Source organism: Phyllobates terribilis, unplaced genomic scaffold, assembly GCF_046119375.1.
Source record: "Phyllobates terribilis strain yellow unplaced genomic scaffold, ASM4611937v1 Scaffold_2__4_contigs__length_985480577, whole genome shotgun sequence".
Classification (NCBI taxonomy): domain Eukaryota; kingdom Metazoa; phylum Chordata; class Amphibia; order Anura; family Dendrobatidae; genus Phyllobates; species Phyllobates terribilis.
Window position 1 is genome coordinate 242,414,457 of NW_027362762.1, and position 72,089 is coordinate 242,486,545.

The following is a 72,089-nucleotide window of genomic DNA, read 5'->3' on the forward strand; positions in this document are numbered from 1 at the left end:
ACGCCCCACAGGCCACACTAATAAATTCACACATTTCATGATTGCTTGCACTCAAAATTTTGCCTTTTAGGCTCTTGTATACGGAAGCTTTCCACAACCTGATGGCAGCAGCTGTCCCTCGGTACTCGGTCCCCAGTTGCCACTATTTCTCCCTGTGTGCCGTCGCCGCATTACACTAGCAAGTATCACACAACATTAGCCGTGCCCTCAGCAACGCAGGTATTGGGAAAGTTCACCTAGCCACAGAAACGTGGACAAGTGCTTGTGGGCAGGGACGGTACATCTCACTGATGGCACACAATGTTAATATAGTGGACGCCGGGACCCAGTCAGACCTTGGGACTGAAAACATCCATCCGATGCTGAGTATTGCGGGCCCTGGGGCAATAAGGGTTGCCCCCACATTCTACAGCTCCTGCACCTTCTCCTCCTCTTCAGCCTCCAACTCTGAAATGACCGCATCAGTTGCAAACTGGAAGCACTGCAGCACTGCCTCGGCCAAGTGGCAACAGTCTGTGCTGAAGCTAATATACTTAGGTGACAAACAGCACAACGCTGAAGAGCTGTGGACAGCTCTGAAAGAGCAGGCAGATCTGTGGCTAACACCGCTGACCCTACAGCCAGGCATGGTCGTGTGTGACAATGGCTGGAACCTGGTGGCAACTCTGAGGTGAGGCGAGCTCACACACGTGCCATGCCTGGCCCATGTGCTTAACCTAGTGGTTCAGCGGTTTCTCAACAGCTACCCGGATCTGCTTGTCAAATTACGCCACCTGTGTGCCCATTTTAGAAAGTCATCTACAATCTACGCCGCCCTTGCCGTGCTTCACCAGTGTTTGCAGCTTCCAGCTCACCGACAGATCTGCAATGTCCCCATGCATTGGAACTCTACATTGCAGGTGTTGGGAAGGATTTGTGAGCAGAAGAGGGGAATTCTTGTCTACTAGCATCAACAAGGCTGTTTGTATTCAGTTCAGACTCCATACATAAGACCTCAGGAGTGGACATGGATGTCAGAATTATGTACCATCCACCAAAATTTTGAGGACTCCACCAAGATGGTGAGCGACATTGACGCCATAATTAGCTTCACCATCCCGCATCTCTGTCTTCTGAAATGCTCTCTACTCACAATCAAAGAGGATGCATTGCAGGCGGAGCACGATGAGATGGAGGATGGAACCATACAGGGTGATTCCACACAGCCCAGCCTAATCTCATCCCAACTTGGATTGGATGACAACGAGGAAGAAGAAAAGGAGGAGGACGAAGAACAGGAGCTAGTTTCCTGCACTATAGATGGTACTACCTGCACATCTGTCATACCGTCTGTTCAGCATGGATTACCTGAGGACAGGGAAGAGGAGGAGGGGGATGAGAAAGAGAGCATGGTCAGTCATCCTCTTGGTGAGGACTCGGAAGTCTTGCCTGTTAACAGTCTGGCACACATGGCCTTGTTTATGTGACGATGCCTTTTCCGTGACCCTCGCGTTGTCGAAATTTGTGGGTGACAGTCAATACTGGTTGGTGACACATCGAGATCCACGCTACAAGGAGAACTTTCTGTCTCTTTTTCCCTTGCAGGACAGGCCTAATAAAATGGTGCATTACGAGAAGGCCCTTGTTGCGGAATTATTTAAAAAATTCCCATCTTAAAACACTGACGGCAGAGGTCATAGTTCATTGGACAACCAAGGAGTACAGGCGAGAGAGACACAAATGCAATCCAGCAGAGGCACGGTCAAAGTTTTGGGACAGTTTTCTCAGACCCTCCCATCGCACAGGCTCTGAGGCGTGGTGTACTCTCCCAAGGGGAAAAAAGTTTCAGAAGATGGTGAGGGAGTACCTTGTCGACCGTACCAACATCCTCCGTGATTATTCTGTGCCTCATAATTATTGGGTATCCAAGCTCGACACGTGGTATGAACTAACTCTCTATGCCTTGGAGGTCCTGGCCTGCCCTGCCGCTAGCATTTTGTCAGAGCAGGTTTTTAGTGCCGCCAGTGGAATCCTAACCGACAGGCGAATCCGACTGTCAACTGAAAATGCTGACAGGCTGATTTTTATAAAAATGAACAAGAGCTGGATTGGGCCAGACTTCTCAACACCACCGAATGATAGCAGCATAACATAAACTCAAATTCAGTGTTTTTTTTGGGGAGGTCTATTTTTGTCTATTTGCTCTTGTCTTCCTCCTTCTCCTCATCCTCATACTCCACATCCTCCTCCATATCACTACCATATCTGCCATATAACCATATCTACGTCTCTTGCAAGGGCCATTGGAGGTCCTCCAATTTTTTGGCAGCCGTTGCATTCACTGCACAGGCAAACAGTATGGGAAACCCACTTCCTAATAATGAGAACATTGTTTTCAGGAGGCCATCCAACAGCATTTATTGTTGCAAACAGTATGGGAGACCCACTGCTTTTTAATCAGAACATGTCGTACTTGCTACTGTAGCCCAGCTCCATATGTCTTTAAATTGTTAGTAGTGTTTTTCCTCCCATGGGGGTTCCAGGTGCTCACTATGCATCTAGATAGGTGCCTTGGGGGGTTTAGTTTCCAAAATGGGGTCACTTGTGGGGGAGCTCCAATGTTTAGGCACACAGGGGCTCTCCAAACGCAACATGGTGTCCACTAACAATTTGAGCCGATTTTCCATTCAATTTGTTAGTGGACACCATGTCGCGTTTGAAGAGCCCCTGTGTGCCTAAACATTGGAGCTCCCCCACAAGTGACCCCATTTTGGAAACTAGACCCCCCAAGGCACCTATCTAGATGCATAGTGAGCACTTGGAACCCCCAGGTGCTTCACAACTTGATTTGTAAAATTGAAAAAGTGGAAAAAAAAACAAGCTGCGGTATGTCGCGTAGAGAGGGACTTGAAGAGCGGGATACTTGTATAAAAGTTATCCACATACAGGTGATAACCCTAAGGTAAGATGGCACCGGAATTTTAATGCTATCACCTCGACTTCGGTCGCAGTGCCGCATTAAAGATAGGGCGTATTAATACGTATCTGGTCCATAAGGCCCAGGGAACAGATACGTACTAATACGCCCTATGTCGTAAAGGGGTTAAATACCTTTATGGTAATAGGGGAAAAATATGAAGTAATTTAAATTTTGATATTCTTTTTATATCTTTTGAATACTACTTTTTTTACGTCATACTTTTTTTAGTCCCCTTATGGGCCAGCACACCTGTTGTTTAAGTGCAATGTGAAGGAGCACATTCACACTGTGGTCATTAACAAACAAAACCTAGGATAAAAACAATTAGAAAATACCCTGCAGTAAGTGAATAAATAAATAGTAGTACATGTAAATAACATAGGCTACTTAGTTGACACTATTTTGATCAAAAAAGCATGGGTGCCATGCCACCTCGACAGAGTATACCCCTGGCTGCTATGGTAACTCATCATTCCCCCTTAAGCTCATTATGGAGGTTCTGATGGGCACTTAGAATGGTGTGCCCCTGGGTCGCTTGATGTAAATGGCGTTGTCAATTTCTGATAACTGGATAACAGCTCAGATTCATTCTTGGCTATTATAGGCAGATAATTCCTGAATAACAAAGCCATCATGTTCCAGGAACGGAGCAGGCTCAGCTGCCCACTCTTTATAAGCACCATGCATATATGATGATCATCACCAATGGGTTAAGAAGATAGCAGCTGGCTCGAAGCAAATGCTGGCTGAATAACAGATCAAATGACTGCCAGCAATGATGCTTGCATCAAAGAAGAGTACCTGACATTAGATGAACTAGTTCATTTAATGATGAGGAGCGGGTATCCTTCCAAAAATACTGACAGCTCTATATAGATAATGGGGCGAGTAGGTGAAACATATCTACAGTACTATAGGTGCATAATATCAAATAAACTATTTATTCTGATTAAAATAAATAAAACGGGTATCAGGTGCAGCAGACAATTAAAGACATTTTCTGGGCAAAAAGAAAAGTTTCCCAGAGACTTAGATCTGTAAAAAAATAAATTAACTGATTCTCACCTACCACAATCCATCTGGATTCAGCAAAGGCCACTCTGTGATCTGCACTGACACAGAAATATGAGATATTACTATTGCACAGCAGCAGGAATGCTGTGGCATGTGATTGACTACATTGGCCAGGTCACTTGAGTAGCATGTTATGTGATGTTTTTCTGATAACACTCTGCTCAAGTCAACTGACTGCTGGAGCCAATCATAGACCGTGTAGGTCCGGCTGCAGATGGATTAGTGACATTTCCTCTTCCTTTGTCAGCATTAGATACAGGTAGGTGCTGGTAAATGAGTATCAATCAGCTTGATATTTTATTACAGATCCACGACCCTGTGAAACTTTTCATTTTACCTGGACAACCACTTTAAGTAAATGTCAAATTTCTTCAGATTCAAAATCCCTTAGAGTAATTGCCGTGCTTCTCTGGTTTCAAGAATATATGGAAGAATATAGGCACAATTCCTCTCACTCACATAGAAACAACTGTTTATCTATAACACACGTTCCTCTATTAATGCAAGCAGCAGTGGTTTTTGGACAGATGGTGAGCTTACTTTGGGGTCTTTGGTTACCATTTGTTTTATTCATCTCTTCAATTTGTCATCAAATTTCCTCTTGGTGACATGTTCAGAGAGTTTGGCTACAGTGCCATTGCATGAAACTTTTGAACAAATATGTGCAACTGTAGTAATAGTAACATTAAGCTGTTTGGAGATGGTCTTATAGCCCTTACCTTTAACATGTTTGTCTATAATTTTCTTTCTTATCTCTTGAGACAACGCTTATTATTTCTAGGACTAAGCATTCCTATAGTGTTATTTTCACATTATCATAGAGACTATTAGTGTTGCTTGTGAAGAAAAAAGATTGGAAAAATTGCTGCTTACGGGTCCAAATTTATCCTCACTATTTTTTAGTTTTAGAACTGAATGAATTATAATTTAAAAAACATTCTTCAAGGCAATCGCTGTGCAGTTGATCCCTTCAAGAGCAGGTATGCAGCCAAGTAACCACATACTGCCTGATTTCTATTTGGCATAGGACGAAAGGAAAAGGTTTGTGTGGGTGTAAAACAGATTTTATGTATGACAAAGGCAAATTCTAAATATAGCTTAGCTGAGTAAAAGCAGGTTAAACACTTTGTGTATTAGATGTTACGGGGAAAGCACCTCACCGAGCAGGTGAGGTGACTTTTGACAGCGCTCAAGATAATTGATTAAAATTAAGATAAAATGTTATATGAAATTTATAGCTAAGTATGACTAAGTTTTAAAATTTCAGTACTCTATGAAAATGAATAAATTTAAACATGGATTACTTATAAGATATCAAATAACATATTGACTTTGGTGAAATATTCTTTTTAGTTTAAATGTGTTTAGTAGTGTTGAGCGAGCACTAAAATGCTCGGGTGCTCGAAGCTCGGGCCAAGCTCGCCGTGATACTCGGGTGCTCGACCCGAGCAACGAGCCCAATGATAGTCTATGGGAGACTCGAGCATTTTTGCGGTGGCACCCCCGGCAGTCTTTTAAAAGCCTAACAAGTGCCCAAAACGATAGTGACAGTGCTCAAATGACATGTGGACAGCATGGGGATCGCCCCAGGAAGCATTTCTGACCCCAGGTCACTGCTGTCAACAACGTGGTCAGAGGTATTAAGCCACTTTTACAGGCTCACAATAAAACTTTCAAAAACGAAAGTGAAACTTTTTTCCTGTGAAATATGTTAAGGAACATCCTTTCCAGGGTAAAGACTTGTGTATAAGTTAAAATAAATGACCAAAAACAAAAATACTCCTCCACACCTTCGGCTATGTTCACAAGTAGCATTTTTTATGCGTTTTTGCACTTTTGCATTGCTTTCAACTATGACAAATGCATTCACCGTGAAATGTCATTTTAACATTTTACAACCTTATCTGGCCATGTGCTGTGTGACACATGCATAAAGTGCTGAAAAGACAAGGGAACAGCATGGGGAAGACCCCTGGAAGCATCTCTGACTCCCAGGTCACTGTCTAAAAGTGTGCCCATCATAAGTGATCCTTACCGCATCAGAAGATGCAGACTTGCAACTATCCCCAAGTTCTAGTCCCAGGGCAGTGTTCAATTGTACCTCCCCCATTCCTTGCAATACAAGCTCAAGTATGCAGCCTGCCACCCACCCACCCCCAGGCTGCAATACCATACTGCTTGCTTGCTTGAACTTGAAGTTGGGCCTTTTAGGCATGTGGAGGCGGAATCTGGCCACCACGTCATTTCTGTGTTGGCGACCTGGAATCCATACTCAGTCCCCAGCCGCCCGGCGGCCGGGTGTCCATACTCGGTCCCCAGCCGCCCCGCGGCCGGGTGTCCACACACGGTCCCCAGCCGCCTGGGGGCAGCCGGGGGTCCATAAACGGTCCCCAGCCGCCCCTATTTCTCCTTGGAACACCCCCCCACACACTTTTCTTAGCCCGGCCTGCTTTAGGCAGCATTGGACAAGCCCACCAGAGAACCAGACTCCTCCGGTGGGCCCTGACTTCTCCATCGGTGGAGTTGAGAGTGCCAAGGTGAGGAGCATGATGATGACAGAAGTTAGCATCTGCTATGTTTTCTTTTAATGCAAGTGTAAGTGTGCAGCCTGCCACCCACCCACCCCCATACTGCAATTCCATACTGCTAGCTTGCACTTGAAATGGGGCCTTTTAGTTTGTAGGAGGCCAAAGCTGGCCACTACCTCATGGCTGCATCGGCAGCGAGGTATCCATACTCAGTCCCCAGCCGCCCATATTTGTCCTGGTGTGCCTTATACATAAGATTAAGCGCGTATACCAAAACTTTACCTGTGCCCTCCCCAGTGCATTTAGTGGGAAGGAGAGCCTATTCCGCTGTAGTGTGTGCATGCCAAACCCCTGTTCATGGTACATGCCAAGATGCCTCCCACCTTGCACCTGTCGTTGCAGACTTGCAACTATCCCCATTCAAGTCCTTGTCCCAGGGCAGTGTTCAATTGTACCTCTCCCATTCCTTGCAATGCAAGCGCAAGTATGCAGCCTGCCACCCACCCACTCCCAGGGTGCAATACCATACTGCTTGCTTGCTTGCACTTTAAATTGGGCTTTTTAGGCATGTGGAGGCGGAATCTGGCCACCACGCCATGGCTGTGTTGGCGGCCTGGTATCCATACTCACTCCCCTGCTGCCTGGTGGCCGGGTGTCCCCGCTTGCTCCCCAGCCTCCAGGGGGTGGCAGGGTGTCCATACTCAGTCCGCAGCCACCCCTATTTGTCCCGGTAACCTTTCCCACACTTTTCTTAGCCTGGTCTGCTTTAGGGCACCATTGGCCGAGCCCACCGGACTATCAGACTCCTCCGGTGGGCCCTGGCTTCTCCATCAGGGGAGTTGAGAGTGCCAAGGTGAGGAGCATGATGAGGATGATAGAAGTTAGCATCTGCCTTGTTTTATTGTAATGCAAGCGCATGTATGTAGTAGTGGCTAGGCCTGAGGTGGTCAGCGTTTTGGCGTATATCCTACCTCTTCCGAGGATTGCTGGATGTTTTCCTGCTACTATCCAAGTTCTATGACTCCCGTTAAAACAAAGCTTCAGGTGATAAATGATGGATGAGGTAGTGGCAAAGGAGAAAGAGCAGGAGGAACAGGGACCATTCACATCAATATCAGGCCAGTCAACCAGATATGTCTTGTAGGATATGTTTCTGTAACAAAAGGAGCGGTTCGGCTACACAGTTATAGGGCATACAGTGAGTGCAATGCCTACCAAAAATTTCGAACCACTCCAATGCCCCTTGGAAATGACATGGAGGTCATAGGGTGTCAACTAAACCTTGTTTTCCATTTATAGCAACTGGGTCTCCTGTGCACTGTTGGCCTAAGCAGTGAATGGAAGGCTTTCCAAAAATTATGAGGAACTGCAATGCCCCTTACAAGAGCCATGTGTGGCACCCCAGGGGTCTGGTCACCACAGTAATAGAGATATTACGTCGTAGAGCAAGTGGGAGGTTTACTGGTCAGGATCCCTTAAACATGCAACATCCTCCTGCCCCAATCCTGGGAGGAGAGAATTCTGCCCTTATAAACTGGATCTGGGGCGGGGTTGAGTGAGTCAGAGAACTGTCATAGTCAGAGTGAGAGCAAGGGAAAGTAACAGCAAGGAGCTCTGTAGGAGCTAGGAGCTAAAGACCAGGGGCTGGAAGCTGAGCAGAGCTCTCCCTGGCAGAAGACAATAGTAACCGGACACAGGAGTCCGAAGCTGTGAGGACTTATATATCCAGCAGCAGAAACCAGCCAGCAAGGGATTTCAGGTCCTCTGGCCATAGAAGCCCGGAGGCTCAGTCACAAGCAAGGGACCAGCACCGCCGTCGTGGAGCGTAGGCTAACAGAAGGCCCCAAGTCACCAGCCATACGGGTGAGCACTACACGGTACACTCAGGGACGTGGGCTACTTCTACCCGCTTACAGCAAGGTAGCCAGGAAGAGTGCAGACAGACGGGGAGGCCTACAACTCCACCTGGCCAGGGGAACTCCTGCTTGCTCACAGACTGACCAGGCCTCTTATGCTAGCCAGTACTCCCGGGAGGGTCTACCTTATATTCATCAGTAAAGACCCTGAACTGCACTGCAAAGACTCTGAGTCATTCCTGCTGCGCTCGTGCACCATCACCCCCATCATCCACACTCACTGCCCTGAGGCTATACTCCTCCCAAGGGGAGTTATCCCATTCTATGTTGTGCACACAACACCAGCCTCAGCGGTCAGCCTCGCAGCGGTGGTACTCCCTGACCGCAATCCACGGGTGGCGCAGTCGGACAATTAGCCTCAAAACCTAAGAAAGACTGCCACTGGTTTGACCAGCCTGAGCCACGGGACCGGGTCACCGCCACGGAGACTACAGACCCCAGAGACCCGGCACTGAGTATCCCACACACGTGTACACACGGCCCAGGGGGCGCGTCACATGCAGTACAGCATATTACAAACATAAGTCCCATTATTGGGGAGTGGGTGTCCCATGGTATTTGTTTATGCTTTCCAAGCAAAAGCTGCCAAAAATTAGGATGGAGCAAGCAACTTGCAATGCCCCTTACAAGAGCCATGCAGTACAGCATATTACAAACATAAGTCCCATTATTGGGGAGTGGGTGTCCCATAGTATTTGCTTATGCTTTCCCAGCAAACACTGCCAAAAATTAGGACGCAGCAACTTGCAATGCCCCTTACAAGAGCCATGCAGTGCAGCATATTACAAACATAAGTCCCATTATTGGGGAGTGGGTGTCCCATAGTATTTGCTTATGCTTTCCCAGCAAAAGCTGCCAAAAATTAGGACGGAGCAACTTGCAATGCCCCTTACAAGAGCCATGCAGTACAGCATATTACAAACATGAGTCCCATTATTGGGGAGTGGGTGTCCCATAGTATTTGCTTATGCTTTCCCAGCAAAAGCTGCCAAAAATTAGGACGGAGCAACTTGCAATGCCCCTTACAAGAGCCATGCAGTACAGCATATTACAAACATAAGTCCCATTATTGGGGAGTGGGTGTCCCATAGTATTTGCTTATGCTTTCCCAGCAAAAGCTGCCAAAAATTAGGACGGAGCAACTTGCAATGCCCCTTACAAGAGCCATGCACTACAGCATATTACAAACATAAGTCCCATTATTGGGGAGTGGGTGTTCCATAGTATTTGCTTCTGCTTTCCCAGCAAAAGCTGCCAAAAATTAGGACGCAGCAACTTGCAATGCCCCTTACAAGAGCCATGCAGTGCAGCATATTACAAACATAAGTCCCATTATTGGGGAGTGGGTGTCCCATAGTATTTGCTTATGCTTTCCCAGCAAAAGCTGCCAAAAATTAGGACGGAGCAACTTGCAATGCCCCTTACAAGAGCCATGCAGTACAGCATATTACAAACATAAGTCCCATTATTGGAGAGTGGGTGTCCCATAGTATTTGCTTATGCTTTCCCAGCAAAAGCTGCCAAAAATTAGGACGGAGCAACTTGCAATGCCCCTTACAAGAGCCATGCAGTACAGCATATTACAAACATGAGTCCCATTATTGGGGAGTGGGTGTCCCATAGTATTTGCTTATGCTTTCCCAGCAAAAGCTGCCAAAAATTAGGACGGAGCAACTTGCAATGCCCCTTACAAGAGCCATGCAGTACAGCATATTACAAACATAAGTCCCATTATTGGGGAGTGGGTGTCCCATAGTATTTGCTTATGCTTTCCCAGCAAAAGCTGCCAAAAATTAGGAGGGAGCAACTTGCAATGCCCCTTACAAGAGCCATGCAGTACAGCATATTACAAACATGAGTCCCATTATTGGGGAGTGGGTGTCCCATAGTATTTGCTTCTGCTTTCCCAGCAAAAGCTGCCAAAAATTAGGACGGAGCAACTTGCAATGCCCCTTACAAGAGCCATGCAGTACAGCATATTACAAACATAAGTCCCATTATTGGGGAGTGGGTGTCCCATAGTATTTGCTTATGCTTTCCCAGCTAAAGCTGCCAAAAATTAGGACGGAGCAACTTGCAATGCCCCTTACAAGAGCCATGCAGTACAGCATATTACAAACATAAGTCCCATTATTGGAGAGTGGGTGTCCCATAGTATTTGCTTATGCTTTCCCAGCAAAAGCTGCCAAAAATTAGGACGGAGCAACTTGCAATGCCCCTTACAAGAGCCATGCAGTACAGCATATTACAAACATAAGTCCCATTATTGGGGAGTGGGTGTCCCATAGTATTTGCTTATGCTTTCCCAGCAAAAGCTGCCAAAAATTAGGACGGAGCAACTTGCAATGCCCCTTACAAGAGCCATGCACTACAGCATATTACAAACATAAGTCCCATTATTGGGGAGTGGGTGTTCCATAGTATTTGCTTCTGCTTTCCCAGCAAAAGCTGCCAAAAATTAGGACGGAGCAACTTGCAATGCCCCTTACAAGAGCCATGCAGTACAGCATATTACAAACATGAGTCCCATTATTGGGGAGTGGGTGTCCCATATTATTTGCTTATGCTTTCCAAGCAAAAGCTGCCAAAAATTAGGACGGAGCAACTTGCAATGCCCCTTACAAGAGCCATGCAGTACAGCATATTACAAACATAAGTCCCATTATTGGGGAGTGGGTGTCCCATAGTATTTGCTTATGCTTTCCCAGCTAAAGCTGCCAAAATTTAGGACGGAGCAACTTGCAATGCCCCTTACAAGAGCCATGCAGTACAGCATATTACAAACATAAGTCCCATTATTGGAGAGTGGGTGTCCCATAGTATTTGCTTATGCTTTCCCAGCAAAAGCTGCCAAAAATTAGGACGGAGCAACTTGCAATGCCCCTTACAAGAGCCATGCAGTACAGCATATTACAAACATAAGTCCCATTATTGGGGAGTGGGTGTCCCATAGTATTTGCTTATGCCTTGCAAGCAAAAGCTGCCAAAAATAAGGAGGGAGGAACTTGCAATGCTGGCACCCTGGTGGTATAGTGGTGGTGGAGGCTGAGGATAAGGAGAAGAAGATTAAACAGCCGAAACGAGGAAGCGTTTACCCATGTGTGGGTGTGAAGCGGTGCATGTGAATTCACCTCCCGAAATAACACAGTGGATTTGACTTTATGTTACTCTGCTGTCATTTGGTGGTGATGAGAAGTCTGGCCCAATCCAGCCCTTGTTCATTTTGATAAGGGTCAGCTTGTCAGCATTGTCAGTTGACAGGCGAGTGCGCTTATCAGTTATAATTCCCCCAGCGGCACTAAAAACATGCTCCGATAACACGCTAGCGGCAGGGCAGGACAGGACCCCCAAGGCGTACAGAGCAAGTTCATTCCAAGTGTCCAGCTTGGATACCCAATAATTAAAAGGCACAGAGGAATCACGGAGGACGCTGGTACGATCGGCAAGGTACTCCCTCACCATCTTTTGAAACTTTCCACTCCTTGTGAGAGTACCCTGCACCTCAGGGCCTGTAAGCTGGGCGGGTGTCAGAAAACTGTCCCAGAATGTTGACAGTGTTCCCCTGCCTCTGCTGGATTGGAGTTGCATCTCTCTCGCCTGTACGCCTTGGTTGGGCAACGAACTGTGATCTCTGCTTCTAGCGTGTTCAGATGGGAATTTTTTTAAGAGTTCTGCAGCAAGGGCCTTCTGGTATTGCCCCATCTTTGTAGACCTCTCCACCTCAGGAATAAGAGAGTGAAAGTTCTCCTTGTAGCGGGGGTCTACAAGTATCACCAACCAGTAATGACTGTCACCCAACATTTTGACAACGCGAAGGTTACGGTTAAGGCAGCGTAACATAAAGTCAGCCATGCGTGCCAGACTGGTAACGGGCAAGATTTCCGTGTCCTCAGCAAGATGACGACTGACCATGCTCTCCTCCTCCTCCTCCTCTTACTCCTCCCCCCTGTCCTCTGGCCACCCACGCTGAACCGACGGTATGACACTTGTACAGGTACTACCGTCTACAAGGCATGATAGCAGCTCCTGTTCTTCCTCCTCCTCCTCATCCTCTCCCTCATTGTCCCCCAATGCATGTTGGGATGAGATGAGTCTGGGCTGTGTGTAATCGCCTGCTACGGCTTCTTGATCCATCTCATCATACTCTGGCTGCAATGCCTCCTCTTTAATTCTCTGCACAGAGCGTTGCAAAAGACAGACAAGTGGGATGCTGACACTAATGATGGCGTCATCGCCACTCACCATCTTGGTGGCCTCCTCAAAGTTTGTCAGGATGGTACATATGTCAGACATCCAGGTCCACTCCTGAGGTCTTATGTGTGGAGTCTGACCTGAATATCGACGGCCTTGTTGCAGCTGGTACTCCACAACTGCTCTCTTCTGCTCAAAAATCCTTTGCAACATGTGGAGGGTAGAGTTCCAACGTGTGGGGACATCACACACCAGTCGGTGTGCCGGAAGCTGCAAACTCTGCTGCAACACAGCAAGGGCGGCGGAAGCTGTAGCCGACTTGCGAAATTGAGCTGACAAGCGGCGTACTTTCACGAGCAGATCTGGCAACTCGGGGTACGATTTAAGAAACCGCTGAACCACGAGGTTAAGCACATGAGCCAGGCATGGTACATGTGTGATCTCACCTCTAGAGATGAGCCTTGTTCTACTCGAACTGTTCGCCAATCTCAAATTCGAGCTGTTTTGGGCGGTGTTCGAGCCGTTCGGCGAACACGAACAATTTGAGAAAAATTCGGCTGTTCGAGGTTATGTTCGATAACTGTTCGTGCACCAAAATCATAACTGGATTTTTTCTCAGTAATGATGAAAATTAATGTTAATACGCAGTTTGAGTGTACAGCGGGGTGGGGGGAGGGGCAGGGGATGGATCTCTGCAGGAACAATGAAGATCTCCATTTTTTTTTTCTCTTTCCCGCATTTACAGTGGGGAGGTGCAATCTGTCAGCCTATCAGCAGCGCACACACGGAGCGAAGTGCTTTTTTTCACACAAGCAAGGGCATGTGTCATTGGCAGTGTATGTCACATGTCCTTGCCCTATAAGACCAAGCCATTTTCCCTGTCGCCACCATTTTCTCACTGCTGCAGCTGCCTGTTAGACGGCACCGCTGTTGCTGTGTGCGCTATACCTTGTTAATTTCAAGCCAATTTTCGCACAAATCTACAGATAGCTTGGGAGTAGGGAATAGTTGTGATTGCAGTCCTTTTAAGGACTAGGTTACAGCATTTCCTATGACTTTTATCAGGCAGGTCTGTGCTCTTAAATAGATAGATTGTGGGAGTAAAGACTAATTGTAATTGGAGTCCTTTTCAGGACTAGGCTACATCAGTTCCTATCAGTTTTTGCCAGGCAGGTCTGTGCCAGTGCTGTGCAAGTTTTTTTCACAGCATTTGGCTGAATCTAGCAAAGCTAATCCTTTTTGGTCTATTGCAGAGTGTGTTAGTCAGTGGAGTAGCCTATCTGTGTTGCAAGATATACCACCTGTGTATAGAATACCAATTTTTTTACTGCACCTAGTGAAGTAAAATCTTTTGGGCATAGCATCATTCTATTAGTCCATCTATACTGACCTCCATCAGGTTGCAAATTGAATATAATTTTTTTCTGCATCTAGCTCTGAAAAAATATTGGGCTTCTAGCTGTGTGTGGGACTTGTTGTATTAGTCCATCTATACTGACCTCCATCAGGTTGCAAACTGCATATATTTTTTTCTTCATCTACCCCTGAAAAAATATTGGGCTTCTAGCTGTGTGTGGGACTTGTTCTATTAATCCATCTATACAGACCTCCATCAGGTTGCAAACTGAATATATTTTTTTCTGCATCTACCTCTGAAAAAATATTGGGCTTCTAGCTGTGTGTGGGAGTTGTTGTATTAGTACATCTATACTGACCTCCATCAGGTTGCAAACTGAATATATTTTTTTCTGCATCTACCTCTGAAAAAATATTGGGCTTCTAGCTGTGTGTGGGACTTGTTGTATTAGTCCATCTATACAGACCTCCATCAGGTTGCAAACTGAATATATTTTTTTCTGCATCTACCTCTGAAAAAATATTGGTCTTCTAGCTGTGTGTGGGACTTGTTGTATTAGTCCATCTATACTGACCTCCATCAGGTTGCAAACTGAATATATTTTTTTCTGCATCTACCTCTGAAAAAATATTGGGCTTCTAGCTGTGTGTGGGACTTGTTCTATTAATCCATCTATACAGACCTCCATCAGGTTGCAAACTGAATACATTTTTTTCTGCATCTACCTCTGAAAAAATATTGGGCTTCTAGCTGTGTGTGGGACTTGTTGTATTAGTCCATCTATACTGACCTCCATCAGGTTGCAAACTGAATATATTTTTTTCTGCATCTACCTCTGAAAAAATATTGGGCTTCTAGCTGTGTGTGGGACTTGTTCTATTAATCCATCTATACAGACCTCCATCAGGTTGCAAACTGAATATATTTTTTTCTGCATCTACCTCTGAAAAAATATTGGGCTTCTAGCTGTGTGTGGGACTTGTTGTATTAGTCCATCTATACTGACCTCCATCAGGTTGCAAACTGAATATATTTTTTTCTGCATCTACCTCTGAAAAAATATTGGGCTTCTAGCTGTGTGTGGGACTTGTTCTATTAATCCATCTATACAGACCTCCATCAGGTTGCAAACTGAATATATTTTTTTCTGCATCTACCTCTGAAAAAATAAATATTGGGCTTCTAGCTGTGTGTGGGACTTGTTGTATTAGGCCATCTATACTGACCTCCATCAGGTTGCAAACTGAATATATTTTTTTCTGCATCTACCTCTGAAAAAATATTGGGCTTCTAGCTGTGTGTGGGACTTGTTCTATTAATCCATCTATACAGACCTTCATCAGGTTGCAAACTGAATATATTTTTTTCTGCATCTACCTCTGAAAAAATATTGGGCTTCTAGCTGTGTGTGGGACTTGTTGTATTAGTCCATCTATACTGACCTCCATCAGGTTGCAAACTGAATATATTTTTTTCTGCATCTACCTCTGAAAAAATATTGGGCTTCTAGCTGTGTGTGGGACTTGTTGTATTAGGCCATCTATACTGACCTCCATCAGGTTGCAAACTGAATATATTTTTTTCTGCATCTACCTCTGAAAAAATATTGGGCTTCTAGCTGTGTCTGGGACTTGTTCTAATAATCCATCTATACAGACCTCCATCAGGTTGCAAACTGAATATATTTTTTTCTGCATCTACCTCTGAAAAAATATTGGGCTTCTAGCTGTGTGTGGGACTTGTTGTATTAGTCCATCTATACTGACCTCCATCAGGTTGCAAACTGAATATATTTTTTTCTGCATCTACCTCTGAAAAAATATTGGGCTTCTAGCTGTGTGTGGGACTTGTTCTATTAATCCATCTATACAGACCTCCATCAGGTTGCAAACTGAATATATTTTTTTCTGCATCTACCTCTGAAAAAATATTGGGCTTCTAGCTGTGTGTGGGACTTGTTGCATTAGTCCATCTATACTGACCTCCATCAGGTTGCAAACTGAATATATTTTTTTCTGCATCTACCTCTGAAAAAATATTGGGCTTCTAGCTGTGTGTGGGACTTGTTCTATTAATCCATCTATACAGACCTCATACAGGTTGCAAACTGAATATATTTTTTTCTGCATCTACCTCTGAAAAAATATTGGGCTTCTAGCTGTGTGTGGGACTTGTTGTATTAGTCCATCTATACTGACCTCCATCAGGTTGCAAATTGAATATATTTTTTTCTGCATCTACCTCTGAAAAAATATTGGGCTTCTAGCTGTGTGTGGGACTTGTTCTATTAATCCATCTATACAGACCTCCATCAGGTTGCAAACTGAATATATTTTTTTCTGCATCTAGCTCTGAAAAAATATTTGGCCTTCTAGCAGTGTGTGGGACTTTCTCTATTAGTCCATCTATACTGACCTCCATCAGGTTGCAAATTGAATATAATTTTTTTCTGCATCTAACCCAGCCAATAGTTTTGGCCTAATACCACAGTTTGGCCACTCAGCTCTGCTCGGTTCCCATCCATTCTTTTTTTGTGCAAACAACTCCAGAGTTGTTAATTAGTTAGCCACCAAAATGAGTGGAAAAAGGCCTGCTGCTGGTGGAAAGGGGAATAGGCGTGTTGGGAAGGGGAAAAAAGGTTGTGTCCGTGGGGTAGGTGTTAAAGCAACAGTAACATCTGCAGAAGAAAGACCATCTTCCAGCCAAACTAAAATGTCTACTTCTTTTAGTGGACAATGTGATAAGATCCCTTTCTTACGGCCACGCCAATCGCTACAAATTCCAGATGAGGCACAAAAACAGCAGGTGCTTCAACGGATATCAAGTGCTCCTTTAAGTGGGCTCTCCTCCACATCAACTTCAACATCACAAATACTCCAGTCCTCAAAGGTGTCACCCCAATCGCACTTGCTTCCTCACAGCTCCCAAATCTCCAGCTGCCCGTCTGAGTATGAGGTAGAACAGATGGTTGAGTCTGCAGAGCTGTTTACTCATACTATAGCCTGGGAATCAGAGGTCGACTCCAGCGCTTCTGTGAATCCAGACGAGGAAATGATCTGCACTGATGCCCAGAATCTTTATGAGTCGGATCCAGGACCAGACGCAGAAGGATCTGACCATAATGTAGACCCTCATTCCCAAACTGTAACTCCTGTTGGTGGAGACAATGAGGAAGACGATGATAAGACTCAAATACCTGATTGGAGCGACAACTTTAGTTTTTTGTCAGGGCAGGAAGAGGTTGGCTCTGAGGATGACGGGTGTGATAACGCACAGGGTGATGATGATGAGGTTGGAGATCCCACTTACTGTCAACCCACAGTCAGCCAAGAGATGAGGTCAGCAGAGGAGGTGGAGGAAGATGCTAGTGACGACGAGGTCAGGTTGCGCCTTCCTGGACAGAGACGTAGTACTGGAAGCACGTCAACAACTGCATCCTCAAACACAACTCTGCCTCTCACCACAAGTCGTGGTGGCTCTTCAGGTCGCATGGGTGCTAAGCCTTGCATAGCCTGGGCATTTTTTCAGATCGATAAAGATGACCCAACTCATGTTATCTGTAACATTTGTCAGCAAAAGCTAAGTAGAGGCCAAAAAATACATAGTTTGAGTACTTCATGCATGAACCGGCACATGGACATGAAGCATAAGTTGCAGTGGGAAGCTCACTGTGCTACAATGCGGCCTAGCCGGCCGGGCCAACCACCGTCTGCCATATCTTGTGCAACCGCGGCCTCTTCATCCTCTGTGAATGGGGGAACAGCAGTCACACCTGTTTTGGGGCGCAGACCTGCCACCTCTTTACCCGCAACAGCCAGCGTGATTGGCAGGTCATCATTTTCTTTGGAGGTGGTAACACCAGCTGGTCTTGAGCGCTGTCCGACATCGATAGCACCACCTTTGGATCAAGGCAACCTAACATGTCCGCCTGCATCTTCCTCACAGACCGGCAGTTTGCAGGGGACACCCTTATCAACCCCGTCTAAGCACAATAGCCAGCCCTCGGTCCCTCAGATGTGGACAAGTAAAAGACCATTTCCTCCTAGCCATGAGAAAGCTAAGAGGTTGAATTTCACCATCTGCAAGTTCTTGGCTACAGAAATGCTGCCTTTCCGCCTGGTGGACACAGAGGATTTTCGAGACCTTATGTCCGTCGCAGTGCCCCAGTACCAGATGCCCAGTCGGCACTACTTCTCAAAGAAAGGTGTGCCTGCGCTCCACCAGCATGTCGCACACAACATCACCACTTCTTTGAGAAACTCTGTGTGTGACAGGGTGCATTTCACCAAAGACACTTGGACGAGTAGGCATGGACAGGGGCGTTACATGTCGCTGACTGGGCACTGGGTAACTATGGTGACAGCAGGACAAGGGTCTGCTGTCCAAGTCTTGCCGTCCCCACGAGTTGTGCGTCAATCCTCTTTATGTCAAAGTTCCTCCACTGCTTCTGCCTCCTCAACCTCCTCTCGGTCTTCCACCTGCACCCAAAGCCTGTCTGGTCATGCCACAAGCTTTCTAACTGCGCAGAAGGGATCCTGCACACCTCCTTACTATGCTGGCAGTAGGACTCAACGTCATCAGGCGGTTTTTACATTGAAATGTCTGGGAAATGTGAGTCACACAGCTGAGGAGTTGTGGTCAGCTCTGGAGAACCAATTTCATGAATGGTTGTCTCCACTGGACCTGAAACCAGGGAAGGCCGTGTGCGACAATGCTGCAAACCTGGGTGCGGCCCTTCGCCGGGGCAATGTCACACACGTGCCTTGTATGGCTCACGTGTTGAACCTGGTTGTCTAGCAATTTTTAGCCCACTATACCAGACTAGATGGCCTTCTGCAGAGGGCACGGTCGCTTTGTGCTCACTTTCGCCGTTCGCATCCCGCAGCTCAGCGACTTACATCTCTACAGAAGTCGTTGGGCCTGCCACTTCACCGGCTAAAATGCGATGTGCCTACCCAGTGGAATTCAACTCTGCACATGTTGTAGCGACTGTGGCAGCACCGACAAGCCCTGGTGCAATACGTTCTGACGTATAGCCTGGGCCAACGAGATCCAGAGGTGGGGCAAATCACGCTGGAGGAGTGGTCTCAGATCAGGGACCTATGCACCCTTCTGCACAGTTTTGAAATGGCGACGAAGATGTTTAGTGCTGACAATGCCATTATCAGCATGACTATTCCGGTGATATACATGCTGGAGCACATGTTAAACAGAATTCGGAGTCAGGTGGTGGCACAAGATTAGGTGGAGGAAGTAGAGGAGGAGGAGTTGTATGCGGAAGGGCTAACATCTGCAAGGTCCAGACGGTCGGCAGCACCAAGGCGGCAGGCATGTGAGGGTGGGGGAGATGGTTTTACAAGGGCGCATGGTAGCAGCCAAACTAGTGAGGAAGGTGCAGGAGCCCAGGAAGAAGTGGAGGACGAACTGATGGAAGACTCATCAGATGAGGGAGACCTTGATCACATTTCTGTTGTGCGAGGTTGGGGGGAGAGGACAGAGGAAGGAACCATGATTGTTACCTCGCCACCAACACAACAGGGACTTGGTGCTCCTGGATGCGCAACACACATGAGTGCCTTCTTGCTGCACTACCTGCAACATGACCCTCGAATTGTGAGAATTAGAAATAATCCTGACTACTGGGTTGCCACACTGTTAGATCCCCGGTACAAAAGTAAATTTGCAGAAATTATTCCTGCCATAGAAAGGGATGCACGCATGCAGGAGTATCAGCAGAGACTGTTGCAGAATCTTACATGTGCTTTTCCACAAAATACCAGTGGTGCACGTAGTGAATCTCACAGTTCCAACTTGCCAACCGTGGGACTGTCAAGTGTTCAGCACTCAAACCGTAACAGAACCACAGTATCTGCTGGTAACATCAATTTTGCGGAATCATTTCACCACTTTTATAGCCCATCCTTTGCAAGGCCACAGGAGACAAGAAGTCTGACACATAGTCAACGCCTAGAGACGATGGTACAGGAGTATCTCCAAGTAAACATTGAAGCCACGACTGTGTCACTGGACCCTTGCTCTTTTTGGGCTTCCAATCTGGATAAATGGCCGGAGCTAGCCACTTACGCCTTGGAGATCTTGTCATGCCCCGCAGCCAGCGTTCTGTCTGAACGTGTGTTCAGCGCTGCTGGTGGTGTGCTGACAGATAAGCGCACGCGGCTCTCCACTGATAATGTAGACAGACTCACGTTCATAAAGATGAACAAATCATGGATCCGAAACGACTTTTCTACCCCTGTGTCATCCTGGGGAGAGTAAAAGCTTGATGATTGGTTAAAATCACCCTACCAACCGTTTTAAGCTTTCAAATTACTAATCATGTTTATCAGTATCATGGCTGGAAAATACTTTGGGCTTTGTAGCAGTGTGCAGCACTGATTCTATTAGGCCATCTATAATAAGCTCCACCAGATTTAAAATTACTAATCATGTTTATCTGTATCTTGACTGGAAAATAATTTGGGCTTTGTAGCAGTGTGCAGCACTGATCCTATTAGGCCATCTATACTAAAGCTTCACCAGATTTAAAATTAATAATAATTTTTAGCTGCATCTAGCCCGGAAAATAATTTTGGGGCTCCGAGATGCGCAAGACACATAAGTGCCTTCTTGCTGCACTACCTGCAGCATGACCCTCATATTGTCAGAATTCGAAGTAATCATGACTACTGGGTTGCCACACTCTTAGATCCCCCAAACTTTTCGATCAACCTTTTCATTTTAATAAAGACCAAAAAAATGGTCATTTTTGAAATTATAAGCATTAGCAGGTTGTTAGAAACTGAAATCAAACAGTTTTCAACTCAAAACTTTATTCTAGGTGATGTTTTATATTCACATAGGACCCCTTGTTCGAAAGGAGCTTCTGAACTCTCTCGTCCATTGAATTTGTCAGGTTTTGGATGGTTTCTGCTTCAATTGTTTGCATGAGGACAGAATACCCTCCCAGAGCTGTTGCTTAGATGTGAACTGCCTCCCGCCATCATAGACACTCCTTTTAATGATGCTCCAAAGGTTCTGAATGGGGTAGAGGTCAGGGGAGCATGGGGGTCACACCATAAGTTTGTCCCCTTTTATGCCCATATCAGCCAGAGATGCAGATGTTTTATGTGCAGCATGAGATGGTGCATTATCATGCAGAAAAATGATCTTGCTGTGAAATACACGGTTCTTCTTCTTGAACCATGGCAGGAAGTGCTGTTTGAGAAAATCCACATACATTATGGAGTTCATCTTTAGCGCCTTCAGGGATCCTAAAGGGACCGACAATCTCTCTCCCCATGATTCCAGCCCAAAACATTATTCCACCTCCTCCTTGTTGGCGCTGTAGCCGTGTTTGCGTGGGGTGTCCATCAACCAACCATCCTCCACTCCATCCATCTGGACCATCGAGCGCTGCACGGCACTCATCCGTGAACAAAACAGTTTTGAAATCAGTCTTCATGTAATGTTTGGCCCACTGGAGCCGTTTCTGCTTGTGTGAAGTAGATAGAGGAGGTCGACAGGATGGCGTATGCACAGCTGCAAACCTCTGAAGGACCCTGCATCTTGTTGTTCGGGGGACGTTGGAGGCACAAGCACCTTCAAAAACTTGTCTGCTGCTATGACAAGGCTTTTTTGCCGCTGCTCTTTCAACCTGACGTAATTGCCTGTAGGAAAGAGTCCTCAATTTGCCCTTATCAGCACGCACACGTGTGTACTGTGAATCAGCTACATACTTCCTGATTGCCAAGACACTTCATCCTGATCATCGCACAATGTTGATTGTAGTCATGCCTTGACCTAAACACTCCACAATTTGTTACTTCTCAGCAGCCGACACATCCTTTTTCTTTCCCATTTTGGCAGAAAATGTAGGCTGCTTAATAATGTGAGACAGCCTTCTTAAGTAGTCTTGCCTTTCATTGGACACACCTGCCAAACTAATTAGCACAGGTGTCTGCAATTGCTTACAGTGATATAAAGAGCCCTGACACACATCACCATCAATGAGTTTAACTGACAAACAAACAAATTCTTCCCTTATCACTCCTAAACACTTTTTGCATAATAATTTGGAACACAGTGTACATGTGCTTTTCCACAAAACACCAGTGGTTCACGTAGTGAATCTTACAGTTCTAACTTGCCAACCGTGGTCTGTATGGAGTTGTTCAATAAAGGGCCCAAAATTAAGATAACATAGATGGGAGAGGTCTCTATGAATAGGAATTCCTAAGTATTTGATACCCTGTGAGGGCCAGGCAAAGGGAAAGTTGGACTGGATGGAATCCTATATGGATTTGGGGAGGGAGACATCAAGGGCCTCAGACTTCGCTGCATTGATTTTAAAATTTGACCATGTAACAAAGTGATCTATTTCAGCCATAACAGCATGGATGGATATATGTGATTGAGTGATATATACTAGGACATCATCAGCAAATAGAGAGCACTTGTACTCGGTGCCTCCCACCTCAATCCACCTAACATTGGGGTTATGGCGAATTGATGAGAGCAGGTGCTCCGTCACTAGGATGTATAAGAGAGGGGACAGAGAACATCCCTGCCTTGTCCCATTGGTGATTGTGAAAGGTGATGAAAATGTTCTGACGCGCCCCCTGGGCCTTGGGACACCCGAAGCCGGACCCTTTTTGGTGGATGCTGGTGGTTGTAGTCTCCGTGGCGGCAACCCGGTTCCGTGGCTCAGGGCGGTCAAACCAGTGGCGGAACTATTTATGTGGTTTTGATGTTTAAATGTCCGACTACGCCACCCGTGGATTGCGGTCAGAGTGAACCGCCGCTCCAGGGCAGACCGCTGAGGCTGGTGTTGTGGGTGCAGCAGAGCGTAGCATAACTCCCCACGGGAGGAGTATAGCCTCAGGGCAGTGTATCCGGAGGATGGGGGTGATGGTGCAGGGCAGCAGCAGTAATGACACGGAGTCAGTGATGCAGTCCAGGGCCTTTACTCACAGTTCTTATTATCCAGACCACGTCTGCAGGTAACGGCTGCCCACGTCGTACTGTGCTCACCAGGTGAGGGGCTCAGACAACTCCCAGATAACTTTGGTGTGCTTCACAGGACCCCCTTTGTGTGTCCTTTGTCTGGCCTTTCTTACCAACCCTTCTGTCCGGCTGCCTCGGGCCTCCTCTTGGTAAACTTGGCGCCAGTTTCCCTGACCCTATGTGGTGCCTTCCTAGCGGGTGTAGCGAGGGGCTGCGCCACATAAAATGTCACAGCCTCCTGTTTCTAGCTGAGGGTCGTTTCCTGCCTCCACTAGTTTCGGGGACCGGTCTCCCCCTTTGGCCTGACCCCTCCACACAGGTGGATTCGGGCGTGCGGTGGCGACTCGCCCGTCCGCACCCCTGAGATCCCTTCGTTCCTCGTTCCTGGAGCCTTCTCCGCTCCTCTTCCTTCCTTCTCCCTCTTCCAGGCCTGGGCCTCTGTTACTAGGCCCGCCTCCGGAGCAGAGCTCATGCAGAGCCCCTGCTCCCTGCCACTTCTGCTCAGACTTCTCTGCACTGAACTAAGATGGTGCCCACCTTTTATACTCCCTTCTTAATGCACCCAGGAACTGCTTCCTCCCTGCTCCTGCACTACAGGGTTCCCCTTCCTCAGTGTTCCCTCCCCCCACTCCAGCCAGGGACAGGGACTGTCGTGCCCATCTTAGGGGCATATTGGTCGCCCTGCCCCACGGCAATGTGGTGTAATGCATGCAGGTGTCGGGTCCTGATCCACACTACATCCTTACCTGAGAGTGAGATATCACACCTCTGGGTGAGGTGCAATACCTCTGTAGCAACCGAGCCCTCAGGGTGCTACAGTTCCATTTATCTTCAGCCTAGGTGACGTATTGCGATACAGGGCCGTGAGTTTGGCTATAAAAGGGTCCCCTAGACCCCTACCCCAAGCTTTTTAAGAGAATCATATATGGCGTGCCAGGAGACTCTATGGAATGCTTTCTCAGCATCCAACGAGAGTATCTAATTACAAATTTTTAACTGCATCTAGCCCAGGAAATACTTTGCGCCTAGTAGCAGGGTCTGCTAGTCAGCGGATTATCCCGGCTGTTAAGCAAGCTACACCACCTGTAGTTTGGACGCTTCATTTTTTCAAAGGAAATGCTTCGGGACCACGGGATACTCAGTGAAGAGCGTCAGGAGGCACCCCAAGGCATAGGGGCTCGGACTGGCAGTAGGATGCCTTGCGGTGGACAGCCGAGCTCGATCCTTATAAAAGCTTTTTAACTGCAGCAGCTTTAGTGGACGCTACTGGAGCTGGAATTATGCGGCTGCTGGCATGAGACTTGCCCTCCAATAGATCCTTGTAAATGGATTTAAAGTGTATTTATTCAAATTAGAGAGACAATTTAAATTAAAAAGCTTAGAGCTGCCTCCACCACAGGGGGGCTCGCTCGACCCACCAGCGGACAGGCACCAGTATTGGGAGAGGGGGGCTGGCCGTCAGGGTTCACCGCGGCTCTAGCACAAACCCGGCGACACGGAGGTCGCACGGGCAGGAGCGGACTGAGCGTGTCGGCTTCTCACTTTTTGGATTTTAGAAGGGTATGACATGCCTATATCTGTGTCTCCCCCTCCTTTTACTCCTCCACCTCTTTTCTTTTCGCATGACTATATGTACTTGTCACTTTTCCATGTGTTAGTTGTGTCTTCTGAGCAGTTTGTCAGCTTTTGGACACCTTTGAAGGTGTTTTCTATGTGTTTCTATGTGTTTTTGTTTGCCTGCCATTGGTTTTAACGGTGTTCGAAGGTGTTCGACGAACAGTTCGACGAACAGTTCGGCGAACACACGGGTGTTCGACGAACCGAACCGAACTCGAACACTACGGGGGTGGCTCAACACTACTCACCTCGCCTCAGAGCCGCCACCAGGTTACGGCCATTGTCACAAATGACCATGCCGGGATGTAAGTTCAGCGGTCTCAGCCACAGATCTGCCTGCTCTTTCACAGCTGTCCACAACTCACAAGCAGTGTGAGGTTTATCAAATAAGCTTATGAGTTTCAGCACAGCCTGTTGACGCTTGGCAGAGGCAGTACTGCAATGCTTCCTGCTTGTAACTGATGTGGTGATATCTGAGATGGAGGCTGAACATGAGGAGGAGGAGGAGGATGCGCAGGAGCTGTACAGTGTAGGTTCAACTCTGACTGACATAGGGCCCGCAATCCTCGGTGTGGGGAGGATGTGTTCCGTCCCAAGGTCCGACTGGGTCCCGGCTTCCACTATGTTTACCCAGTGTGCCGTCAGAGAGATGTACCGTCCCTGGCCACAAGCACTTGTCCACTTGTCCGTTGTCAGGTGGACTCTCCCAGTAACTGCGTTGTTGAGGGCATGGCAGATGCTTTGGGACACGTGCTTGTGTAGTGCGGGGATGGCACACCGGGCAAAATAGTGTCGGCTGGGGACCGATTACCGAGGGACGGCCACAGCCATAAGATTGCGGAAGGATTCCGTCTCCACCAGCCTAAAAGGCAGCATTTACAATGCAAGCAGTCGTGAAATGTGCGAATTTATGACTGTGGCCTGTGGGGCGTTAGCTGCGATTTTCCGCTTTTTTCAAAGGTCTGGGATATGGACAATTGAACGCTGCGGTGGGACGTGGACGTGGACGTTGATGCTGTTTCTTGAAAAACTGCCATAACAAGTGAAGACTGAGAGGAGGGGGCATATTTACATGGAGTATGGACAGGGGATTGCCTTGCACACACAACAGGGGGTTCTATTGCACGCACAACAGTGGAAGAAGCAGTGGTGACACCCGCTGACACTGGTCGTGGACCCTGGGTTTCGCCCCACAAAGTCGGGTGCTTTGCTGCCATGTGCCTAATCATGCTGGTGGTCAGGCTGGTAGTTTTGTCACCCCTGCTGATGCTGGCATGGTAGGTGGAACATATGGCCTTTTTAGGGTTATCAGCAGAGTTTTTAAAAAAATTCCAGACTCTGGAAGACCTACCGCTTGTACTGGCAACGGGGAACGGTTGCCTGCCTTCTGTCTGCGGCCACCACACTGCTTCTTCCTGCCTGTTGGGGTACTCTGCCTCCCTCCCCCTGTGTGCTCCTGGCCTCACTCTGCATGTCCTCCTTCCATGTTGGGTCAGTTACTAGATCATCCACCACCGCCTCCTCTTCCACTTGCGCACCATGATCCTCCTCCTCACTTCCTGGCAATTGTGTCTCGTCATCGTCCACCTCTTGTGACAGATTGCCAACGTCGACTTCCTGTGGCCGTGACTGTTCAAATATTTGGGCATCGCAATATGGGATCTCCTCTTCCACCACTTCAAGCATATCAGGCGAGGGGCCCAAATATGGAAATTGACCAGTGAACAGCTCTTCAGAGTGTCCAAGTGTGGGGTCACTTGCTGTCTGACGACACTCGGCATGGTGAGAGGAAGGAGCATCAGGGTGAGGAGGAGTATGCGGTCGAGACTCACGGCTACTAAGAGTTGACCGTGTGGAAGACAGACCGGAGGTGGTGGTGCCCAGGTAACTGGAAGTATTATCTGCTATCCAATTAATAACCTGTTCACACTGATCAGTTCTCAATACTGGTGTTATTCTGTGCTTCCCTAGTAATTCGGTCAAGAAGTGGGAGCGAGAAGATGTGGCTGTTGGTTGTGGCACATTTTCACCTTGGCCACGGCCCCGTCCTCTGCACGAACCATCACCAGAATGTCCACTTCCACGTCCCTTGCCACGCGCCTTGCACATTGTAAATGAAGTAAAATAGCTTACACTTGCACTATCAATGGAAAAAGGGTAATAAAGAGTAGATTAGAACCATGGAATAGGAAAACCACAGTTATTGTTTACTGGGGTATACCACACTTTTTTAAATAGAGATATTTGCGGCTGAACAGTGAGCGACACACTCAAACTGCTTTTTTTTTAGATACCAAAGGCCCAAAACTGGATAGTACAGCGATTTGACCCGTGGAACTGCGAAACCACACTGGGATGGCGGGCCTACACAAGACTAATGGCCCAAAATGGATAATACAGAGGCTTGAACCGTGGAAGTGCAAAACAACACTTCTGTTTCTCTAGCCTACACCAGACTATTTTCAACAGTTATATTTGTGTCTGAAAGATCAGAGACACGCTTTTTTTTTTGGGAGGGGGGGACACACCAAAAGGTTAATAAGACGGGTATTTGTACAGTGTGAAGGAGGAAAAAAAAAGGAGGATTTAGATGAAAAAAAAAGGATTTTTCCTGGCCCCCGACACCTGGTGCTAAGTCTTGCAATTTCAGCAACAGGAGCACACAGGACTGTAATGCAGCGTTTGCTGGTATAACCACTGTGTCTCCTATACAGCCTGCCTGCCTGGTATCTGGGATGGATATTAGTCCTGAAAAGGACTGTTTGTTTGTTCTGGCAGCCTTTACAGACCCTACACTAACTATTTCGCAGTTTATATCTCTCCCTAAATCAGCAGCGCTGTCCCTCCACTGTCTAATCCGGAGCGACTGTGTCCAAGATGGCGGCGCCCCATTTTAAATACTCGAGGTGACGCTGTGCGGCCAGCCAGTCACTGTAATGCCCACAACCAACATGGCTGCAGCATTACAGTGACTGACTGGCAAACCCTGCATGTTCATTGGCTCTGTAAAGAGCGCCAAACATGCAGGGCGGAGACCCGAGCTCCCGCCCGAGTAACCCGGAAATGCTCGGTGCTCGCCGAACATCCCGAGTAGCGTGATGCTCGGGCGTGTACCGAGCAGTGTCGAGCATGTTCACTCAACACTAGTAAATTGCTTAAATGGTTTTCACTCATTCAAAAGTTTAACACATCGCCCTATTAAAGTTAAGGTTTTACATCGGTGATTGTATCGTAAAGTAAGAAATGGCTAAAATTCTGGAAGAAGTGCAAATTTTTTCATTTTTAATTTTCTGTGTAAAGGTTCCACTAACAGATTTTCGTTCAAGACCAATATATTTCATAATGAGACTTAAGAGTTGTAGCATTTCAGTAATTGAGTTAAAGGAGTTTAGTTGGAATTAAATAAAGTTATTATAAATAAATTTACTAACACCTTTAATTGTTTGTAAACTCTAACATGTTCTAGGGGCAATAATTAGGCTAAATTAAATGATCTGTATAACATTAATAAACACAAAATTCATCCTACACACAGTGTGACCAATTGCATCAAGGTTAAGTTTGAGATCTCCAAAAGCTCCGTAGTCATCTGTCATTTGGGACATGAAAGATTAAACAGCCTAATAGAACAAAATGTATACATATAACAAACAAGATAACATCTCAGTCATGTCAGTGTACCACAGACGCTATCCAGTACCCAACACACACACATGCATATTTGAAGTGTTAAGGAGGAAGGAAGAGGATGTAGTAATGGTGTTGGCATGCACTCTGAAAACTGAAGCACATAATTTCTGCTATTTTAATCATTATAGCATTATTAGTCTTTAATTTTGCAGGACAAATTGTACTTTTCAAAAAGGTACAAATATAAGTATGTGTGCATACAGTAGGTGTGGCACTAGTTACTGTTCACGGGCAAGCCCTGAGGCTTGGGTAGCTAAGAGGTTTGGGGTCAGACACCAAGAGGGCTCATCATATACAAAGGGGTAAGGCAAAAACTGTTGTCAGGTCACAATCCATAGTGAGAATTCCAAGGTCCGAGTGTGTCAAGGCAAAAAGGGTAGTAAAAACAGGTGGTCAATAGGAAAATCCAGGGTCCAGCAACAAAATATCAAAATGACAGTATACAGAGTACAAGAGGACAGAGAACAAGCCACAAATAGCTTAAAGGTAAAACTGGCAGCTATCTATGACAGATAGCTTAGTTAAGTAGCTGAGTAATCACTAGGAACAGGGAACACATGAAAGGAGCTCAGCAACTGCAACTCTCAGATTCGATGGATGAGTTGTCACTCTAAATACAGTCCGATCAGCATGCCAATGCATTAGATTTGATGACTGAGCTGTCATTCACTGCATCCAAGATACACTGAGCGGTGGAATCATGACAGTACCCCCTCCATATCTCCCCTCCAGCACTTTACCAGTGACTTTGTTACATATCCCCCTCCCCTGCCCAAAGACGGGGGTTTTAGCATCTTCACTCTCTAAACAGGCAAGTCTCTACAAGGCATCTGTATTTCCAAGTAGTTTCCAGGGCCGGTGCTCTACATGAACATTAAAGTCTTGGAGTGCTAGCAACCACCCGGGCATTCTTCCACTTCCTTTCCCTCATCCATCTCAGGGGCGCATGATCTGATACTAGCCTGAACTTTCAGCCTACCAGATAATATCTCAGAGTCTCCATTGCCCATTTGATGGCTAAGCACTCCTTCTCTACAATGGCATAATTCTTTTCACAGGATGAGACTTTCCTACTCAGGAATAGGACTGGATGTTCATCCCCATCTATTTTCTGGGACAACACAGCTCCCAAACTGACCTTGGAGGCATCAGTCTCAACCACAAACTCCTTAGTGAAGTCAGGCGCTACTAAGACTGGATGCTTACATAGGGCGAGCTTCAACTCCTGGAATGCGATCTCCACTTCAGGGGACCACTTGGCCATCGATGTCTTCGTGCCTTTAAGAAGATCAGTCAGGGGGGCAGCTATCCTTGGAAATTTGAGATAAATCGCAAATAATACCCCACAATTCCTAGAAACGCCCGAACTTGCTTCTTGGAGTTCGGTTTCGGACAATTACTGATAGCCTCCACTTTATTTACTTGTGGCTTTATTTTGCCCCTTACGATGATGTAGCCCAAGTATATTGCCTCTCCTTTCCTCATGGCGCACTTCTTTGGGTTTATCATAAACCCTGCCTTTCTTAGTGCATCCAGTACCTCCTGGACTTTCTGTAAATGACTTCCCCAATCCGGGCTGAATATTATGATGTCATTCAGGTAAGCTGCGGCGTACTTCTTGTGAGAGACTAGGATCCGGTCCATGGCCCTCTGGAGGGTAGCTGGGGCTCCCTACAGACCGAACGGCATCCTGGTGTACTGAAAAGAACCATCTGGAGTGGAGAAGGCCGTCATCTCCTTGGCACTTGGGAACAAGAGAATCTGCAATTACCTTTTCATTGGGTCCAGGGTGGTGATATATCTTGCTGACCCTAGCCTTTCAATAAGCTCATCGATGTGGGACATCAGATATGCATCGAACTTTGACACCTCATTCAGCTTCCTGTAGTCATTACAGAACCACCATTCTCCATCTGACTTCGGCACCAGGACAATGGGGCTGGACCAGCCACTCTTTAACTCCTCGATGATGCTCAGGCTCAACATTCTCCTCACCTTTTTGGAGATCACCTCGCGGCGGCCTTCAGGAATCTGATACAACCTGGCAGCTCTGAAAACAAGTCCCGGTTCCGCTGAAGCATCTCTCAGCACTGTTGGTTCTGGACCAGTGATAGTGTCTTTGCCACTGTGACATCCTTGACTCAGGCTTCAGGATGGACCCCCATGGTACGTAGCTTTCATCGGCTCCCTGTCTTGCCAAGGTTTGAGCAGGTTAATGTGGTACACCTGATACGGCTTTCTTCTTCCTGGTTGGTGGACCTTGTAGTTGACGTCACTCAACTTTTCGACCACATCATATTGTCCTTGCCATTTGGCCAATAATTTACTCTCCACCGTTGGGATCAACACCAACACCCGGTCTCCAAGGCTGAACTGTCTTAGTCTCGCCAACCGATTGTAGACACTTGCCTGGGCCTCTTGTGCTTGTAGGTGGCTTTCCCTTATAATTGGCATCACCCTCGCGGTCTGGTTTTGCATTTGGGCCACATGCTCGTTGACGCTCCAGTGGAGTGTTACCTCGGCTTCCCAGGTCTCTGTCGCAATGTCCAATATTCTCCGAGGGTGCCATCCATATAGCAACTCGAAGGGTGAGAACCCCGTAGAGGCCTGTGGGACTTCTCTAATGGAGAATAACAGGTAGGGGAGTAGGCAATCCCAGTCTCAGCCATACTTCACCATGACCTTTTGAAGCATGGACTTTAGGGTCTTATTGAACCTCTCCACCAGGCCATCTGTCTGCGAATGGTACACTGACGTCCTGAGTTGTGTAATCTGGAGAGTCTTACACAACTCTCACATCACTTTCAACATGAATGAAGTTCCCTAATCTGTCATGATCTCCTTTGGCAGGCCCGTCCGGGAGAAGATATGTACCAGCTCTCATGCTATACTCCTGGCTGAGGAGTTTATCAATGGTACTGTGTTGCATAGTCCAGCACCACTAGCATGTATTGGTGACCCCTGGCGGACATAACTAAGGGCCCTAAAAGGTCCATGGCTATTCGATCAAACGGGACCTCTATAATGGGTAATGGGACCAGGAGACTCCGGAAGTGGGACACGGGAGCTGTTAGCTGACAAGTAGGGCAAAACACGCAGAAATTAACAATGTCTCTGTGACATCTAGGCCAGTAGAACCTCTGCAGGACCCGCTCTTGGGTTTTGTCTACCCCTAGATGCCCACATGCGAATGGGCCAAATCTAATACCCTACGTCTATTGGGACCCGGCACCAACACATGCTCTATCACTTCCCGTCTTGGTTTAGTGACCCGATAAAACAGCTCCTCACTTCCTCATTTAAGGTGAAATATGTGAACCTGGTGTCAGCCCCCAGCTCTTGAGCAACCCCAGTTATTACAGTCACAATGTCAAATGCACTTCTCAATGTAAGATCCTGCACTTGTGCAGTACCAAAATTTCCCCCTAGAAACCACCAGTTCAAGAATCTCATCCTCATGGGTCCCTGTCTCATCCTCATCACCAGCAAGGATACACAGGGGAAACTCATCTGCCTCTGACTGTAGTGGGGAATTGATTAAACGGCTCTGGTCTGAGTAAGGGGGCACCCCTGCTTTTCCCCACAAGTCCCAGAAAAGCCTGAAGTCCCGTCCAATTATGACTGGGTCTAACAAGTCGCTGACTACCCCAACCTCATGGAACTCAGTACCATGCTTGGTTTTTATAGTCTCTTGGGCAACGGGGTAGTCCTTGGCATATCCGTGAATACAGCGGATGTCCATGTGTTTCCCAGAGATCAACTGGTGGGGGAGTATGGTCCATACCAGAGTCACCAAACTGCCTGAGTTCAAAAGTCCCAACACCAATACCCCATTTATGGTCACGGAAGATTACTGTAGCCCCTCACCAGGCTGATAGTCCACACTGCAAGCGGAATAGGCATAGTATGAGCACCGCCTCCCTATGCTGAACTCCATTTGTTCAGAGGAAATAGGACAACAGGCAGCTATGTGTCAAGGACCGTGACACCACCAGCAGAGCAAGTCTTTTACCGGTAGCCTTTGGTAACCCTTCAGCAAGCCTTTGGTAACCCTTGGGACATTGGACTCTCCCTAGTTGTAGCTCTACTACCCCTCTTTAGAGGTTCGGTCTCTTTCTGGGTACCCCAGTTTGGGGATACAACTCTGCTCGGCTTCCTTAGGTCCCTCTCTACCACCTGGTACCTCTCCACTATGCCAACTAGTTCGTCTGCATTCCGAGGGTCTCCCTAGGCAACTCAGGTATGCTCAAGCTTAGGAATGGACTGCACAAATCTGTCCATGACAACCTGCTCAACCATCTGGGCTGGAGTGGAGGACTCCAGCTGCAGCCATTTCTGTACAAGATGGGAGCGAGGGGGTTTATCACCATAATAAGCCCAGTGGTGAACCCTTTGGGCTCTGACTGACATAGTCACTCTAGCATACTCCAGCATCTCAGTTTTCAACTTTAAATATTCCTGGGCATCCTGTTAGGCTAGATGATAATAAGCCTTTTGGGGCTTACCAGTCAGATAGGGCGCCAGCACCTCCGCCCACTGCTCTGGCGGAAGTTTCTCCCGCTCTGCCACCTGCTCGAAAACAGTCAAAATGCTTCCACAGAATCCCTCGGGTCATTTTTTTCATGGCTCATCTTACCGCTTTCCAGACGTGCGAGTCATCACCTGGAGTTGGGGGAGGGGCTGCCGCCCTCTGCAAGCAATTCCATCTGCTGTTGCTGCTGTGTGAGCTGGTCTTGTTGGTGCTGCTGCTGTTGGTGGATCTGTTGCAATATTAGCTTGCTTGTCTCCTGCTGGGCTAACACCAGATGCTTGACCAGGTCCTTTATACTGTCTGGCTTTGTATCCTGGCTTATGGCCGCCTTTGCCCAGGACATGCAGTTTGTCCTCAGCCTTACATGTGACTCCTGTGGATCTTGCCCACTCTTCTACTGCCACCTGTGGTAAATCGGCTCAGTTGGTTGTACATAAAGGTATATAGGAACACTGTCTCCTTAAATTCTTCCCAGATTTATTAGGCAGCATAAACCATGGGAAGTAAAACAAACATGGCCATTTTACAAATTGATAATTTAACCCCACTCATCAAATAACATGATGGAAACTTAACAGTTTTAATTCACTGAAGCTAATAGTCTGAGGGAAACATACAGTGGGTAGGGAAAGTATTGAGACCCCTTTAAATTTTTCACTCTTTGTTTCATTGCAGCCATTTGGTAAATTTTAAAAACTTCATTTTTTTCTCATTAAAGTACACTCAGTACCCCATCTTAACTGAAAAAAAAAACGAGAAATGTAGTTTATTAAAAAAAGAAAAACTGAAATATCACATGGTCATAAGTATTCAGACCCTTTGCTCAGTATTGAGTAGAAGCACCCTTTTGAGCTAGTACAGCAATGAGTCTTCTTGGGAATGATGCAACAAGTTTTTCACACCTGGATTTGGGGATCCCCTGACATTTTTCCTTGCAGATCCTCTCCAGTTCCTTCAGGTTGGATGGTGAACGTTGGCGGACAGCCATTTTCAGGTCTCTCCAAAGATGCTCAATTGGATTTAGGTCAAGGCTCTGGCTGAGCCAGTCAAGAATGGTCACAGTGTTGTTCTGAAGCCACTCCTTTGTTATTTTAGCTGTGCTTGGGGTTATTGTCTTGTTGGAAAGTGAAGCTTCGGCCAAGTCTGAGGTCCAGTGCACTCTGGAAGAGGTTTTCATCCAGGATATCACTGTACTTAGCCGCATTTATGTTTCCTTCAATTGCAAACAGTTGTCCTGTCCCTGCAGCTGAAAAAACTCCCATAGCATGATGCTGCCACCACCATGTTTCACTGTAGGGATTCTATTGGGCAGGTGATGAACAGTGCCTTGTTTTCTCCACACATACCTCTTAGAGATATCACCAAAAAGTTCTATCTTTGTCTCATCAGACCAGAGAATGTGTTTTTGAGCAAACTCTATGCGGGCTTTCATATGTCTTGCACTGAGGAGAGACTTCTGTTGGGCCACTCTGCCATAATGGCCCAACTGGTGGAGGGCTGCAGTGATAGTTGACTTTGTGGAACTTTCTCCCATCTTCCTACGGCATTTCTGGAGCTCAGCCACAGTGATCTAGGGGTTCTTCTTTACCTCTTTCACCAAGAATCTTCTCCCAAGATTACTCAGTTTGGCTGGATGGCCAGGCCTAGGAAGACTTCTGGTGGTCCCAATCTTCTTCCATTTAAGGATTATGGAGGCAATTGTGCTCTTAGAAACCTTGAGTAATGCAAGAAATTACTTTATAACCTTGGCCAAATCTGTGCCTTGCCACAATTCTGTCTCTAAGCTCCTTGGGCAGTTCCTTTGAGCTCATGATTCTCATTTGGTCTGACATGCACTGTGAGCTGTGAGGTCTTATATAGACAGGTTTGTGCCTTTCCAAATCAAGCCCTATAATTTTAATTAAACACAGCTGAACTTCAATGAAGGAGTAGAACTATCTCAAGGAGGATCACAAGGAAATGAACAGCATGTGACTTAAATATGAGTGTCTGAGCAAAGTGTCTGAATACTTATGACCATTTGATATTTCAGCTTTTCTTTTTAATAAATTTGCAAAAATGTCTACATTTCTGGGTTTTTTCAGTCAAGATTGGGTGCAGAGTGTACTTTAATGGGAAAAAAAATGAACTTTTTAGAATTTACCAAATGGCTACAATGAAACAAAGAGTGAAAAATTTAAAGGGGTCTGAATACTTTCCATACCCACTGTATCTCCCCTCCAGCACTTTACCAGTGACTTTGTCACAATAGGTATATACAAGCATCCAGAAATTAAATAAAAGTTTGCCCAAATATATAGAAGGCAGTAGTAAGCAAACATAAGTAAGCATGGCAGTAATCATGCATCATCTTTACCCCATATTATAATCATTGTATTATTTGCAGTTATCAACCATACCTCCGCTCTGGGCTATTAACATAACTGCAAAGTATTGTTACGATCATTCATAATAGGCCATTCATGTTCCCCACTGCCCCCTTCATCTATTATCACAGCCAGTAGTCATGATGACATGCACTAATCATCAATCACATGCTTTTATGGTGGATTTACACTGGACAATTGTTTCCTGATAATTCTAGAGTGTAAGCAGGCTGCTAAACATTCAATAAACATGTGTTGTGGAGAACAGTTCTATGTGCACAAAATATCTATTTCTTATTATTCTGTTAGCATAGAAAATGCAGCCAGTCTTTCTACACAGGTGACAGAGGAGGGAAACAGAGCAGAGTGCTGACTACAGTTGACGGTGGCGCTGTCAGATGCTACATCATCCCACTGTGATTGGTATGAGCGATGGAACATATACTACATTATGACCGCCACTTTCTCCTCGCTGATGCGCTTACCAGAGTTTGTAAAGGAGGCCATATGTAACTTGTGTTTGGCATTACTACTGCAGGAACTGTTGCTGCCGGTACTACCGATAGTGTTAGAGCTACCAGTAGTGTTAAATTTGCCAATAATGGCATAAAAATTATTCCGTGCTGCTTTTTTTTCTATTATACTGCCATATCTGTTGCCCATGCCACATACATTTTGGACTAACCTTTAACATTTAATTTCTTTGTAAACTTTGTTAACAAACTTAAACGACTTTTGATGTAATATTCTGTCGCCCTTGACAAAAAAGCTTAACCATAATTAAAGGGGTTGATAAATTAGTAGACACATGAAAAGTAATTTGAGGCAACAACTAGCAGCACTATTGTGGCGCCCACGATTGTTAAATACGACTAGTCAAACAGTTGCAAAACCTTAACCCCTTAGGTTTTATTTAAATATAAAATACCGGTATATAAATAAAATATATAACTTTTTTTATGTTTTTGTTACTTTAAATAATGACGTTCAACCAAAATGAAAAATAAGTTATTGAAACGTTAAATGATAAGTTGCAAAGTTTCTGCATGTAGGTTCACGGCTGGTTTCAAATATGTGACAACTGGAGCACATCTGTAGAGTATGGTTGTGACGGATCAACCCCATACTCCAAGATTTTGCCACATGTGGGTTGTCGTAGTGCCCATGCAGCTAATGGGACATAATGTTATAAAGTGGGTTGAATATTGTGGATCGCATATTGTTGGACATTCAGTGATGTGACCGTAGCACTCTTGGCCCCCACCTTCCTTTACTCACTTAGCAGTGTCAAACAGACAATGTACTGATTAATGGTTTGTTGCATAACTGCTGTCTGGGAGCCTACTGTGGGTATTATCTGGTGAGAACAATGAGTGCTAAAAATAGCCTGCGTGATTCTCTATAAGACCTGCTTGTGAGAATAAAAGTTAAGTTCATCTTGGAGACACTGTGCGATAGTCATATTTTATATATCCCAGTGTAAGAAAAGCCTTTCCATGTCAGGGGCCTGCAGAAGAAGACTGGACATCTGCGCATGGGGTAACTAGCTCCCGATAACAATGGTATCTAGAGTAGACAACACAGGTATTCCAAAAATAAAGAGACCTTTAATATTAAAGTTGAAGATAAAAAAAAGCCTGTGTGAAAATTATTGGTGCACTTGAAAATACACCAGGGGGGACTAGAGTGAAATTGTGCCAAATTTTGCAACCTTTTAAACAGTCGCAAATGTTGAATCATGTTAAAACACCTGGAATTGCCATACTCCACCCACTAAGCAGAAAAAAATGAGCACATATCAAATAAACTTAAAAAAAGTGCAAATAGAATAATAAATTAGGTGCAAACAAAAAGGGTGCAAAATACACAAAACCCGACAAAAAACAGATGCAAAGGAAATGATGAGTCAGTAGATGAAAAATATCCTATGTTAATGCTATGCAATAGGCAATTATTTCATTGTGTGCAACATGTAGGACATCCATTTTTACATGTTTTTCTCGATAATCTATAGGGTGGAAATGCTTTTTAAAAACTGTTATATAATCAGTTTTATTCAAGACTAGCTTCCTTAGATTGAATTCATGATTGTGATTATAAGTTTATGTATTAAAATAAATATTTTGTTCTACATGAACTGCAATTTTTATCTCAGTGGAAAGTCTAATAACTCTGATCATTATATTCAATTATCAAATGGCATTTATAATATTGGTTAAAGCAGTAAGTAAATAAATCATGGTGCTAAAGATTTATATGTATAGCGTATACAAACTATTGCATAATGGAATTAACTATAGCTTCCTTACACACACTATTTCTTCAGCATTTTTAAATCCCTGTAAAGGTGCTAGTTTCAAGCATTGTTCATAGCATTATACAGGGTTTTTAGAATCCTTTTTATTTCACAACATTTACACCATGCAGCAGAGTAAAAATATAGATTTCGATGGAAATGATAACCTTAGAAAAATCTAAAGTAGGCTCTTGTTTGTGCTAGTAGAATAACATCAACATCTAGTGTATAGTTCCAGAAAAGGAAAAAGGAAAAATTACTTTTCATTTAAATAGCCATATTTAAGCTGTTATTAGGTTAGCTAGACACAGGAATTGAAACCTCATTGAAAATTACCCAGATGTAGGGTAGGTTCACATGAGCGTATAAAAAAATCATCAAAGTTTCATCCAGAAAACTCCACGATTTTATTTTCACTTGCCATCCGAGTGTAGTCCGTATGCAATCTGTTTTTTACAGCAGCAGCTATTTACAATTCACAAGACGATTTATAGTCTACTATGCTACAGAATTGCAATGAATGTGTAAAAAGCGGATTTCATACGGAGCCAAAATATAGTATCTGATTTTTATGGATAAAGTGCAATTCTGTAGCATGCAAAAATGTATTTTATTGCCACTCATAGACTTGAATGGATGAATGTCATCCAATTAATGGAAGAAACTAGTGTATTTTTTTCACACACAGATTCGGTCATTGAAAAAAATTGGCTCATCTGCACTGTCCCGTTCAATAACGTTTGTCCAGGTGCAGTCCTTTTTTTTCATGGACAGCACTTGAACTGAAAATACGGTCATGTGAACAATAGTGTTGAGCCACCCCCGTAGTGTTCGAGTTCGGTTCAGTTCGTCGAACATCCATATGTTCGCCGAACTGTTCGTCGAACTGTTCGTCGAACACCGTTGAACACCGTTAAAACCAATGGCAGGCAAACAAAAACACATAGAAACACATAGAAAACACCTTCAAAGGTGTCCAAAAGCTGACAAACTGCACAGAAGTCACAACTAACACATGGAAAAGTGACAAGTACATATAGTCATGCGAAAAGAAAAGAGGTGGAGGAGTAAAAGGAGGGGGAGACACAGATATAGGCATGTCATGCCCTTCTAAAACCAAAAAAGTGCAAAGCCGACACGGCCAGTCCGTTCCTGCCCGTGCGACCTCCGTGTTGCCGGGTTTGTGCCAGAGCTGCAGTGGACCCTGACTGCCAGCCCCCCTCTCCCAATGCTGGTGCCTGTCCACTGGTGGGTCGAGCGAGCCCCCCTGCGGTGGAGGCAGGTCTAAGCATTTTAATTTAAATTGTCTCTCTAATTTGAATGAATACACTTTAAATCCTTTTACAAGGATCTATTGGAGGGCAAGTCTCATGCCAGCAGCCGCGTAATTCCAGCTCCAGTAGCGTCCGCTAAAGCTGCTGCAGTTAAAAAGCTTTTATAAGGATCGAGCTCGGCGGTCCACCGCAAGTCGTCCTACCACCAGTCCAAGCCCCTATGCCTTGGGGTGCCTCCCCGATGCTCTTCACTGAGTGTCCCGGGGGCCCGAACCATTTCCTTTGAAAAAATTAAGTGTCAAAACTACAGGTGGTGTAGCTTGCTTAACAGCTGGGATAATCCACTGACTAGCAGACACTGCTACTAGGCACAAAGTATTTCCTGGGCTAGATGCAGTTAAAAATTTGTAATTAGATACTCTCATTGGATGCTGAGAAAGCACTCCATAGAGTCTCCTGGCACGCCATATATTATCCCCTTAAAAAGCTTGGGGTAGGGGTCTAGGGGACCCTTTTATAGGCAAAATCACGGCCCTGTATCGCAATACGTCACCTAGGCTGAAGATAAATGGAACATTTTCATCACCTTTCATAATCACCAATGGGACAAGGCAGGGATGTCCTCTGTCCCCTCTCTTATACATCCTAGTGACGGAGCACCTGCTCTCATCAATTCGCCATAACCCCAATATTAGGTGGATTGAGGTGGGAGGCACCGAGTACAAGTGCTCTGCATTTGCTGATGATGTCCTAGTATATATCACTCAATCACATATATCCATCCCTGCTGTTATGGCTGAAATAGATCACTTTGTTACATGGTCGAATTTTAAAATAAATGCAGCGAAGTCTGAGGCCCTCAATGTCTCCCTCCCCAAATCCATACAGGATTCCATCCAGTCCAACTTTCCCTTTGCCTGGCCCTCACAGGGTATCAAATACTTAGGAATTCCTATTCATAGAGACCTCTCCAGTCTATGTTATCTTAATTTTGGGCCCTTTATTGAACAACTCCATACAGACCACGGTTGGCAAGTTAGAACTGTAAGATTCATTACGTGAACCACTGGTGTTTTGTGGAAGAGTACATGTACACTGTGTTCCAAATTATTATGCAAAAAGTGTTTAGGAGTGATAAGGGAAGAATTTTTTTGTTTGTCAGTTAAACTCATTGATGGTGATGTGTGTCAGGGCTCTTTATATCACGGTAAGCACTTGCAGACACCTGTGCTAATTAGTTTGGCAGGTGTGTCCAATGAAAGGCAAGACTACTTAAGAAGGCTGCCCACATTATTAAGCAGCCTACATTTTCTGCCAAAATGCGAAAGAAAAAGGATATGTCGGCTGCTGAGAAGCAACAAATTGTGGAGTGTTTAGGTCAAGGCATGACTACAATCAACATTGCCAAGACACTTCATCCTGATCATCGCACAATCAAGAAGTATGTAGCTGATTCACAGTACACACGTGTGCGTGCTGATAAGGGAAAATTGAGGACTCTTTCCTACAGGCAATTACGTCAGGTTAAAAGAGCAGCGGCAAAAAAGCCTTGTCATAGCAGCAGACTAGTTTTTGAAGCTGTTGGTGCATCCAATGTCCCCCGAACAACAAGATGCAGAGTCCTTCAGAGGTTTGCAGCTGTGCGTAAGCCATCCTGTTGACCTCCTCTATCCACTGCACACAAGCAGAAACGGCTCTAGTGGGCCAAACAATACATGAAGACTGACTTCAAAACTGTTTTGTTCACCGATGAGTGCCGTGCAACGCTCGATGGTCCAGATGGATGGAGTGGAGGATGGCTGGTGGATGGACACCCCACGCAAACACAGCTACGGCGCCAACAAGGAGGAGGTGGAGTAATGTTTTGGGCTGGAATCATGGGGAGAGAGATTGTCGGCCCCTTTAGGATCCCTGAAGGGGTAAAGATGAACTCCATAATGTATGTGGAGTTTCTCAAACAGCACTTCCTGCCATGGTTCAAGAAGAAGAACCGTGTATTCCGCAGCAAGATCATTTTCATGCATGATAATGCACTGTCTCATGCTGCACATAACACATCTGCATCTCTGGCTGATATGGGAATAAAAGGAGACAAACTTAAGGTGTGACCCCCATGCTCCCCTGACCTCTACCCCATTCAGAACCTCTGGAGCATCATCAAAAGGAGTGTCTATGATGGCGGGAGGAAGTTCACATCTAAGCAACAGCTCAGAGAGGGCAATCTGTCCTCATGCAAAACAATTGAAGCAGAAACCATCCAAAACCTGACAAATTCAATGGACGAGAGAGTTGAGAAGCTCCTTTCGAACAAGGGGTCCCATGTAGAAATGTAACATCACCTAGAATAAAGTTTTGAGTTGAAAACTGTTTGATTTCAGTTTCTAATAACCTGCCAATGCTTATAATTTCAAAAATGACCATTTTTTTGGTCTTTATTAAAATGAAAAGGTTGATCGAAGAGTGTGGGGGATCTAAGACTGTGGCAACCCAGTAGTCAGGATTACTTCGAATTCTGACAATCTGAGGGTCATGTTGCAGGTAGTGCAGCAAGGAGGCACTCATGTGTCTTGAGCATCTAGGAGCCCCAAAATTATTTTCCAGGCTAGATGCAGCTAAAAATTATTATTAATTTGAAAGCTGGTGGAGCTTAGTATAGATGGCCTAATAGAATCAGTACTGCAAACTGCTACAAATCCGAAATTATTTTCCAGCCAAGATACAGATAAACATGATTAGTAATTTTAAATCTGGTGGAGCTTAGTATAGATGGCCTAATAGAATCAGTACTGCACACTGCTACATGGCCCAAATTATTTTCCAGCCAAGATACAGATAAACATGATTAGAAATTTTAAAGCTTAAAACGGTTGTTGAGGTGATTTTAACAAATTATCAAGCTTTTACTCTCCCCAGGATTACACAGGGGTAGAAAAGTCGTTTCGGATCCATGATTTGTTCATCTTTATGAACGTGAGTCTGTCTACATTATCAGTGGAGAGCCGCTTCCGCTTATCTGTCAGCACACCAACAGCAGCGCTGAACACACATTCAGACAGAACGCTGGCTGCGGGGCATAACAAGATCTCCAAGGCGTAAGTGGCGAGCTCCGGCCATTTATCCAGATTGGAAGCCCAAAAAGAGCAAGGGTCCAGTGACACAGTCATGGCTTCAATGTTTACTTGGAGATACTCCTGTACCATCGTCTGTAGGCGTTGACTATGTGTCAGACTTCTTCTCTCCTGTGGCCTTGCAAAGGATGGGCTAAAAAAGTGGTGAAATGATTCCGCAAAATTGATGTTACCAACAGATACTGTGTTTCTGTTATGTTTTGAGAGCTGAACACTCTAAGGTCCCACTGTTGGCAAGTTGAAACTGTGAGTTTCACTACGTGCACCACTAGTGTTTTGGGGAAAAGCACATGTAAGATTCTGCAACAGTCTCTGCTGATACTCCTGCATGCGTGCATCTCTTTCTATGACAGGAATAATTTCTGCAAATTTACTTTTGCACCGGGGATCTAACAGTGTGGCAACCCCGTAGTCAGGATTACTTCTAATTCTCACAATTCGAGGGTCATGTTGCAGGTAGTGCAGCAAGAAGGCAATCATGTGTCTTGCGCATCCTGGAGCACCAAGTCCCTGTTGTGTTGGTGGCGAGGTAACAATCATGCATCCTTGCTCTGCACTCTCCCCCCCAACCTCGCACAACAGAAATGTGATCAAGGTCTCACTCATCTAATGAGTCTTCCATCAGTTCGTCCTCCACTTCTTCCTGGGCTCCTGCACCTTCCTCACTAGTTTGGCTGCTACCATGCGCCCTGGTAAAACCATCTCCCCCACCCTCACATGCCTGCCACCTTGGGTCTGCCGACCGTCTGGACCTTGCAGATGTTAGCCCTTCCACATACAACTCCTCCTCCTCTACTTCCTCCACCTCCTCTTGTGCCACCACCTGACTCCGAATTCTGTTTAACCTGTGCTCCAGCATGTAAATCACCGGCATAGTCATGCTGATAATGGCATCGTCAGCACTAAACATCTTCGTCGCCAATTCAAAACTGTGCAGAAGGGTGCATAGGTCCCTGATCTGAGACCACTCCTCCAGCGTGATTTGCCCCACCTCTGGATCTCGTTGGCCCAGGCTATACGTCACAACGTATTGCACCATGGCTTGTCGGTGCTGCCACAGTCGCTGCAACATGTGCAGAGTTGAATTCCACCGGGTAGGCACATCGCATTTTAGCCGGTGAAGTGGCAGGCCCAACGACTTCTGTAGAGATGTAAGTCGCTGATCTGCGGGATGCGAACGGCGGAAGTGAGCACACAGCGACCGTGCCCTCTGCAGAAGGCCATCTAGTCCGGGATAGTGGGCTAAAAATTGCAGGACAACCAGGTTTAACACTTGAGCCATACAAGGCACGTGTGTGACACTGCCCCGGCGAAGGGCCGCACCCAGGTTTGCAGCATTGTCGCACACAGCCTTCCCTGGTTTCAGGTCCAATGGAGACAACCATTCATGAAACTGGTTCTCCAGAGCTGACCACAACTCCTCAGCTGTGTGACATTTCCCAGACATTTCAAAGTAAAAACCGCCTGATGACTTTGAGCCCTGCTGCCAGCATAGTAAGGAGGTGTGCAGGATCCCTTCTGAGCAGTTAGATGACCGAGAGGAGGTTGAGGAGGCAGAAGCAGTGGAGGAACTTTGAGATAAAGAGGATTGACGCACTACTCGTGGGGATGGCAAGACTATGACAGCAGCCCCTTGTCCTGCTGTCACCATAGTTACCCAGTGCCCAGTCAGCGACATGTAACACCCCTGTCCTTGCCTACTCGTCCAAGTGTCTGTGGTGAAATGCACCCTGTCACACACCGAGTTTCTCAAAGAAGCGGTGATGTTGTGTGCGACATGCTGGTGGAGCGCAGGCACACCTTTCTTTGAGAAGTAGTGCCGACTGGGCATCTGGTACTGGGGCACTGCGACGGACATAAGGTCTCGAAAATCCTCTGTGTCCACCAGGCGGAAAGGCAGCATTTCTGTAGCCAAGAGCTTGCAGATGGTGAAATTCAACCTCTTAGCTTTCTCATGGCTAGGAGGAAATGGTCTTTTACTTGTCCACATCTGAGGGACCGAGGGCTGGCTGTTGTGCTTAGACGGGATTGAGAAGGGTGTCCCCGGCAAACTGCGGGTCTGTGAGGAAGATGCAGGGGGACATGTTTGGTTGCCTTGATTCAAAGGTAGTGCTATCAATGTCGGACAGCGCTGAACACCAGCTGGTGTTTCCACCTCCAAAGAAAATGATGACCTGCAAATCACGCTGGCTGTTGCTGGTAAAGAGGTGGCAGGTCTGCATCCCAAAACAGGTGTGACTGCTGTCCCCCCAGTCACAGAGGATGAAGAGGCCGCGGATGCACAAGATGTTGTAGGCGGTGGTTGGCCCAGCCGGCTAGGCCACATTGTAGCACAGTGAGCTTCCCACTGCAACTTATGCTTCATATCCATGTGCCGCTTCATGCATGAAGTACTCAAACTGTGTATTTTTTGGCCTCTACTTAGCTTTTGCTGACAAATGTTACAGATAACACGAGTTGGGTCATCTTTATCGATCTGAAAAAATGCCCAGGCTATGCAAAGCTTAGCACCCATGTGACCTGAAGAGCCACCACGACTTGTGGTCAGAGGCTGAGTTGTGTTTGAGGATGTAGTTGTAGACGTCCTTCCAGTACTACGTCTCTGTCCAGGAAGGCGCAACCTGACCTCGTCGTCACTAGCATCCTCCTCCACCTCCTCTTCTGACCTCATCTCTTGGCTGACTGTGGGTGGACAGCAAGTGGGATCTCCAACCTCGTCATCATCACCCTGTGTGTTATCACACCCATCGTCCTCAGAGCCAACCTCTTCCTGCCCTGACAAAATACTAAAGTTGTCGCTTCAATCAGGTATTTGAGTCTCATCATCGTCTTCCTCATTGTCTCCACCAACAGGAGTTACAGTTTGGGAACGAGGGACTACATTATAGTCAGAACCTTCTGCGTCTGGTCCTGGATCCGACTCATAAAGATTCTGGGCATCAGTGCAGATCATTTCCGCGTCTGAATTCACAGAAGCTCTGGAGCCGACCTCTGATTCCCAGGCTATAGTATGAGTAAACAGCTCTGCAGACTCAACCATCTGTTCTACCTCATACTCAGATGGGCAGCTGGAGACTTGGGAGCTGTGAGGAAGCAAGTGCTATTGGGGTGACACCTCTGAGGACTGGAGTATTTGTGATGTTGAAGTTGAGGTGGAGGAGAGCCCACTTAAAGGAGCACTTGATATCCGTTGAAGCACCTGCTGTTTTTGTGACTCATCTGGAATTTGTAGAGATTGGCGTGGCCGTAAGAAAGGGATCTTATCACATTGTCCGCTAAAAGAAGTAGACATCGTAGTTTGGCAGGAAGATGGTCTTTCTTCTGCAGATGTTACTGTTGATTTAAAACCTACCCCACGGGCACAACCTTTTTTTCCCAACCCAACACGCCTATTCCCCTTTCCACCAGCAGCAGGCCTTTTTCCACTCATTTTGGTGGTTAACTAATTCACAACTCTGGAGTTGTTTGCAGAAAAAACAATGGATGGGAACCGAGCAGAGCTGAGTGGCCAAACTGTGGTATTAGCCCAAAAGTATTGGCTGGGTTAGATGCAGATAAAAATTATTTTGAATTTGCAACCTGCTGGAGGTTAGTATAGATGGACTAATAGAACAAGTCGCAAACACTGCTAGAAGCCGAAATAGTTTTTCAGAGCTAGATGCAGAAAAAAATTATATTGAATTTGCAACCTGATGGAGGTTAGTATAGATGGACTAATAGAACAAGTCACAAACACTGCTAGAAGCCAAAATAGTTTTTCAGAGCTAGATGCAGAAAATAATTATATTGAAATTGCAACCTGCTGGAGGTTAGAATAGATGGACTAATAAAACAAGTCCCACACACTGCTACAAGCTGAAATAGTTTTTCAGAGCTAGATGCAGAAAAAAATAATATTGAATTTGCAACCTGATGGAGGTTAGTATAGATGGAATAATAGAACAAGTCCCACACACTGCTAGAAGCCAAAATATTTTTTCAGAGGTAGATGCAGAAAAAATTCTATTGAATTTGCAACCTGATGGAAGTTAGTATAGATGGACTAATAGAACAAGTCCCACACACTGCTAGAAGCCAAAATAGTTTTTCAGAGCTAGAAGCAGAAAAAAATTATACTGAATTTGCAACCTGTTGGAGGTTAGTATAGATGGACTAATAGAACAAGTCCCACACACTGCTAGAAGCCGAAATATTTTTTCAGAGCTAGATGCAGAAAAAAATTATAATGAATCTGCAACCTGATGGAGGTTAGTATAGATGGAATAATAGAACAAGTCCCACACACTGCTAGAAGCCGAAACATTTTTTCAGAGCTAGATGCAGAAAAAAATTATATTGAATTTGCAACCTGCTGGAGGTTAGTATAGATGGACTAATAGAACAAGTCCCACACACTGCTAGAAGCCGAAATATTTTTTCAGAGCTAGATGCAGAAAAAAATTATATTGAATTTGCAACCTGATGGAGGTTAGTATAGATGGAAAAATAGAACAAGTCCCACACACTGCTAGAAGCCGAAATATTTTTTCAGACGTAGATGCAGAAAAAAATTAGATTGAATTTGCAACCTGATGGAGGTTAGTATAGATGGACTAATAGAACAAGTCCCACACACTGCTAGAAGCCGAAATATTTTTTCAGAGCTAGATGCAGAAAAAAATTAGATTGAATTTGCAACCTGATGGAGGTTAGTATAGATGGAAAAATAGAACAAGTCCCACACACTGCTAGAAGCCGAAATATTTTTTCAGACGTAGATGCAGAAAAAAATTAGATTGAATTTGCAACCTGATGGAGGTTAGTATAGATGGACTAATAGACCAAGTCCCACACACTGCTAGAAGCTGAAATAGTTTTTCAGAGCTAGATGCAGAAAAAAATTATATTGAATTTGCAACCTGATGGAGGTTAGTATAGATGGACTAATAGAACAAGTTCCACACACTGCTACAAGCCGAAATATTTTTACAGAGCTAGATGCAGAAAAAAAATAGATTGAATTTGCAACCTGGTAGAAGTTAGTATAGATGGACTAATAGAACAAGTCCCACACACTGCTACAAGCCAAAATATTTTTTCAGAGCTAGATGCAGAAAAAAATTATATTGAATTTGCAACCTGGTGGAGGTTAGTATAGATGGACTAATAGAACAAGTCCCACACACTGCTACAGGCCGAAGCCCAAATATTTTTTCAGCGTTAGATGCAGATAAAAATTATTTTGAATTTGCAACCTGCTGGAGGTTAGTGTAGATGGACTAATAGAATAAGTCTCACACACTGCTAGAAGCCGAAATATTTTTTCAGAGCTAGATGCAGAAAAAAATTATATTGAATTTTCAACCTGATGAAGGTTAGTATGGATGGACTAATAGAACAAGTCCCACACACTGCTAGAAGCTGAAATAGTTTTTTCAGAGCTAGATGCAGAAATCTTTTTTATTGAATTTGCAACCTGGTGGAGGTTAGTATAGATGGACTAATAGAACAAGTCCCACACACTGCTACAAGCAGAAGCCCAAATATTTTTTCAGAGTTCGATGCAGATAAAAATTATTTTTAATTTGCAACCTGCTGGAGGTTAGTATAGATGGACTAATAGAACAAGTCCCAAACACTGCTACAAGCCAAAATATTTTTCAGAGCTAGATGCAGAAAAAATTTATATTGAATTTGCAACCTGATGGAGGTTAGTATAGATGGACTAATAGAACAAGTCCCAAACACTGCTAGAAGCCAAAATAGTTTTTCAGAGCTAGATGCAGAAAATAATTATATTGAAATTGCAACCTGCTGGAGGTTAGAATAGATGGACTAATAAAACAAGTCCCACACACTGCTACAAGCTGAAATGGTTTTTCAGAGCTAGATGCAGAAAAAAATAATATTGAATTTGCAACCTGATGGAGGTTAGTATAGATGGAATAATAGAACAAGTCCCACACACTGCTAGAAGCCGAAATATTTTTTCAGAGGTAGATGCAGAAAAAATTCTATTGAATTTGCAACCTGATGGAAGTTAGTATAGATGGACTAATAGAACAAGTCCCACACACTGCTAGAAGCCAAAATAGTTTTTCAGAGCTAGAAGCAGAAAAAAATTATACTGAATTTGCAACCTGATGGAGGTTAGTATAGATGGACTAATAGAACAAGTCCCACACACTGCTAGAAGCCGAAATATTTTTTCAGAGCTAGATGCAGAAAAAAATTATAATGAATTTGCAACCTGATGGAGGTTAGTATAGATGGAATAATAGAACAAGTCCCACACACTGCTAGAAGCCGAAACATTTTTTCAGAGCTAGATGCAGAAAAAAATTATATTGAATTTGCAACCTGCTGGAGGTTAGTATAGATGGACTAATAGAACAAGTCCCACACACTGCTAGAAGCCGAAATATTTTTTCAGAGCTAGATGCAGAAAAAAATTATATTGAATTTGCAACCTGATGGAGGTTAGTATAGATGGAAAAATAGAACAAGTCCCACACACTGCTAGAAGCCGAAATATTTTTTCAGACGTAGATGCAGAAAAAAATTAGATTGAATTTGCAACCTGATGGAGGTTAGTATAGATGGACTAATAGAACAAGTCCCACACACTGCTAGAAGCCGAAATATTTTTTCAGAGCTAGATGCAGAAAAAAATTAGATTGAATTTGCAACCTGATGGAGGTTAGTATAGATGGAAAAATAGAACAAGTCCCACACACTGCTAGAAGCCGAAATATTTTTTCAGACGTAGATGCAGAAAAAAATTAGATTGAATTTGCAACCTGATGGAGGTTAGTATATATGGACTAATAGACCAAGTCCCACACACTGCTAGAAGCTGAAATATTTTTTCAGAGCTAGATGCAGAAAAAAATTATATTGAATTTGCAACCTGATGGAGGTTAGTATAGATGGACTAATAGAACAAGTTCCACACACTGCTACAAGCCGAAATATTTTTTCAGAGCTAGATGCAGAAAAAAAATAGATTGAATTTGCAACCTGGTAGAAGTTAGTATAGATGGACTAATAGAACAAGTCCCACACACTGCTACAAGCCAAAATATTTTTTCAGAGCTAGATGCAGAAAAAAATTATATTGAATTTGCAACCTGGTGGAGGTTAGTATAGATGGACTAATAGAACAAGTCCCACACACTGCTACAGGCCGAAGCCCAAATATTTTTTCAGCGTTAGATGCAGATAAAAATTATTTTGAATTTGCAACCTGCTGGAGGTTAGTGTAGATGGACTAATAGAATAAGTCTCACACACTGCTAGAAGCCGAAATATTTTTTCAGAGCTAGATGCAGAAAAAAATTATATTGAATTTTCAACCTGATGAAGGTTAGTATGGATGGACTAATAGAACAAGTCCCACACACTGCTAGAAGCTGAAATAGTTTTTTCAGAGCTAGATGCAGAAATCTTTTTTATTGAATTTGCAACCTGGTGGAGGTTAGTATAGATGGACTAATAGAACAAGTCCCACACACTGCTACAAGCAGAAGCCCAAATATTTTTTCAGAGTTCGATGCAGATAAAAATTATTTTTAATTTGCAACCTGCTGGAGGTTAGTATAGATGGACTAATAGAACAAGTCCCAAACACTGCTACAAGCCAAAATATTTTTCAGAGCTAGATGCAGAAAAAATTTATATTGAATTTGCAACCTGATGGAGGTTAGTATAGATGGACTAATAGAACAAGTCCCAAACACTGCTAGAAGCCAAAATAGTTTTTCAGAGCTAGATGCAGAAAATAATTATATTGAAATTGCAACCTGCTGGAGGTTAGAATAGATGGACTAATAAAACAAGTCCCACACACTGCTACAAGCTGAAATGGTTTTTCAGAGCTAGATGCAGAAAAAAATAATATTGAATTTGCAACCTGATGGAGGTTAGTATAGATGGAATAATAGAACAAGTCCCACACACTGCTAGAAGCCGAAATATTTTTTCAGAGGTAGATGCAGAAAAAATTCTATTGAATTTGCAACCTGATGGAAGTTAGTATAGATGGACTAATAGAACAAGTCCCACACACTGCTAGAAGCCAAAATAGTTTTTCAGAGCTAGAAGCAGAAAAAAATTATACTGAATTTGCAACCTGATGGAGGTTAGTATAGATGGACTAATAGAACAAGTCCCACACACTGCTAGAAGCCGAAATATTTTTTCAGAGCTAGATGCAGAAAAAAATTATAATGAATTTGCAACCTGATGGAGGTTAGTATAGATGGAATAATAGAACAAGTCCCACACACTGCTAGAAGCCGAAACATTTTTTCAGAGCTAGATGCAGAAAAAAATTATATTGAATTTGCAACCTGCTGGAGGTTAGTATAGATGGACTAATAGAACAAGTCCCACACACTGCTAGAAGCCGAAATATTTTTTCAGAGCTAGATGCAGAAAAAAATTATATTGAATTTGCAACCTGATGGAGGTTAGTATAGATGGAAAAATAGAACAAGTCCCACACACTGCTAGAAGCCGAAATATTTTTTCAGACGTAGATGCAGAAAAAAATTAGATTGAATTTGCAACCTGATGGAGGTTAGTATAGATGGACTAATAGAACAAGTCCCACACACTGCTAGAAGCCGAAATATTTTTTCAGAGCTAGATGCAGAAAAAAATTAGATTGAATTTGCAACCTGATGGAGGTTAGTATAGATGGAAAAATAGAACAAGTCCCACACACTGCTAGAAGCCGAAATATTTTTTCAGACGTAGATGCAGAAAAAAATTAGATTGAATTTGCAACCTGATGGAGGTTAGTATATATGGACTAATAGACCAAGTCCCACACACTGCTAGAAGCTGAAATATTTTTTCAGAGCTAGATGCAGAAAAAAATTATATTGAATTTGCAACCTGATGGAGGTTAGTATAGATGGACTAATAGAACAAGTTCCACACACTGCTACAAGCCGAAATATTTTTTCAGAGCTAGATGCAGAAAAAAAATAGATTGAATTTGCAACCTGGTAGAAGTTAGTATAGATGGACTAATAGAACAAGTCCCACACACTGCTACAAGCCAAAATATTTTTTCAGAGCTAGATGCAGAAAAAAATTATATTGAATTTGCAACCTGGTGGAGGTTAGTATAGATGGACTAATAGAACAAGTCCCACACACTGCTACAGGCCGAAGCCCAAATATTTTTTCAGCGTTAGATGCAGATAAAAATTATTTTGAATTTGCAACCTGCTGGAGGTTAGTGTAGATGGACTAATAGAATAAGTCTCACACACTGCTAGAAGCCGAAATATTTTTTCAGAGCTAGATGCAGAAAAAAATTATATTGAATTTTCAACCTGATGAAGGTTAGTATGGATGGACTAATAGAACAAGTCCCACACACTGCTAGAAGCTGAAATAGTTTTTTCAGAGCTAGATGCAGAAATCTTTTTTATTGAATTTGCAACCTGGTGGAGGTTAGTATAGATGGACTAATAGAACAAGTCCCACACACTGCTACAAGCAGAAGCCCAAATATTTTTTCAGAGTTCGATGCAGATAAAAATTATTTTTAATTTGCAACCTGCTGGAGGTTAGTATAGATGGACTAATAGAACAAGTCCCAAACACTGCTACAAGCCAAAATATTTTTCAGAGCTAGATGCAGAAAAAATTTATATTGAATTTGCAACCTGATGGAGGTTAGTATAGATGGACTAATAGAACAAGTCCCAAACACTGCTAGAAGCCAAAATAGTTTTTCAGAGCTAGATGCAGAAAATAATTATATTGAAATTGCAACCTGCTGGAGGTTAGAATAGATGGACTAATAAAACAAGTCCCACACACTGCTACAAGCTGAAATGGTTTTTCAGAGCTAGATGCAGAAAAAAATAATATTGAATTTGCAACCTGATGGAGGTTAGTATAGATGGAATAATAGAACAAGTCCCACACACTGCTAGAAGCCGAAATATTTTTTCAGAGGTAGATGCAGAAAAAATTCTATTGAATTTGCAACCTGATGGAAGTTAGTATAGATGGACTAATAGAACAAGTCCCACACACTGCTAGAAGCCAAAATAGTTTTTCAGAGCTAGAAGCAGAAAAAAATTATACTGAATTTGCAACCTGATGGAGGTTAGTATAGATGGACTAATAGAACAAGTCCCACACACTGCTAGAAGCCGAAATATTTTTTCAGAGCTAGATGCAGAAAAAAATTATAATGAATTTGCAACCTGATGGAGGTTAGTATAGATGGAATAATAGAACAAGTCCCACACACTGCTAGAAGCCGAAACATTTTTTCAGAGCTAGATGCAGAAAAAAATTATATTGAATTTGCAACCTGCTGGAGGTTAGTATAGATGGACTAATAGAACAAGTCCCACACACTGCTAGAAGCCGAAATATTTTTTCAGAGCTAGATGCAGAAAAAAATTATATTGAATTTGCAACCTGATGGAGGTTAGTATCGATGGAAAAATAGAACAAGTCCCACACACTGCTAGAAGCCGAAATATTTTTTCAGACGTAGATGCAGAAAAAAATTAGATTGAATTTGCAACCTGATGGAGGTTAGTATAGATGGACTAATAGAACAAGTCCCACACACTGCTAGAAGCCGAAATATTTTTTGCAGAGCTAGATGCAGAAAAAAATTAGATTGAATTTGCAACCTGATGGAGGTTAGTATAGATGGAAAAATAGAACAAGTCCCACACACTGCTAGAAGCCGAAATATTTTTTCAGACGTAGATGCAGAAAAAAATTAGATTGAATTTGCAACCTGATGGAGGTTAGTATATATGGACTAATAGACCAAGTCCCACACACTGCTAGAAGCTGAAATATTTTTTCAGAGCTAGATGCAGAAAAAAATTATATTGAATTTGCAACCTGATGGAGGTTAGTATAGATGGACTAATAGAACAAGTTCCACACACTGCTACAAGCCGAAATATTTTTTCAGAGCTAGATGCAGAAAAAAAATAGATTGAATTTGCAACCTGGTAGAAGTTAGTATAGATGGACTAATAGAACAAGTCCCACACACTGCTACAAGCCAAAATATTTTTTCAGAGCTAGATGCAGAAAAAAATTATATTGAATTTGCAACCTGGTGGAGGTTAGTATAGATGGACTAATAGAACAAGTCCCACACACTGCTACAGGCCGAAGCCCAAATATTTTTTCAGCGTTAGATGCAGATAAAAATTATTTTGAATTTGCAACCTGCTGGAGGTTAGTGTAGATGGACTAATAGAATAAGTCTCACACACTGCTAGAAGCCGAAATATTTTTTCAGAGCTAGATGCAGAAAAAAATTATATTGAATTTTCAACCTGATGAAGGTTAGTATGGATGGACTAATAGAACAAGTCCCACACACTGCTAGAAGCTGAAATAGTTTTTCAGAGCTAGATGCAGAAATCTTTTTTATTGAATTTGCAACCTGGTGGAGGTTAGTATAGATGGACTAATAGAACAAGTCCCACACACTGCTACAAGCAGAAGCCCAAATATTTTTTCAGAGTTCGATGCAGATAAAAAATATTTTTAATTTGCAACCTGCTGGAGGTTAGTATAGATGGACTAATAGAACAAGTCCCAAACACTGCTACAAGCCAAAATATTTTTTCAGAGCTAGATGCAGAAAAAAATTAGAATGAATTTGCAACCTGGTGGAGGTTAGTATAGATGGACTAATAGAACATGTCCCACACACTGCTAGAAGCCGAAATAGTTTTTCAGAGCTAGATGCAGAAAAAAATTATATTGAATTTGCAACCTGATGGAGGTTAGTATAGATGGACTAATAGAACAAGTCCCACACACTGCTACAGGCCGAAGCCCAAATATTTTTTCAGAGTTAGATGCAGATAAAAATTATTTTGAATTTGCAACCTGCTGGAGGTTATTGTAGATGGACTAAAAGAACAAGTCTCACACACTGCTAGAAGCCGAAATATTTTTTCAGAGCTAGATGCAGAAAAAAATTATATTGAATTTTCAACCTGATGAAGGTTAGTATAGATGGACTAATAGAACAAGTCCCACACACTGCTAGAAGCCGAAATAGTTTTTCAGAGCTAGATGCAGAAATCTTTTTTCTTGAATTTGCCACCTGGTGGAGGTTAGTATAGATGGACTAATAGAACAAGTTCCAAACACTGCTACAAGCCAAAATATTTTTTCAGAGCTAGATTCAGAAAAAAATTAGATTGAATTTGCAACCTGGTGGAGGTTAGTATAGATGGACTAATAGAACAAGTCCCACACACTGCTACAAGCCGAAGCCCAAATATTTTTTCAGAGTTCGATGCAGATAAAAATTATTTTTAATTTGCAACCTGCTGGAGGTTAGTATAGATGGACTAATAGATCAAGTCCCAAACACTGCTACAAGCCAAAATATTTTTTCAGACCTAGATGCAGAAAAAAATTAGATTGAATTTGCAACCTGGAGGAGGTTAGTATAGATGGACTAATAGAACATGTCCCACACACTGCTAGAAGCCGAAATAGTTTTTCAGAGCTAAATGCAGAAAAAAATTATATTGAATTTGCAACCTGATGGAGGTTTATATAGATGGACTAATAGAACATGTCCCACACACTACTAGAAGCCGAAATAGTTTTTCAGAGCTAGATGCAGAAAAAAATTATATTGAGTTTGCAACCTGATGGAGGTTAGTATAGATGGACTAATAGAACAAGTCCCACACACTGCTAGAAGCCGAAATATTTTTTCAGAGCTAGATGCAGAAAAAATTATATTGAATTTGCAACCTGATGGAGTTTAGTATAGATGGACTAATAGAACGTTGCTATGCCCAAAAGGTTTTACTTCACTAGGTGCAGTAAATAAAATTGTATTCTATACACAGGTGGTGTAGCTTGCAACACAGATAGGATTCTCCACCGACTAACACACAATGCAAGAGGACAAAAAGGATTAGCTTTGCTAGATTTAGCCAAATGCTGTGAAAAAAACTTGCACAACACTGGCACAGACCTGCCTTGCAAAAAGTGATAGGAACTGATGTAACCTAGCCCTGAAAAGGACTTCAATTACAATTAGTCTTTACTCCCAACCTATCTATTTAAGAGCACAGACCTGCCTGATAAAAGTCGTAGGAAATTATGTAACCTAGTCCTTAAAAGGACTGCAATCACAACTATTGCTCACTCCCAAGCTATCTGTAGATTTGTGCGAAAATTGGCTTGAAATTAACAAAGTATAGCTCACACAGCAACAGCGGTGACGTCTAACACGCAGCTGCAGCAGTAAGAAAATGGTGGCGACGGGGAAAATGGCTGGGTCTTATAGGGCAAGGACATGTGACATACACTGCCAATGACACATGCCCTTGCTTGTGTGAAAAAAAGCAGTTCGCTTCGTGTGTGCACTGCTGATAAGCTGACAGATTGCACCTCCCCACTGTAAATGCGGGAAAGAGAAAAAAAAATGGAGATCTTCATTATTTCAGCAGAGATCCATCCCCTGCCCCTCTCCCCGCCCCGCTGTACACTCAAACTGCGTATTAACATTAATTTTCAGCATTACTGAGAAAAAATCCAGTTATGATTTTGGTGCACGAACAGTTATCGAACATAACCTCGAACAGCCAAATTTTTTTCAAATCGTTCGTGTTCGTCGAACAGCTCGAACACCGCTCAAAACAGCTCGAATTTGAGATTGGCGAACAGTTCGAGTCGAACACCGCTCATCTCTAGTGAACAAGCCATTAAAAGAAGTGGCTTAACAAAAATCACTGATTGCCTACAAACTATTACTATGCTGAGGTCAGAATGGTTGATATTATTATTTTATGGGGGCCATCTGGGAGACATACTGCATTGGGCGCAATTTGGAGACAGTATTACTATATAAGGGCCAATTAGGGGACATTATTACTATGTAAAGTGTAATATCTGGACATCATGTACTGTATGTATTGCATGCAACATGTATATAATGTGTGATATTATTATTATTATTAATTTATATAGCGCTATTGATTCCATGGTGCTGTACATAAGGGGTTACATACCAAATACAGATATCACTTACAGCAAAACTAACAATGATAGAACGGTACAGAGGGAGGAGGGCTCTGCCCTTGCGGGCTTATATTCTACACAAACGGGGGAGGAGACAGTAGGTTGAGGGGTTGCAGTAGCTCCGTTGTTGGGGGTGGGGTGGCAGAAAGCAAGGTCATGGCAGGCTTTAAGCTTGATTGAAGAGATGGGTTTTCAGGTTCCGTCTGAAGGATCCAGGTGTGGTGGATAATCGGACGTGTTGAGGCACAGAATTCCATAGGATGAGGGATATTCGGGAGAAATCTTGGAGGCGATTACATGAGGAACACTTAAGTGTGGAGGAGAGAAGGAGGTTTTGGGAGGACCGGAGGTTACGTGAGGGAATATATTGGGAGATTAGTTCAGAGATGTACGGAGGAGAGAGGTTATGGATGGCTTTGTAGATCAGTGTTAGTAGTTTGAACTGGATACGCTGGGGAAATGGAAGCCAGTGAAGAGATTTGCAAAAGGGGGTAGCAGAGGAATAGCGAGACGAGAGATGAACAAGTCGTGCAGCAGAGTTGAGGATGGACTGGAGGGGTGTGAGAGTGTTAGCAGGTAGGCCACAGACGAGGATGTTGCAGTTGTCTAGGCGGGAGATGATGAGGGCATGCACAAGCAGTTTAGTAGATTGACGGTTGAGGAAAGGACGGATTCTAGAAATATTTTTGAGCTGGAGGCGACAAGAGGTGGTGAGAGCTTGGTTGTGGGGTTTGAAGGACAGGGCAGAGACAAGGGTTACTCCGAGGCAGCGGATTGTCGGTACAGCGGAAAGAGTGATGTCATTTATTGTGATAGAAAGATCAGGTAGGAAAGATATGCGAGATGGGGGAAAGATAATGAGTTCAGTTTTGTCCACATTGAGCTTGAGGTAGCGGGAGGAGAAGAAGGAGGATTTGGCTGCTGGACATGCTGGGATTCTGAACAGCAGAGAGGTGACATCTGGACAAGAGAGGTAGATCTGGGTGTCATCAGCGTACAGATGGTACTGGAAGCCATGGGATTTTATGAGCTGTCCCAGGCCAAGGGTATAGATAGAGAAGAGTAGGGGTCCTAGGACAGAGCCTTGAGGGACTCCAACAGAGAGGGGGCGGGGTGAGGAGGTAGTGTGGGAGTGGGAGACCCTAAATGTGCACTTAGAAAGGTATGAGATCCAAGATAGGGCAAGGTCTTTAACGCCAAAGGAAGAGAGGATCTGTAGTAGGAGGCAGTGGTCAACTGTATCGAAAGCAGAAGACAGGTCAAGAAGACGGAGTACAGAGAATTGTCTGTTAGCTTTGGCTGTAAGTATGTCATTGGTGATTATGGTAAGGGCAGTTTGGGTGGAATGGTGGGGGCGGAAGCCGGATTGTCGGTTGTCGAAGAGAGAGTTACATGAAAAGTGGGAGGAAAGTTCAGTGTGAACGTGTTGCTCAAGGAGTTTGGAGGCAAATGGGAGCAGCGATATGGGGCAATAACTAGAAAAGGCGGTTGGGTCGAGGGATGGCTTTTTGAGGATGGGCGTGATTGTGGCATGTTTGAAGGCAGCGGGGAAAGTACTAGAAGATAGTGATAGGTTGAAGAGATGGGTTAGGGATGGGATGAGTGTGGTGGTGAGGTTGGGGAGGAGGTGGGATGGGACGGGGTCGAGAGCACATGTGGTGAGGTATGATTTGGAGAGGAGACGAGTAAGGTCTCTTTCCATGATGTTGGGAAGGGCAGTTATGGGGGTGGGGAAATGGTGTGGAAGACAAAGGGGTTGTGATGGTCGGACAGTAAAGACTTGCCGTGTATGGTCAATCTTGTTTTTGAAGTGTGTGGCAAACTCCTCAACCGAGATGACGGAGGTCGGAGGGGGCAGTGGAGGGCGGAGGAGAGAGTTAAAAGTGTTGGATAGCTGTTTGGGGTTGTAGGATAGGGAGGATATGAGGGTTGTGAAGTAGGCCTGTTTAGCAGAGGTGAGTGCTGATTTCAATGTGACAGTTGCTTGTCTGTAAATAATGTAAGTAATGTATTCAACATATGTGTAATTTTTGAGTGACAGTGTCTCTAAAGGGTGATATCTGGACAGCATATATGTAATGTGTGATAAGTGGTAATATGTCAGTAATGCATACGACACAGGTGTCACAGCAGTTTAGGCAATGTGTGATTTCTGGAGTGAATGCATGTAATGTGGGACATGAATTCTACATATAGCTAATGTGTGAATAAAGTGATGCATGTATCTAATCTGTGGGTGACATGTGTTGTACTTAATCTGTTATTGACATTTGTGTTTCATATATCTAATGTGTACATAGCATATACATATTAAATTTATGAGTGACTTATGGCATGTATATAATTAATGAGTGATGTATTTGTAGTATGTGTACAGTGTGCAATTGGTATGAGCATGGTATGTGTTTGGCAAAGGGCTAGACAGATTTCTTGCACAGGGCCCCTTGCTGTCAGTGTCTGCCCCTACATTGCTTCATGAAAATAATATACACACTATTTTAATTAGGAGGGTGATACATTGTAGCTGCCATTTGCAGGAAGTTACTATTAGCCAATAGACATTACTGAATGGCTGGCATTATTTACAGGGAGCCTGTCTTTCCAATTAACCTAAATAAACAATGGGCATGCTACTTTATTGTATAGTATTACATTGTAGAATAATCCCTTGGTTTAATCGGCAGTCTATTAAGATGTTAAAAAAACAGACTTTCAAATGCATTTTGTGGCTCTCCTGCCAGTGAAGTGAGTGGTACCGCAATGGGGACTAGTTGGGGTCTCCTTGCTGCTAAGCCAAGAATTCAATTTCGATTGATGTCCCTAGGCTGCAAGGCTGCAATACATGTGCTAACATGAGACGAAGACATGTAATAATTTTATAAGTAAATTTCAGCATCATTCTAATACTGCTGAATCAACAAGGGTCAGGTTCAACATGACATTACCATAAAGTATCATTCCTCTGCTACTAACAGGTTCCCTCTAATTGGTAAGTGCTGCTGTTTGGCTGACACTAGCATGTAGTAACTGATAGACAAAAGCACTGCACTAATAGTGCCATATATTTGGCCAATATCAGTTAGCCTGAAAGTAGCAACTACCAATTATTTACATATTTGCCAACTCTCTCAAAGTCTGGGAGGTACCCAGAAAAAGGGAGAGACCTCATGAATAAGTTGGTGACTCTCTTAAGCATTACCTTAAATGGAACCTGTCAGGCGATTTATGCTCCTAAAAAGCGGAAAACATGAACTGTAGTCTGGCAGAATGATTTCAGCCAAGTGTAATATTCTATAAATTGCTCCAATGTTTCAGAGCAAATATTCTTTTAAGATCCAGCTAGGGGCGGACTAGTCTCATCTCCGACTATTATTCTTAGTCTGTTCTTGCCTGCACATCTGCAGTTGATGGGCAGGTCTCTCACATGTTTGTATATGGAGACCTGTCAATCCCCTGCAGCATTGCTGAAAGCAGCATCTAATTGCACAATCAGCTGGCAAAGTAGTGACAGAAGTAAATTGTGCTTCCTAAGTGTACAGTGATGAGCAAAAGGGTAACAATGTTTTGAACTTTTCACTTTCAGGCTCCATATCTCACCATCCACTACTGCTTCAAGCGTGAGACTACCATAATTTTATAGACAATCATCTTGGCTATTTCATACATAAATTTGACTTGCAACTATTTAGCATATGATTAAATATGCAGATTCTTGTCATGTCACTGTATTGTTACTTTTTTGCCCTAAATTTTAATTTTTATTATTTTTCTCAGTATTTTGTAAATCCACCTTTGCCTTTTAACATTGTCTGAATCCTTCTACGCATGCTCTCGATCAGACAAGTGCTCTGTGTAGGGCACAGGATAAATGTGATTCAAGCCTATTCCTAATTTTTGAGAGGCAGATTAAACAAATAAACAGCAGTTCAAGAATTGATTGGCTTTTTTATGCCCTTTGCCATTGGTATAAATGATTGGAATGCTTTAGTATCCGAATCAGTACGGATACAGCGATAGCAGATTTATATAGCTTTTTATGTTTTGCTATTTTTACACTAAAATGCTTTATTTATAGAAAAAAAATGTTGCCATATTCTAGGAGCTATAACTTTTTTATTTTTTGGCCAACGGATCTGTATGAGGCTTATTTTGCATGTGAAAATTACTATTTTTTTACAATATGGAAATACACAATACAATATCAATCCAAGACATTAAAAAATATATCACTGACCTGAGTGGATTAATAATATAAAGTATAACTTTTATTCATAAATAATAAAATATGTCTATTTACATTTCCACTTTGCTAGGTGTAGGTCTAACCAGCAACATTTAATATACAGCGACCTGAAAAAAGATTAATACTTAATGAACTTTTACACATTTGTGCACCTTACGCCCACAAACTTGAATGCATTTTATTGGGATTTTATGTGATATACCAACACAAAGTAGCAAGAAGTTATGTAGTGTAAAGGAAATTATGGATATTTTAATTATTTTTTTAAAATACAAATTTGAAAATTGTGATGTGCATTTATATGCAGCCTCCTGTAGTCTGATACCCCTAAATATAATCCTGAGAGACTAATTGCCTCCAAAAACTGTAAATGGAGTCCACCTGTGTATAATCTATTCTCACTATAACTACAACTTTTTTGTAAAGGTCTCAGAGGTTTGTTTAAGAACATTATAGATCAAACAACATCAAACCCAGGAACACTCCATACAGATCAGGAATAAAGTTGCAGAGAAGATTAATACAGGGTTAGGTTAAAAAAAATAGCCCAAGCTCTGAACATATCAAAGAGCACTCTTCAATCCATTATCCAAAAATGGAAGGAGTATGGCAACCTAAAACATGACCATCCACCTAAACTGACATCCCAAACATGAAGAGCACTAACTAGAGAAACAGCCATGGTCACTCTCGAGGAGAAACAGAGATCGACAGCTGAGGTGAGAGAATCTGACAACACCCATTTTTGAAAATAAGCCATAAGAAGTTGAGTTTGCAGATTGCAAAAAGACATGTTGGGGACACAACTAGCATATTTTAAAAGAAGGTGCTCTGGTCGGATAAGACTAAAGTAAAACTTTTTGAACTAAATGCAAAATGCTGTGTTATGGAAAACTAACACTGCACATCACCCTAAAAAAAAATCCCCACCGTCAGACATGATGGTGGCAGTATCATGTTGTGCAGATGCTTTTCTTCAACAGGGACAAGGAAGTTGGTCAGACTTGATGAGAAGATAAATAGAGCTAAATAGGAATGAGCGAACCGGAACGGGAAAGTTCAGGGTCTGTACCACTAGTGTCAGGTGCCGAACCCCAACAGACTGTGGGCACTTCCAGAGCCATCGCAGCCATGCTAAGTTTTGGAATGGTTGTGGTTGGCCAGCAATATATAAAGGCTGCGTCACGAGTGCCGCCGCCATTCTGCTCTTAGTAGTGTAGGGATAGGACGCAGAAGGAGTGAGGGACAGATTCTGACTGCACACTCTGCAAAAAAACTGCTGTGGGTACTCTGCAACCCATATCTGTGGTAGTACTGTGTTGGAATTGTGCTTAAAACTGCTGTGTGTACAGTCATGGCCAAAAGTATTGAGAATGAGACAAATAGTCATTTTTCCACAGTTTACTGCTTCATTTTTTGTAATGGCAATTTGCATATACTCCTGAATGTCAAAGAGTGATCAGCTTAACAGCAATTACTGTACTTGCAAAGTCAATATTTGCCCAGAAAATGAACTTTAACCCCCAAAACACATTTCAACATCATTGCAGTCCTGCCTTAAAAAGAGCAGCTAACATCATTTTAGTGATTGATCCATTAACACAGGTGTGGGTGTTGATGAGGACAGGGCTGGCGATCAATCAGTCATGATTAAGTAAGAATGACATCACTGGACACTTTAAAAGGAGGCTGGTTCTTGGTATCATTGTTTCTCTTCAGTTAACCATGGTTATCTCTAAAGAAACACGTGCAGCCATCATTGCACTGCACAAAAATGGCCTAACAGGGAAGAGTATCGCAGCTACAAAGATTGCACCTCAGTCAACAATCTATCGCATCATCAAGAACTTCAAGGAGAGAGCTTCCATGTTGTCAAAAAGGCTCCAGGGCGCCCAAGAAAGACCAGCAAGCGCCAGGACCGTATCTTAAAACTGTTTCAGCTGCGGGATCGGACTACCAGCAGTGCCGAGCTTGCTCAGGAATGGCAGCAGGCTGGTGCGAGTGCTTCTGCGCGCACTGTGAGGCGGAGACTCTTTGAGGAAGGGCTGGTTTCAAGGAGGGCAGCAAAGAAGCCACTTCTCTCCAGAAAAAACATCAGGGACCGACTGATATTCTGCAAAAGGTACAGGGAGTGGACTGCTGAGGACTGGGGCAAAGTCATTTTCTCTGATGAATCCCCTTTTCGATTGTTTGGGACATCTGGAAAACAGCTTATTCGGAGAAGAAGAGGTGAGCGCTACCACCAGTCTTGTCTCATGCCAACTGTAAAGCATCCTGAAACCATTCATGTGTGGGGTTGCTTCTCAGCCAAGGGAATCGGCTCACTCACAGTCTTGCCTAAAAACACAGCCATGAATAAAGAATGGTTCCAGAATGTCCTCCAAGAGCAACTTCTCCCAACCGTCCAAGAGCAGTTTGGCGCCCAACAATGCCTTTTCCAGCATGATGGAGAACCTTGCCATAAAGCAAAGGTGATAACTAAATGGCTCATGGAACAAAACATAGAGATTTTGGGTCCATGGCCTGGAAACTCCCCAGATCTTAATCCCATTGAGAACTTGTGGTCAATCATCAAGAGACGGGTGGACAAACAAAAACCAACAAATTCTGGCAAAATGCAAGCATTGATTATGCAAGCATGGACTGCTATCAGTCAGGATTTGGTCCAAAATTTGATTGAGAGCATGCCAAGGAGAATTACAGAGGTCTTGAAGAAGAAGGGGCAACACTGCAAATATTGACTTGCTGCATTAACTCATTCTAGCTGTCAATATAACCTATTGGTACTCATAATATGATTGCAATTATATTTCTGTATGTGATATAAACATCAGACAAACACTAATAAAAACCAGAGGCCAGCAGATCATGTGAAAATATAATTTTGGCGTCATTCTCAAAACTTTTGGCCATGACTGTAGTCTGCAAACTCAGACTGTGGGATTACTGTGCCTTTAAGCCGCTGTGTGTTTTCTAATAGTCTGAGAAATAAATAATTGGCATCAGCTATCTCATTGCTATTAGTAGGCTAATGAAATCATTTTTCAGGAAACTGTGTGTTTTTTAGTTGTCTGGGAAATAAATAATTGTCATCAGCCATCTAATTGACATTTCAAGGCCAAAGAAATAATTTTTCAGGACCGATGTGTGTTTTCTAGTAGTTTTGCAAATAAATATATTGCATCAGCCATCTCTAGTAGTGTTGAGCGAGCATGCTCGACACTGCTCGGTACTCACCCGAGCATCTCACTACTCGGGATGTTCGGCGAGCACCAAGCATTTCCGAGTTACTCGGGCGGGAGCTCGGGTCTCCGCCCTGCATGTTTGGCGCTCTTTACAGAGCCAATGAACATGCAGGGATTGCCAGCCAGTCACTGTAATGCCGCAGCCATGTTGGTTGTTGGCATTACAGTGATTGGCAGGCCACACAGCGTCACCTCTACTATTTAAAACCGGTTGCCGCCATCTTGGACACAGTCGCCCGGATCAGACAATGTAGGGAGAGTGCTGCTGAGTGAGGGAGAGATTTATACTGCAAATAGGTAGTGTAGGGTCTCTAAAGCCTGCAAAATCAAACAGTCCTTCTGAGGACTAATATCCATCCCAGACATCAGGCAGGCAGTCAGACAGGCTGTATAGGAGACGCAGTGGTTATACCAACAAACACTGCATTACAGTCCTGTGTGCTGCTTTTCTAATTTCTAGACTTAGCCCCAGGTCTCAGGGGCCAGGAAAAATCCCTTTTTTTCATCTAAATCTTCTTTTTTTTTTTCCTCAGTAAGACTGTACAAATACCCGTCTTATTAACCTTTTGGTATTCCCTCCCCCCCCAAAAAAATTGAGTGTGTCTGTGAGTGTTCAGACACCAATATATCTGTTTAAAAGAGTCTGGTGTAGGCCAGATAACTAGAACTGTGGTTTTGCAGTTCCACGGTTCAAATCTCTGTATTATCCACTTTTTTTGCCTTTTTTCCATTAAAAAAAACAGTTTGAGTGTCTCGCTGACTGTTCAGGCACAAATATTTCTGTTTAAAAGATTCTGGTGTAGGAGAGAGAACAAGAACTGTGGTTTTCCTCTTCCATGGTTCAAATATGGGTGTAATGCAACTTTTTGCATAAAAAAAACTGTTTCAGTGTCTTGTTGACTGTTCAGACACAAATATATCTGTTTAAAAGATTCTGGTGTAGGCCAGAGAACTAGAATTGTGGTTTTCCTCTTCCACGGTTCAAATCTGGGTGTAATCCACCTTTTTGCATAAAAAAAAACAGTTTGAGTGTCTCACTGACTGTTCCGACACAAATATATCTGTTTAAAAGATTCTGATGTAGGCCAGATAACTAGAAATGTGGTTTTCCTCTTCCACGGTTCAAATATGGGTGTAATCCACCTTTTTGCATAAAATAAACAGTTTGAGTGTCTTGCTGACTGTTCAGACACATATATATCTGTTTAAAAGATTCTGGTGTAGGGGAGAGAAATAGAACTGTGGTTTTACTCTTCCACGGTTCAAATCTGGGTGTTTTCCTCCTTTTTGCATAAAAAAAAAGAGTTTCAGTGTCTCGCTGACTGTTCAGACACAAATATATCTGTTTAAAAGATTCTGGTGTAGGCCAGAGAACTAGAACTGTGGTTTTCCTCTTCCATGGTTCAAATCTCCTTTTTATTACCCTTTTGCCATTGATAGTGCGAGTGTAAGCTATTTTACTTCATTTACAATGGGCAAGGCGCGTGGCAAGGGACGTGGAACTGGACGTTCTGGTGATGGTGCGTGCAAAGGACGGAGCCATGGCCAAGGTGAAAATGTGCTTCACCCAACAGCCACATCTTCTCACTCCCAGTTCTTGACTGAATTACTAGGGAAGCACACAACAGCACCACTATTGCAAACTGATCAGTGTGAACAGGTTATTAATTGGATAGCAGATAATACTTCCAGTCACCTGGGCACCACCACCTCCGGTCTGTCTTCCACACGGTCAAGTCTTAGTAGCCGTGAGTCTCGACTGCATACTCCTCCTCACCCTGATGCTCCTTCCTCCCACCATGCTGAGTGTCGTCAGAAAGCAACTGATCCCACAGTTGAACACTCTGAAGAGCTGTTCATTGGTCCATTTCCATATTTGGGTCCCTCGCCTGCTCTACTTGAAGTGGTGGAAGAGCAGATCCCATGTAGCGATGGCCAAATATTTGAACAGCCACGGCCACAGGAAGTCGACGCTGGCAATTTGTCACAAGAGGAGAATGATTACGAGACACAATTGCCACAAAGTGAGGAGGAGGACCGTGGTGCGGAAGTGGAAGAGGAGGAGGTGGTGGATGATCTAGTAACTGAGCCAACGTGGCAGGAGGACACGCAGAGCGAGGCTAGCAGCACACAGAGTGAGGAAGGCTGAGTACCCCAACAGGCAGGAAGAAGCAGTGTGGTGGCCGCAGACAGAAGACGGGCAACCGTTCCGCGTAACACCAACACGAGGGACGTTGCCAGTACAACTGGTAGGTCTTTCAGAGTCTGGAATTTTTTTAAAGACTCTGCTGATAACCCCAAAAAGGTCATTTGTACCAGCTGCCAGGCCAGCATTAGCAGGGGTGACAAAACTACCAGCCTGACCACCACCAGCATGATCACGCACATGTCAGCACAGCACCCGACTTTGTGGGGCGAACCCCAGGGTCCACGACCATTGTCAGCGGGTGTCACCACTGCTTCTTCCGCTGTTGTGCATGTAATAGAACCCCCTGTTGTGCGTGCAAGGCAATCCCCTGTCCATACTGCATGCAAAGATGTACCCATCTCTCAGTCTTCACTTATTATGGCAGTTTCTCAAGAAACAGCATCAACGTCCACGTCCACGTCCCACCGCAGCATTCAATTGTCCATATCCCAGACTTTGAACGTAAGCGCAAATTCGCAGCCAACGTCTCACAGGCCACAGTCCTAAATTCGCTCATTTCACGACTTCTTGCGTTGGAAATGCTGCCTTTTAGGCTGGTGGAGACAGAATCCTTCCGCAACCTTATGGCGGTGGCTGTCCCTCGGTACTCGGTCCCCAGCCGACACTATTTTGCCCAGTGTGCCATCCCCGCACTACACAAGCACGTGTCCCAAAACATCTGCTGTGCCCTCAACAACGCAGTTACTGGGAGAGTCCACCTGACAAGGGACACATGGACAAGTGCTTGTGGCCAGGGATGGTACATCTCCCTGACGGCAGACTGGGTAAACATAGTGGAAGCCAGGACCCAGTCGGACATCCTCCCCACACCGAGGATTGCGGGCCCTATGTCAGTCAGAGTTGCCCCCACAGTGTACAGCTCCTGCGTATCATCCTCCTCCTTATGTTCAGCCTCCATCTCACATATCACTACATCAGATACAAGCTGGAAGCACTGCAGTTCTGCCTCAGCCAAGCGGCATCAGGCTGTGCTGAAACTCATAGGCTTAGGTGATAAACCTCACACTGCTTGTGAGTTGTGGACAGCTGTGAAAGAGCAAGCAGATCTGTGGCTGAGACCGCTGAACCTACATTGAGGCATGGTCGTGTGCGACAATGGTCTTAACCTGATGTGACGGCTCTGAGGCGAGATCACACACGTACCATGCCTGGCTCATGTGCTTAACCTCATGGTTCAGCGGTTTTTTAAATTGTACCCGAGTTGCCAGATCTGCTCGTCAAAGTACGCCACCTGTCAGCTCATTTTCGGAAGTCGGCTACAGCTTCCGCCGTCCTTGCTGTGTTGCAGCAGCGTTTGCAGCTTCTGGCACACCAACTGGTGTGTGATGTCCCCACACATTGGAACTCTACCCTCCACATGTTGCAAAGTATTTGTGAGCAGAAGAGAGCAGTTGTGGAGTACCAGCTGCAACAAGGCCGTCGATATTCCGGCCAGACTCCACGCATAAGACCTCAGGAGTGGACCTGGATGTCTGACATATGTACCATCCTGACAAACTTTGAGGAGTCTACCAAGATGGTGAGTGGCGATGACACCATCATTAGCGTCAGCATCCCATTTGTCTGTCTTTCGCAACGCTCTCTGCAGAAAATCAAAGAGGATGCATTGAGGGCAGAGTATGATGAGATGGTTCAAGAAGCCGTAGCGGGCGATTACACACAGCCCAGCCTCATCTCATCCCAACGTGCATTGGGGCCTATGAGGGAGAGGAGGAGGAGGAAGAACAGGAGCTGATATCATGCGCTGTATACGGTAGTACCTGCACAACTGTCATACCGTCGGTTCAGCATGGGTGGCCTTAGGACAGAGGGGAGGAGGAGAGCATGGTCAGTCGTCATCTTGGTGAGGACACGGAAGTCTTGCCCGTTACCAGTCTGGCACGCATGGCTGACTTTACGTTACACTGCCTTATCCGTGACCCTCGCGTTGTCAAAATGTTGGGTGACAGTCATTACTGGTTGGCGACACTTTTAGACCCCTGCTACAAGGAGAACTTTCACTCTCTTATTCCTGAGGTGGAGAGGTCTACAAAAATGGGGCAGTACCAGAAGGCCCTTGAGGCATAACTGTTAAAAAAAACTGTTAAAAAATTCCTATCTGAACATGCTAGCGGCAGAGGTCACATTTCGTTGCCCAACCAAGGCAACTGGCGAGAGAGACGCAACTCCAATCCAGCAGAGTCAGGGGAACACTGTCAAAGTTCTGGGACAATTTTCTGAGACCCACCCAGCTTACAGGCCCTGAGGCGCGGGGTACTCTCACAAGGAGTGGAACATTTCAAAAGATGGTGAGGGAGTACTTTGTCGACCCTACCAGCGTCCTCCATGATTCTGCTGTGCCTTATAATTTTTGGGTATCCAAGCTGGACACTTGGAATGAACTCGCTCTGTATGCCTTGGAGGTCCTGTCCTGCCCTGCCGCTAGCGTGTTAATGGAGCGTGTTTTTAGTGCCGCTGGGGGAATTATTAGTGATAAGTAGTGTTGAGCCACCCCCGTAGTGTTCGGGTTCGGTTCGGTTCGTCGAACACCGGGATGTTCGAGGAACTGTTCGTCGAACTGTTCGTCGAACACCTTAGAACACCGTCGAACACCGTTAAAACCAATGGCAGGCAAACAAAAACACATAGAAACACATAGAAAACACCTGCAAAGGTGTCCAAAAGCTGACAAACTGCTCAGAAGACACTCTCTTTAAAAAAGCCGGCCGGCAAATTCAGCAGCGGCATACACCGGTACCCGACAATTTAGACAAGAAGGAATAGAGCATCACACATAGATTAGATAGATAGAAACATGTCAGTCACACATATAAGAAGCACAGTGACAGTGTTGCTTACTGTACTTGTCATTTAGTGTAAAGGATTTATTTAAAAAAATAATAGTGTTTTCATGCACTGTCTCTTTAAAAAAGCCGGCCGGCAATTCAGCATCTGTACCCGACAATTTATAACAGACAGAATAGAGCTTCACACATAGATTAGATAGATAGAAACATGTCAGTCACATATATATGAAGTACAGTGATAGTGTTGGTTACTGTACTTGTCATTTAGTATTAAAATAAAGGATTTATTATTAAAAAAATTGGCGTGGGGTTCCCCTTAATTTTAGGCTCTAGCGGAGGTTAAGCAGACGGCTGGGGCAGATGTTTGAAGCCTGGGAAGGGGGTAATACCCACGGAGCTTCCCAGGCTACTAATATCAGCCCCCAGCTGAATACATAGCCTTTACTAGCTATTAAAATGGGGGACCCCCCCAAAAAAATGACGTGGGGTCCCCCCTAATTTAATAGCTAGCAAAGGCTAGGCAGACAGCTGGGGGCTGATATTAATAGCCCAGGAAGGGAGCCATGAATATTGGCCCCCTCCCAGGCTAGAAACACAAGCCGTCAGCCGCCCCAGAAATGGCGCATTCATAGGATGCGCCAATTCTGGCACTTAGCCTCGCTCTTCCACGCTGCCCTGGTGCGGTGGCAGGGGGTAATAGGGTTGGGGTTGATGTCAGCTTATAATGCCAGCTGACATCAAGCCCAGGTTAGTAATGGAGAGGCGTCTATAAGACACCCCCATTACTAACCCCATAGTCAAAGTTAAAAAAAAACACAAACACCCAGAATAAAGTCCTTTAATTGAAATAAAGACACAATCCTTTATTGTTCTAAATTAAACCATACTTACCATCACGCCCATTCCAGCTGAAGCCAACGATCTCCTGCAATAAAAGAAAAATAATAAAGCAACCTCATCCTTACCTTTCCATGGTTCCCACGACAGCTTCAGCTCTGCTACATCGAGATGACAGGCTGGACCGCAGCAGAACGCTGCCATCCAGCCTGTCATCCCGCAGACACTGAGAAGCGCAGGCTTGCTTGCGCTGCTCAGCGTCTCTCTGTGACGACATCCAGATGAGCCGAGTTCATGTCCAATGAACTCGGCTCACCTCATGCACGTCACTGACAGCGTGGGAAAATTCTCACGCTGAAGCGCTGATTGCAGGAGAATTTTCCCACGCTGTCAGTGACGTGCAGGAGGTGAGCTGAGTTCATACATGAGCTCACCTCATGCACATCACTGACAGCGTGGGAGAATTCTCCTGCACTCAGCACTTCAGCGTGAGAATTTTCCCACGCTGTCAGTGACGTGCATGAGGTGAGCCGAGTTCATTGGACATGACCTCGGCTCATCTGGATGCCGTCACAGCGAGACAGTGAGGAGCGCAAGCATGCCTGCGCTTCTCAGTGTCTGCGGGATGACAGACTGGATGGCAGCGTTCTGCTGCGGTCCAGCCAGTCATCTCGATGTAGCAGAGCTGAAGCTGTCGTGGGAACCATGGAAAGGTAAGGATGAGGTTGGTTTATTATTTTACTTTTATTGCAGGAGATCGTTGGCTTCAGCTGGAATGGGTGTGATGGTAAGTATGGTTTAATTTAGAACAATAAAGAATTGTGTCTTTATTTCAATTAAAGGACTTTATTCTGGGTGTTTTGTTTTTTTTAAATACTTTACTAGAAATTCATGGCGGTCATGTCTAATACTGGCGTGACCCCATGAATTTTGGGCTTGGGGCCAGCTGATAATACCAAGCTGGCCCTAACCCCTTTATTACCCAGTGAGCCACCGCACCAGGGCCCTGGATGAGTTGGGTACAGCGCCAGAAGATGGCGCTTCTATGAACGCGCCATTTTCCGGGGTGGCTGCGGACTGCAATTTGTAGCGGGGGGGGGGCCCAGAAAGCTTGGGCCTCCCTGCGCTGCAGATTCCAGCCCCCAGCTGCCTAGTTGTACCTGGCTGGACACAAAAATAGGGCGAAGCCCCACGTACTTTTTTTTTAATTATTTCATGAAATTCATGAAATAATTAAGAAAAAAAGGCCTTCCCTATATTGTTGTGTCCGGCCAGGTACAAATAGGCAGCTGGTGGTTGGGGGCAGCCCGTTCCTGCCTGCTGTACCTGGCTGGACACAAATATAGTGCGAAGCCCCACTTCAATTTTTTTTAATTATTTCATGAAATTCATGAAATAATTAAGAAAAAAAGGGCTTCCCTATATTGTTGTGTCCGGCCAGGTACAAATAGGCAGCTGGTGGATGGGGGCAGCCCGTTCCTGCCTGCTGTACCTGGCTGGACACAAATATAGTGCGAAGCCCCACTTCAATTTTTTTTAATTATTTCATGAAATTCATGAAATAATTAAGAAAAAAAGGGCTTCCCTATATTGTTGTGTCCGGCCAGGTACAAATAGGCAGCTGGTGGATGGGGGCAGCCCGTTCCTGCCTGCTGTACCTGGCTGGACACAAATATAGTGCGAAGCCCCACTTCAATTTTTTTAAATTATTTCAGGAAATTCATGAAATAATTTAAAAAAAATTGACGTGGGGCTTCGCACTATATTTGTGTCCAGCCAGGTACAGCAGGCAGGAACGGGCTGCCCCCAACCACCAGCTGCCTATTTGTACCTGGCCGGACACAACAATATAGGGAAGCCCTATTTTTCTTAATTATTTCATGAAATAATTTAAAGAAAATTGACGTGGGGCTTCGCCCTGTTTTTGTGTCCAGCCAGGTACAACTAGGCAGCTGGGGGCTGGAATCCGCAGCGCAGGGAGGCCCAAGCTTTCTGGGCCACCCCCGCTGCAAATTGCAGTCCGCAGCCACCCCGGAAAATGGCGCGTTCATAGAAGCGCCATCTTCTGGCGCTGTACCCAACTCATCCAGGGCCCTGATGCGGTGGTTCACTGGGTAATAAAGGGGTTAGGGCCAGCTTGGCATTATCAGCTGGCCCTAAGCCCGAAATTCATGGGGTCACGCCAATATTAGACATGACCACCATGAATTTCTAGTAAAGTATTTAAAAAAAACACAACACCCAGAAAAAAGTCCTTTAATTGAAATAAACACACAATTCTTTATTGTTCTAAATTAAACCATACTTACCATCACGCCCATTCCAGCTGAAGCCAACGATCTCCTGAAATAAAAGAAAAATAATAAAGCAACATCATCCTTACCTTTCCATGGTTCCCATGACAGCTTCAGCTCTGCTACATCGAGATGACAGGCTGGACCGCAGCAGAACGCTGCCATCCAGCCTGTCATCCCGCAGACACTGAGAAGCGCAGGCTTGCTTGCGCTCCACAGTGTCTCTCTGTGAGGGCATCCAGATGAGCCGAGTTAATGTCCAATGAACTCGGCTCACCTCATGCACGTCACTGACAGCGTGGGAAAATTCTCCTGCACTCAGCGCTTCAGCGTGGGAGAATTCTCACACTGAAGCGCTGAGTGCAGGAGAATTCTCCCACGCTGTCAGTGACGTGCAGGAGGTGAGCAGAGTTCATTTGACATGAGCTCACCTTATGCACGTCACTGACAGCGTGGGAAAATTCTCCTGCACTCAGCGCTTCAGCGGGAGAATTCTCACGCTGAA